Below are 60,274 nucleotides of genomic sequence, written 5' to 3' on the forward strand. Positions count from 1 at the left end.
AAAAAAGCTGAGGTTTTGATCCTGCTTGGAGTTCCTACCAGCAGACCCTCGCTCCTACCTAAACTCTCCAGCTCTGGGGAGGTGCAAAGAGCTTTACTTTGGATTACATCTTTACGGACTAATGCTGTTTGTTGATAACAGTGTTTGATCGTATCCTGGAATCTTATGCACAACAAGTAGTGACTGCACGTGTCATATAGCAGTTTACTGATCAAGTCCTCGGTTATTTCCTTTGGCTGAGCAACCTGTTCTCTTAACTTCCCTTACAGATCCCCCTGAGCAGACTGCTTCTTTCTTCTGTAATGCACATCGCAGAATCAGGACCCTTGAAATCTGCTCTGCACCCTCACTCCCACCTCTCAGCCACCAACAGTACCATGTAAGGTAAGCTGTGTCTTCCTTGTGCTACTTATGGCTCTCCAATTTATGATGGAAATCCCTCCTGACTCTGGGTACCCTTTGTTGAGGGTGCTCATGGCACCCAGGCCTCCAGACCACCTCCTAAAGTTACAGTCTCCTTAATGACACTGATACTGCAGGGGATAGAGCTTCTGATGCGGGGATGGTTTGCATGTCATTTCTTCAGCAGGGAAGTGACAGTGACAGGAATGCTGTACCCAGAACTGACCCCTAGAGCAAAGCTATCTCCAGTGGCATCTGTTTTGCTTAAGCTGCTACTTTGTTTTTTTCTTTTTTTATCCTGGGGGATTCTTGCATTCAAAGCATGATGGAGTTCTGTCATGGATTTGGTGTATTTAGGAGTGATGCTGAGCTCCTTTTCCAAACTCACTAGTCAAGTTTCTTATTGTAGTGGCTATGCAATATCTGCTCTGGGGCTTTTCCATTTCTGTTGATCATTTCTGTTCCCTTTTCTGCTTATGATAACTGTTTTTGCTCTGTTGCTATGAGCGTGATCCCCAAAGGAAAAGTCCTTGCTGATTGCAGTTGTAGGCTTCTCAACAGATTTGTTATTCTACCACCTGATGGGGACACACTGAACAGTGCCTGACACCAGCACTGTGCTACAGTTCCCATGAGTTTTATCAGTGTAGCTAGGGCTGTCAGATGCAAGTGTTTGCAGAGCTGAGAACAACAGAAGTCATAGCAAATGTCCAGACATCCATCCTCGTACACCTTTCACAGGTTTACAGCAAGAACTTGCTGTGAGATAGGAAAGAAAGATGACAGCAACAATATCAGGATTTGCCTGCATCTGCAAAACAGCCGCAGATGGAAAGGGAAGCACTGTGACTTAATGTGATTTTCTTCTCAGGAGACAACACACAAAGCTTTCAGAACAAGAGCCACAGAGGGGTTCTAGCACCAAAGGATATGGATAAGGGTGTATATATATACTTTTTTTTCTGAGGATAATTTGATTAGGAAAATATTATGGAGTTGTTTTAGTGGCAGGTATTCCAGCACTACCCATTGAAAGTTCACATGACAAAAAGCATCTGATAATCTCAAACCAAAGGATGTTTTTGATTTCCAAGGGATCCATATATATTTCAGGTATTTGTATGCCAGCTGCTAACACATAACATTTAGCAGTAAAGGAAGATCATTCCAGCAAGCAGAAAATAGCATATCCAGTATTCAAATTAGAGAAAAAAAATATTTCCATTATCTAATTTATAAGTTGAACTAAAACTAGCAAATCTCATTCATGCATGTTCCAGTCCTGTCCAGGTCCTTTCTCATTAATATCTTTCTTCTGTGAAAACCACCATACCATTAATTTTCCATAACTTTGCTTTTCTCCTCCCACTTCTTTCTTTGTTTTTCATTTCCAATTGTCTGTCTTGGCAGACAGATAATTCCCGTGTTCAGAACACAAACTCCTGCCCCTTACCTTACCAGAGACCACTAAAATGTTTTATCTGACACATTTACAGTCTGCCATGAGTATTACAAGAGATTTTTTTCATTGTAGATGTTTGTTGCCTTTTGGTTTTCCTCATCTTAGGGCTTCCCTTCTTCAGATATGAACCTGTCTACCAGCCAGAGCTTCTCAGCAGCACACAAAAAACTAAGTAAGCTCTTAAAAACATATCTGCAGCGGCCGGAGGATATCCCTTTCATCATTGAATATGCAGTGTTCTTTAGTTCAGTAGGGCATTAATTTTACACTACAGAGCTAAGGTCTCCTTTTCATTTTTTGTTGATGTATTTTAATAGAAAGACACTCAGAAATCTCTTAGCTCTTCACCCTAAAGAAAGGGAAACTGAAAGAGGAATCAGTGGTTTGGCAATCAGTTACAGATTAGGATATTCTAACAAGAAGCACATTGTGGGGGAAATCATGGGAAAGGGACTACTATCTTTCAATACATGGCCAAGGGGCTGTGTTCTCTCTATGTGGATACTATTACAAGGAAATGTAGCATTTCCTGCAAACCTCTTTTTTTTTTTTTCCCCTCTGCTTTATGACAACTGTAAGAAATATGTTCCTGGAATACAGGGAAGCAGCTGGGGATTGGAGCCACAGCTCAGTGATCTGGGATTGCTGCTTTACAAGGCTGCAAAGAAGCAGCAGTTATGTCTAAATCACAAGGACAGTTGCTATTTGGCAGCGTCTGCATGAAGAGTGCATGATGAAATCTTCTCAAGAGCTGCAGAACAGAATGTGGGGTTTAAATTGCTGCTGGCAGCACCTTGTGAGCAACAGGGTGATGTGGGAGAAATGGGGTAATTGGTTCTATTGGATCTATCCATCGCTGCAGGCACAGTAATTTTTCTAAGCTTCTGGACAGGGACAGAGTGGCTGAGTGAGATCTCAAAGTGTGCACTGAAATGAAACAGGAGTGCTAATGATCAGTTCTTTATTATGTTTATATCTGGTTTCCAGTTGAGTGGGTCCTGATTCTCATTTGTGACTTTTGATACTATTGCAATACATGTAATTATCTACAGATGAACAACAGCAATGAGTGCAGTCAAACCATACATAGTGCATGTAGATGTGTAAGGGAATGTGCCTTTATGTTTGTCCCCACCAGAATTCATTTATTATGTATGAAACCAAAACCAAACACCAAATTTGTATTTAGGGGGAATGCATAGGGATCAAATGTTTCATGTTCTGGCCATATCCCTGTACTGCTCCAGTGCAGCACAGCTTCCAACACTGCTCAGACACACTGCTCAGACCTGAATCCAAATTTTGCTACTTGAGATAATCCAAACTTACAAATAAACTAATAATAGAAAATTAATACTGACAAAGGAAATGAGCAGCAGAAGTATTACTTACAGAAGCCTAGAGCAGCTCACTTAAAGTCTATGAAGTTTATAAGATCCATTTCAAAAGTGTTATTATACAATTACGTTAAATGACAGTGAGATAGACACATGACCAGTATATAAGTTTTTGGTTTTGTTTTGTTTTTCTTTTTCTTTTTCTTTTTTCTTTTTTTTTTTTTTTTTACAGTAGTGATCTGGCTGGGACCTTGGAACATGTAGTGTTAGAAATTATTTTGGAGTCAGGACTCTGCTTCCCAGAATTCTGCTTCAAAGTCCTTGGTGGATATATGAGCTGCAACGATGTATTTCTAGCTTGGGGTTCACACTAAGCATCTGCTATTCTTTTAGAAAATGCTGTAAGCATCCTGACTATGGATACTTTGAGGCTGGTTATGACAGATGCAATGCCATTGTTTCAAAAGATTTTAATGAGCACAGCTCCAGTGCCATGTGGATGGCTCGATGCTGTGTTCTGCTGACAGGATGTAGATCACAACTCTTCCCAGGGGGGAGAACTTTTTTTTTTTAATCTGGAAGAAAAGTTTCAGCCTGTCAAGAAAGTTACACCTCCCTTTTTAAAACTGTCTCAAGACTGTAGTATATATTGGTTGCTTTTCACTTGCCATCATTCTCTGCATAAGGAAGTCATGCCTCTAAGCCACCTGGATATTTATTTACAGACACTGAGAAATATTCTCTAGTGACAGGAGGGATAACAAGGGCAGGTGGAGCTCCTCATAGTCCCTGGGGAGCATCTGGGATACACCATGTGTTTGGAGAGGGGCAGAGCTGAGCATAATCCATGTTACTTTGGCTAGCAAACTTTTGTAGCTGGTACATGCCTCACCATGTGGAGAAAGCTCCAGGAGGTAAAATGCATGGGATCCATAGATCTGAGTGGTACTGACTTTACTCTATAAATGTGTAAAGGTGAGAGGGAATTCCTGGGTACAAAGCAGGAGCCTGTTTCCCTGACAGCCCCAGATCTGTGTTCAGGAGTGTTCTGGTGGGGCTGCATCAGTTTATTTATGCTCAAGTATTGCTACTTTAAGCATGCAGCTTAAATTGCAGAGCTAGGAGAGAGATCGTGAACCCAAATTCATTTGAAAGTTTCTCTTTGTCCCTGTGTATGCACTTAACTTTGTTTGTTGTTGATCCCACTCTAGTGTATCCTTTAGGCTGCTGACTGTACCTGCCATTTCCAAGACATTTTTAGGGTATGTGGAGCAGAGGCAAAGTTTCTACCACCAGAATGAGGGGAAGTTCTGGCATAGAGAAGCACAGGGAATGCTTGGGCAAGGTCTTGTTTCCTGTCTGGTGATCCCAAAGGCCCCACTCTAGAGCCAGCCTAGGGACCAATGGAAGGAGCAAAGACCTGAAGGTGTGCAAAGCATTTGAAGTACACATGGCATCATCAGGGCAGCAGGATGAATGTGAGCTGCTGACAAGGTGTGATGCTTCTCTGTCTCCCTTCTCCAGGGACTGTCACATGTTTATGGATTCAGGCCAATCAGAAAAAGTGTGCAGGGAGGAGAAAAGGGGAGTGGAGGATAGTGCTGGGAAGGGGAAGAGATCTCAGGCTGCATTCAGCTATGGGCTGGAAGAGCAAAGCTGGATGCAGAGCCAGCAAAGGAAATTGATGAGAATGGCACAGCAGGATCTGTCGTCAGCATCTGAGCGAGTCCTTCCCTGTGCGTGGCTCACTCGCTGCTCTGTGGCACTCTTCTTACCTGCACAGCCTGTTCTGTGCAACACAAGGCACAAATGGCCCTTTAACATCTTAGGGGATGCCACAGAAATGTGAGGCAAAAATTACAGCCACCAGATTGGAAAAAATGGAGCACTTCATTCAGTAATTTTGTTCCCAGTGAAGCCCCTTACCACGTGAAGCTTTGAGCTGCAGCTGCTTCAGTGCTGAGTACAGAAAGGGAAGATGTTCCCAAGTCTACTTTTAGCCTCAGAAAATCTGGGTACTGTTGAAGTGAGGGATGAATCTAGCTCAGCCTGCGTCATGCCATAATTACCAGCTGCAGTGAAATACCTTCAGATGATTTCTCTGAGGTTCCATCTTATTTCCGGATCTTGCTCCAATTAATTCCCCCTACCAGTTTTCAGTGCCTCATTGAGATGCACCAAGAGTCAGTCCCTGGCTGCCTGGTCTTTCTCACTTGATATCCCAGGACAGTTGCTGTTCATAGCTACTGTAGACCTATATCCCCGTCTTAAGGTGTGGTGGTATTAATGCTCACTTGAAGTCCAGCAATTTTTTGAGAGAGCCTATTCAAGTGTGGGAAGCATTTTGATGTGTCTGGTCATGCAACAGATGTGAGAACAGTTATTTCTTCTGATTCATTTCTCTCTGGCCTATTCTATTGCTAAGTGCTGGAAGTGGAGGATATCTGTACTGCAGGAGAAAAAGAGGAAGGTACTTTGAAGGAAAGAAAAGGCACACAGGAGGAAGGAGGCACATGTGAGAGGGAGGGCACAGCTTCCAGCACAGGAGGGAATGGTGTGATGGGCAGGGTAATTGGTCCCTACCCCAAAGAAGGTGAATATCTATATTGGAAAGTTTGGTGCCTGGTGGGGCAGAGGCCACAGATTCCTCCTAGGCCACAAGTGATGCTCACAGGGAGAGCTCTGAGGATGCTGAAATGTTTCCACAGAAAGTTCCATTTCAGAAAGAAAAAGGCTTTGGTAGAAAGACTCCTGGCCAACCGTATTTGCAATCTCATTCTCATTTATTTGCTCAAATAATCCCCAGTGCTTGATTTACGTAAGACTTGAATTAACTGTGTATTTATTCAGAGATCTTAAATTGTACCGATGTGATGAGATTGAAACTGCATCAGCTTGCAATTCTAGGGTATTAACAAGCTTATGACAGTGCAGTGGATCCCACTTGCCACTCAGGGACCCAAGTCCATTAAAGAGAAGACAGCAAGAAGTCTCCTTGCTTTGCAAGCATGATGTTTTTCATGAAGGAAAATTTCTGCTAGCAGTGAGGTGGGGGTGTGCAGCACTGATCAGAGATGCTTAAAGAAAGTAAAAACCACTTGCCCAGTGCTGCTCTTGGTGAATGCTATTGGCTTGAGACCAACCACTAAAAGAAGCACATGCTTTGGGTCTCAGCAACAAACTCCACATGAACGAGAAACGTGGAGCAGCTGACAGCCTTGGGCAATGGAAACTTCTTGGAAATGTGACAGTGACAATAACTTCAAGCGGATGTGCCATTAAAAAGGGTAAATAAACCAGGACCTCTGCTGCTTCCAGCATTCATTATGGATTGTGCTACACAAAACTGGAACAAGGGTACCCATGCAGCTATAAACGGTTGCAGCAGCACATGGGGCTTGGAGATATTCAAAGATGAGTAGGGCAAAATGGAAAAGGTCCTGGTGTGGTTTGGGGTTCAGGAGTCAACGCGACTTCTGTGCATGATGGGATGGGGACATTATCATGCTGATAATGGGGAGAGGTGTTATCACCAGAGGGAGCTGTCTGCCTGCACGACACTGTCACCCCAGCCAAAAACACTTCATAGACGCGGCAACGGGGCTTCCAAAATCCAAGGGCAGGAAGAGAAAGGTCCTGAGCACTCAGCCAGAGGCTCAGATGGTGAATGAAGGGTGATGTGTGTCCGAGTGGGCTGCGTTCAGCTCTGAACACAACAGGGCCTCAGTACCCAGCAGAGGGCATGTGCCCGCACACAGGCACTCCTACCTTTACCTTGGGGACATCATTTCCTAGATAATGAGCGCATCAGTGCCTCAGAAACTATGTAAGCAGTGACAAGACAAAGCCACAGGCAACGCCTGTTGTTCTATGAAAAGGCTATGGTTTCTGTTACAGGGTCCAAATCTATCCTTGATTTTCATTCTTGTTTAAGTTCAGGTCCTGCTGCAAAAGGTGCTGAGCATGCACCCATTTCTAATCAGGATGAGTGGTCCAGCAGAACCAGGCCACCTCTCTGCACACTTACATCTGCGTTCACCACGCATCACAGAAACCAGCCTGTGAATGCTTTTCACCAGGCATAGTTCCACCTTCCTGTTTTTTCTCTGAATGCCTCACTCCTAAATTTGGTGGAGGTATTTCGCTTTCAATCAGGACTGAACTGAAAGCTTTGTTTTCTGCCAAGAAGCTTCGGAGGACAGTACTTATTAAAGCAGTTTGTGTGAGTGCCACAGCATCTGAAGAGCCCCGTGGAAGGCTGGAATGTATTTGTACGCTCCCTGAGCTGGAAGACAGTGAATCCTTCCAGTGGATGCACTAAGGTAAATAATGGATCACGCTATGTATGCTCAACGATGGGACAGCACACAGAAGAGCAGGCTAAAGGGAGAGAAACACTTCAGGTTGAAAAGTTATTAGGCATTAAAAACACATACTGAAGAAAATTGTGCTGCCTCGGAGAATGGGTGGGGATAGGTCTGGGCTCCTTGACACAGACCCGTAGGTCTTCTGACACCCCACCTCTCTTCCCTCTCTTTGTGTGGCTCTCAGGGTTGACCTCCGGAGCAGCAGTGAGGGCACTTTGTCTTGGTTACTGCCCCAAAACGTACAGTAATATTATCTCATATATATGAGTGTGTATGCATATATATATGTGTGCGCATACACACACATCTTATGAAGCCAAAAGGGAACAAATTCAGAACGCCTCCGGGAGCAGAGTTCCAAGCCGGTTATAAACCTGCTTGCAAGACAAGTGGAAAAAGAAAAAAAAAAAAAGAAAATAATATTAAAAAAAGCAAGCAAGCAAGCGAAGCCTCTCAGCCCGCAGCCCCCGCACCCGCCCCGCCGTGACGCCGCGGAGCAGCGAGCCCCCCCGGCAGCAGGCGGCCCCGCGCGGCCCGGCCCGGCCCCCAGCGCGGCGGCGGGCGGCTCCGCGGTGCCGCGGGCGGGGGCGCAGGAGCGCTGCCGCTTGTTGATCGCGGCGCCCGGCGCCCTCCGCGCCTCCCGGGCCCCGCAGGCAGCCCCGCGCCCGGGCTTGCCGCTGCGCTGCGGTGCCGCTTGCGTTCTTCCATCGCAACGTCGCTTTTATATATACATCTCCGTATATTATTATTTCCCCCTCTCCCTTTCTTTCCCCTTTTTTTTTTTTTTTTTTTTTCTTTGCTTGAAGATGGCGGCGCCTCTCGCCAGCAAGGCAGGGTCCGCCGGCACCAACAGCAAACCTCCCTTCCCGGAGCTGGATTTCCGATCGGGAGCCAGGGTGGAGGAATTGAATAAACTCATCCAGGAATTCACCAAGCACGACCAGAGGGAGTACGACGACCAGCGAGCCCTGGAGATCCACACGGCGAAGGACTTCATCTTCTCCATGCTGGGTAGGGCAGGGACCGCGCGGGGCGGGGGCGATGCCGGCGGGACCTCGGCGCTGAGCTGCGGGCTGTGCCGCACCGCGGGGCGCGTCCCCGCTGCGGGGGCTCCGGGGGCCGCAGAGAGCGCCCCGCCGCCGGGACGCTGTGTTGCCCTGTCCGCGCAGCCTGCCTTTAGCAGAGGTGTGTTTATAAGCGGAGAGGAAAGGCTGGGTCGCGGAGCTGGCCGGTGTTGGGAGAACCGCGGCGAGCCCGAGCCTTTATTGTTTTTCTCCTAACCATCCAGGATGTCGGAAACGCAGATCTATTGGATGTATTTATTTTTTAGGGGGTTATTAGAGTGGTCGGTGCTTATAGAGGAGCGTCCTCTGAGCTGTGTTTCTTGCTTGGGTTGCAAAACTTGCTGCGAGTGGAGCAAGTCGGATTGTGGCTGGGAGTCCTCATCTGCGTGAAACTTCTCATCGCAGGCAGGGATCCTTAAAGCAGGGGAAAAGGTGCTGGCCCTTGCAGGAATCACCTGGGCTCTGACATGACTAAGGCTTATTACGATCAACAGTGGAATGACCAGCAGCTCTAGATGTTAAATTTCCTGATAAATAGTCACCTTATTTTATCTAAGAAATCACTAAGACGAATGAGAGCCCTTGGGAGACAAAAGGATGCTCTTCTATGTGCAGGCTGGACTTAAATCATTCTGTCAGATGTGTCTCCGTATCCCAAACGTTTCTGTGTGTAAAATAAGAACATGGTTAATTAGCAGGTGTGGCCAGGGAGGGGTTCTCTGTGTCTGAGAGATGCCCACAGACCCTTGAAGCCCAGTGTACAGTCTGCAGGTACACAGTGAATAACCTGCATCACTTTTCATTCAGAAGCACAGAACTATCCCATAATAATTATTATCCTTCAATAGTAAATATTTTCTGTATCATGGGGGTATCCCATCCCTGAAATAGATCACTTTCTTGGTAGCCGTGAGCATATCTACACTCATTAAGTGAGCATCTACTGGTCCAGCTGGTTATATGGTGAGGTGCTCGTGTGATTATCTGCTTTGGGATTTGCTCAACTTTGTGTATGTACTGCTTTTTCACCAAGGGTTGGACAGGATACAACAGACTAAATTTAGCTTAAGAACAAGGACAACAAGTTGAAAAGTCAGTAGCATGTATATTTATAGTTGCTGTTATAAATATTTTTCCCTTCCTGCTTTAAAAAAGCTATGTGGTGAAGCACTGGTTGCAACAAAGTCTGTAGGATTTTTCTCAGTGAAAATCCGATCCCATGGAGGTCATCGACTGCTATAATCTGATGCATTTTTCAATCAAGGCTTTAAATAACTGGCTGAGGAAGCAGGTCTGGGCAAGATGAAGCAAAGGACAGAGAGCTGTGAGAACAGCAGTTCCTAGTGTATGGCTGGTAGGTGGAGAAAGCTTTATGTGGTCCTGCTAAAGCATTGCTTGTATTTGCAGGGATCACAGAACACATCATGTTTTCATGTCTCACTGGCAGGAAAAGATCGTAAAAGAAAGACAGAAGAACAGGTTATAGCGTACCTTGTATTTCTGCAAGTGCATCCTAAGGTCTTGTCATCATGAAAACAGGGAACCTTAGTCTATTAGAAATAACATAAATTAATGTGGCAGTTTGTTAATGTTACTGGTGGGAGATGAGCATTTCGTTTTAAGTGTGTAGACTAAAATTGGGTTTAAGCAGTAGCTATATTTCTGTCTAAGTTATGTCTCACAGTTAGCAATGCAACTTGCTTCTGAAAAAAGGACAAGACCTCAGGACCAAGCCCAGGACAGAAATGGAGACGGGGTGTCTGCTTTAAACCCAGAAGCTGCGCTTGTAGTTCAGACCCCCTTTAGCCAGAGAGGCTCTTAAATCTAAAATGATTTAACATATTAATAAATAGCTCTTTCCCCTGTGCCTGATCCCTCCCATACGTACTGCTCTTATCTCATCGGGTGATGATAGGAAAATTAAACGTAGCTTTCCTGATTTAATTACACTGGTGCATAATTTGTGGATGAGTGATAGGCGAGAAGACTTTGCACAGATTCTCTGATGTTTGTACTCCTCATGGCTTCCCTCTAGCGTAGACCTTTGCTTTCTTTTTATATTAACTATTTTCCTGTGTGCTGTCTTTAGCTAGCTCTCAGTGACAGAACTATGGGAGCTTAAGAGCTGTGCCATGATGAAATCAGGGAGAGGTGCTGCTTGCCATGTCTTTGTCCAAAATCTTGTGCCCCATGCATCAAAATAGGACTGTAAATGACCTAGCTATAGGTTGAGGGAATTGAGTATTTTCTGCATGCAGGCAGTTCCTGGGCATCCCATACTTAATCACCTAGACCATATGGTCTTGCTGACACCCTCCACTGAAACAACAGGTGTTTTTTGGTGTCTGTGCTGGGTAACTTCCCTTACATGCACTGAGTTGTGCCTGGTAATTACTTGTCTCCTCAGCACAGGTATAACTGATCCTCAAAGGGGAAGGCTATATTCATCAAGAAAAGGAGTGGAGGAAAGAGAGCCTTGTGTTCTGCACGATGGGCTGGCTCAGATTGACGGGGAGACCGAGTCTCTGACTGCCAGTCATGAAAGGAGCTCATCACTTATTCTGACAGTGACTGCATTTTCTTTTGTGCTAAGGAATGATAAAGGACTGTTGTTTTTTTTTTTTGTTTTTTTTTCAAATGATGATGTTGCTACCAATGATATTTGGATTTTTAAAGCATTTGCTGCAATTGTGTTGAGTGGTGCATAGCGCTGCAAAACCTTTTAGGGGTGCCTGATCTTGAGAGCATTGTTCCTGCAGTGCAAGTACTCCTGGAATCTAATTTAATAAAGAATACTTTTCTGTTCAACACCTAAATAAAAAAGTGTTGTAAAGCATAGATGTGCTAGGCTTAAAAAAAAAAAAAGAAAAAAGAAACATGCTCTTGGGAATAAGAACATTGCATATTAAATAGCCTCTTGGTATTTCCAGTGCTATAGCTGCCTCGCAGCAGCTCACGTTATTAGTTATTGACTCTTGTATTTTACTTCTTAATGAGAGGTGCTGAGAAGAATGGAGCAAAGAGGTATGGATAGATACAGGCCACACAGAACTGTTTCTTCTACTAAAGGCACACAGTGGCATTCAGTTGTCTAGAGCAGTTCTCCAGCCCTTTGTGCTGGTGTTTTATTTCCTACCATGAGGCTTTTTCTTCTCTGTACAGTTGGAACAGGGATGATCAGGGCACACTGTGCCCTTCTCTTTCCTCTCTGCCCATCAAATCAGGGAAAAGACAGGTTTAAGTTGGCACTAAATCAGCACTTCTTTTGGAAGGCCACTGGTGTATTTTTTTGTTGCTTCGCTGGTTGCACTTGACTCCTATGGGACCAGAGCTGCCCTGCTCAGTGTAGCTCTCAGCTGCCCATAGTCCTGGCCTGCAGGGCTGACAGCCCACTGCCACTTGAAGCTGCTGACAGGACCTAGAGTGAGCTCCCATCAGCGCCAGATAGAGGAGAATGGTGAGCCTGCTGAGAGCATTTCCTGGCTCCCTGCTCTGATGATTCCCCTTTTCAGTGGTGTCTTCTACAAGAGAGGTATTTCATGCCCTCCAGTGTACTGGAGATTTGCGTATCAGAATAACATTGATAGTGTGACTGAGTTGTAGCAATTTGTGGGGCTTTTTTTTTTCCCTTTGCCCACCTGATATAACTTGATGATGAAACCTCCTATTGTAGACTAGATTTCATGCATTGTTGAATTGCTACCTGCTTGTCTATGATAAATCAGAGAAATTCTCTGGTTTCTTTTGTGGCATTGAGCTGATGAAATAGCAACACGATTGAAGCGGTCTTTCTAGAGTTAAGTCTTTTGTGTATGCACACCTTTTCTCAAGAGAGGCCAGTCGTTACAGGAGCACACTGCACACTGAGGGCTATGTTAATAATGGCTCCCTGCTGGCATTCCCTGTGCTGCTGAATGCATAATGCACAGCTGTTAAAAACAACCGTACTGTATTGCAGATTTCATTTCTGGCTTCTGTTGGGTCCCGTCTCCCTGCAGATCATACATTTCTGTATTTGTATTTGAGGTTGTATTTTCTTTATTTATTTCTTAAGGGATAGGGTCATGTGCTGGCAATGTGATCCTAACAAGGCATTGTTGTCTTCTGTTTGGCTGTGACTATCAGAAATCAAGAAATTTCACCTAATTGGAATTCTTTCTCTGTTACTAGTTAAAAAGAATCCATAGAATCATATAATCATTAAGCTTGGAAAAGACCTCTAAGATCATCTAGTCCAACTGTCCACCTATCACCAATATTGGCCACTAAACCATGTTCCTAAGTACCACATCTCCACAGTTCTTGAACACCTCCAGGGACAGTGACTACCACCTCCCTGGGCAGCCTTTACCTGTGCACCACCACTCCCTCTCAGAATAAAATTTTCCTAATATCCAGTCGGAACCTCCCCTGACAAAGCTTAAGGCCATTCCCTCGTCTTATCGCTGTCACCTTGGAGAAGAGGCTGCCCACCCCACTTCAACTTCTTGTCAGGGATTTGTAGAGATCAGTAAGGTCTTCCCTGGTCTCCACTTCTCCAAATTGAACAATCCCAATTCCCTCAGTTGCTCCCCATTTTGTTCCAGACACGTCACAGCTCTGTTGCCCCTCTCTGGGCACAGTCCAGAGCCTTTCTTGTACAGGGGGCCTATAGCCATTTCTGTTTGTTTGTTCAAAGGGGTTGCTCCCTATGTGCAGTAAAAATAGCTTGAAAATGTTTCTCTTAATTTGTTTTAAGATGCTGGTACTTCGCTTGCTCAACTACTGTTTTGAAACATTAGGCTGTGATGCAGAGTATTTAGTGTAATAGCAAGGAACATGTCCTAAGGGCACAAATTCTCAAGGCAGGCTTGTCAGACTGCCCACCGCCTGTTCCTTCAGTCTGTGGAAATATTTGTAAAAGATTTGGGTGAATGCTTGCCAAGCCCAATTATGCAATTATGTTTTAAGGGCAATTTTATAATTAAAGTGGAGGATGGTAACCAGGATACATGAGTTGTTGGGTTTTTGACTTTTCCTTTTTTATTCCGCATGACTTTGCATGAATTCTAGTTAGAAACCAGTTGTTCAACTTTCTTGTAGGCAGCTGACTGTAGGTGAAGCCAAATAAAGTCAAATACAACACTGCTCAGGAAGGCTGGAGGGTATGTTTTATTTTAGGTTTGGTGGTTTACGTGACAGATGTTTTTGGAGACCCAGAGTAGCCTGTAGAAAGAGTCCAGCCTAAAGGAGACTCAAGATTAATCAGTCCTCAGTCCTGCATGAGCTTCTTTAATGAATCCTCAAAATTATGCCCCAGTCAATGAGACCTTGTGGTGGCAGCTGTAGATAGACATTTTGGCATGATCTTCTCAGCATGAAAGAAGCAGTAGAATAGGTGGAGTTGTGAGTAAGGAAGGAGTATCTGCCTCATTTCCTTAGGAGAAGGAGATGACCTATTTTGGGAGCTAATGCGGGAAGCAGCTCTGGGTGTTGTACGTACTGAACTTCCCTTATTGAGAAAAGTGTATGTGTATGGGAGCAAGGGTGAAAGACCTGGAAAATGACCATTAGATAGATAACTCAAGTCTTGTTCTGATCACTGGTAGTGTTACATCAGTTCTTCAGTCTGAAGTGGAGCTTTATTGTAACCTGCAGAATACTTCATAGGTTCCCCACTCTTACTATGAATTTCACATCCAGTGGAGTTTTATTACTTCTTTTGGTACAAGCCCCTCTTACCATCTGACTAAGAAAAATACAGGATTTGGCTTCTTTCTTAGCTAGTGTAACTGGAAGGTGGCTTGCGAGATGTTCAGAATAAGTCCTTTAGCTGGAGATGTGCCAGTTGACAGGTGCTGCTAGGGATTTTCCCTTCTTTCTATTAAGAGAACTTCAGTGTATGGTTTCATTTCTACCACTCTGCTGTATTCCTTTTTATTGCAACTAGGAACTGCCCTGGACTGAGTGGATTAGTAGTTCAGCCAACCTGACAGGTCCCTGAATTATATGCTCTTTCATCAGATAAACTTTAATTCTTTTGAAGCACCGTTTCAGTGACTTTCTGCTTATAAGGGAATTAACATCTGCTGTAGCATTCATGTAGAAGATCAATTCCCTCCCCCTCAGTATATTTGACTTTTGAAAGATGTTCTAAACACTAAGTTGTAACAGTGATGTTAATGCATTATATTTCACGTTGGACAGTATGATTTTTACTCAGAAGATGGTTAATACATTTTGTTGTATGCTGCTGTCAAATGTACAATTTGCATACCACTGAACTGGAGGGACTTAACTACTTTAAGGTTCCCAACATCTTTATCTTGATACAGCAGTGGGCAACAGCTACTCTCACCACCTGTATTTAGGGTTGTGGGCAGGTGTTTGCACAGCATTATGCATATAGAACAAGAAGTGAATTTCACTCTAAGAAGAACAGTCTGGGTGATGAACACCTAGTCGGGACTCCTATGTTCTGTTTTAAGCTGTCCCCAGCTTTGTGTCAGTTTCTTTTTCTAATGATACATGATGGAGAATTCTTCTGGCCTTACTGGGGTCCCATCTCCTGTGATTCAGAATTGATGAGAGGTGGTGGTGTGGTAGCGAATATGGAGCACTGTGGTGTTGCTGTTCTTTATCTCAGAATGGCTTAGCCCTGCAACACTGAGGCTACAGCTGGAAATGGAGGTCTGTTTTTGAGAGCTGAGCTTCCAAAAGTCTTCAAGTGGTGAAGGCAAATAGTTGCTCTGTTGTGTGTTGCACTTGTAAGTGGCTTTGAGATCAAGTACAGTTCAGCTTCTGGGAGAGATGTTACAGGCTGACCTGGTTAAGCAGTTCTAGCAAGTAATCTTATTTATACTGAAGGGATCTCAATGCTCTGAGAAATTAGTTTAAAGAATAGAGGGTCTTTGCTGATGTAACTTGGGAGAGTCTGGCAATGACAAGCAGTAGAAGGCAGCAGTTTGAGGCAGAAAGCAAGGAAAAATTCCAGATGGAGATGAAGCCAGAAATTTTGCTGAGGTAGTGGTGAAAGATTGGGGCAGAATCATTTATTTTGTCCTATGATACATTTCTAAGGCCATGATTTAGATGAAAAGTAGAGGTTTAGGTGTGGGGTGTTGTTGATCTGTTTGCGTTTTCTATACTACAGGTGGAATTCTGCCTGCTGATGGAGTGGGTGTTTGTACATGATTTAGTCTGGAATTGCTGAGCAGTTAGGGAATGCTTATCAGGAGTTGCATCCAGAAATAGGTCTGTTAGTTCTGGCTTTGTTGCAAAAACTGTTAGGCTATGAGGTTTTTCTGTTCTGCGATGACTTATTTCAACTCTCCTGTTCATGATATTGGGTCTTTTGATGCTGTTCCACACATATCTCAAGAAAGGATGCTTTTATTCAGTGTTGTATATATGACCTTGTTTAGAAAATTGGATACTGAGTTCATGAGGAGTGGACTGCATTGCACAAGTATTAAAAATATGAAGTCAAACACAGAAATCAACTTCTGTGTTTTCCGCTTTACTGCTTCTACAGTTTGCATTTTAATTGATCTTGTGGTGATGTTTTGGCTGATCTGGAACACAATGGAGCTCTTCCTGAAGAGCTCCTCTGGAGCTAACAGCCCTGACTGGGCCCGATCCACAGGACAGGTGCTTCAAGATACTTCATGTTTGTTTTGTACCTCACTCATTAATGTATAACTTAGTGGTAGAACAGCAGGAAAGCTGTGCTTGCTGACACTTCATGATGTAATGATTTAATCCTTCATGACACGTTCCTGCTAAGTGTCAAAGCTGATAACTCTAATCTCTGTCCCTAGCTTGGTGTGTCTGTTCTAGAGGGCATTCTGCAGGAGCCTGCAGGCTCTTGTAGGTACTTTGTGACTGATTCGTGTAAACTCTTTTCATACATTGCCACTCTTCAATGTGATTGTATGGCATTACTGGGTGCACTGAGGAATCTGGAGTTGAGTGCAAACAAGGGAACCAACTGATTACATTGAAATGGAATAAGGCTCCTCCTGGGAGGAGGAGGAAATTTCCTTATCTACTTCTGAGTACACTTCTTTGCAAATTCTGAAACCTGCAGGTCAGTACACCGGGATAGATGCAAGCTGCTCTGCAGTGGTCAGACCCTGCCATGTAACCAGTGGAGTTTGCTTCTCCTCCAGCGTAGACATTGAATTGATGTTTATTTAAACCTTTTGGTTGAATGGTACTCATAAAACAATTTGCAGCTCTGCAAATAGAGGAGGGACTGTTGCTGTAACAACTCTTTGGGGGCTCTGTTGCCTTCTCTGTCTGCAATTTGCCTTTTGGAAGTTGCATACAGTGCAGCAAATGGCAGATCAGGTGTTGATATCGGCCCCTTGGTATTAGGTTCTCTGCTTAAGATGCTGAAGTCTCTGTATTTCATAGGCAGGGCAACTGTGTAAGTAATGACTAACTTGAAGAAAGTAAAAGCAGTGCAACTCTCTCTGCAAATGCAGCATAACTGAACAAGCTGCACTGTTTGAATTAAATACTTTTTCTCTTCTCCTGTGTGCAAGCTGTAATGTGCATTTAACAGTGATATTTAGGGGGGAGAAAAGGGAGCTATTAGAGTTTGCATGAGCATCTATCAGATAAAAAACCTTTATGTGCTCTCTGTTAAAGTTTGACTCTGTACTCCTAGTTTTCCTCAATATCCTCTGAACTTTATGAATGTGTAAAGCATTCACAAGTGAGGCAGGAGCATTATACTGAGAATAGCCACTTTGACAGGCTTGTAATACCAAAGAATGACTGTCTCTGCAGTTATTTTAATTGTCCTGAGGATGGAATGTCATAAGTGCTACTTAAGCACATAGCATACTTTAAGTCAGAGCTGAAGACATGAAAGTTACAAGTATATGTCACTCTGAGCTTGCAATTTTCAACTTATCAGGTACCTTTTGAAATATATATGTGCCTTTGTTTTTGGTCTCACTTTGCCCCAGACAAATAATTGAGGTGAAACCGTTCTGGTATTCAAGGGCACTGATGACAGTGCTATGGAGCGGAGAAGTGGTACTACTGAGGTTTACAGGTGGAGATCTCATCCCCAGTTGGGAGATCTGCCCTGGGCTGAGGCCAGCCCTGCTTGGCAGGGATCGTAGAAACCCTATAGAAGGGGCTTGTATAGGAGTGAGGAGAGACAAATGAATAAGTCCCCCAACATGGTGATAGACCTCCTGTTGTTCTTAATTTGCATCTATAAATGGCACTACTTTCCGCTGTTGTGCACCGAAACAATAATAAATAAGAATCCTTGGCATTTATATACTACTTCACAATTTTCAGAGTGTTCAACACACATTAACTAATTCAGCTGAGATGCAAATGTTCTCTGAGCGGAGCCACTCTGCTGCCCAGGGGGACCTTTCATTGCAGTTGGGACAAGGCTTTTATTTTTCATCCTTAGCTGAAGCTGATGACAGGAGTGTTCAATACAGACACTGTTCTTCCTGAAGTTTCTAAGCATTTGCATGTACCCCTGTTTGAGCAGAAACTTGGCTATTCTCAAGTCATGTGGTACCATTAAGAAAATCATGGAGAAGACTTATGAGCACTGTGATACAAATTTGCAAACTTAGGTTTAATGGATAGTAGTTGCAGAAGCTATTGCCTTAGCAAAGGAGTTGATACATTAAGTGTATCTCTGTGCTTGTGTAAGGCCTTGGGTGTTCTCTAGTGACTCCCTCCGCTGATGGCCTCAGTAGCTCAGAGAGAGAATAAACATCCATCAGTTCTGACGATGCTTTGTTTGCCAAAGATACAGAGAGTATGCTGTCTGTATGTGGCATTGGTCCATGTTTCTCTAGACCCAGTCACTGCTAGAGGGGGAGGATAAAGCCCAACGGATTGCCAGGTGAGGTGTTTGGGGAGGTGTTGGAGACCTTATGTTCATCATTTACTACCCTGAACCCCAAGCATGGAGTAATGCTTGGTTGGCATGAATCTAGTCTCTTTGGCCTTTGACTTGCTTTCTGCCTTGATGTTTCGTCTGTGCATCTGGTGCTGGTAATGGGGAGTTTGGTGCATCCACATCTTTGATCTGGGCGGGACTTGTTCCACTTCTTATTTGAGAGAGTGGCATCTCTTTTTAGCGTCCTAGTAAAGGAACAAAGAGATAAGCATCCTTTTTTATTAGGTTACATAATAATCTATTTCAAGGGCTGTTTTTTGTTTGTTTTTTAAACAAATACTTAGTAGTCTTGGTAAAATGAGGCCTCGAACTTGGTAATAATAAATCTCATTCTAATCCTTGAAGCTTAGCAAGTAACTAGGTAGTGTTTCTTCATTGCCTCTTTCTAACCTTTTGGTTACTTTCTCTTTTACAAGTGGTGCCTGCGTGTCTGACCTGAAACTGATTCTGAAAGAATAGCATCAATTATAATTTTCATATAAATGGTCATAAGGGCAGGAACACCATTAGCCTCTTAGTGACCCAATTACACAGGGAAGTAGCTGTGCATTCTGAGATCAAAACTCTCATATTGCTACAGCATTTCCTTCAGCTAGGCATGCATAGGAGAGCAAAATGTTTCTTGCAGGTGATTTCTCTTTCACTAGCCCTGATATCCTCATTTTCCCTTTGAAGTTAATGTGGAGATTAGTAGGTGGCATTGCTCAAAGTGACTGACTGAGCTGTTGTTGTCTGTGGAGATATCTCCAGGACAGCTCATTTCCTGGTCACACAGCACCTTGGCTTCTGTCACAAGGTGTTTTAAGGGAACTGGTCAGCTGAAGGAGCAAGATATTTTAACAGCTTATTATTAGCAATGTAGCTGCCAAATAAAGCTCAGAATCTGTGGCTGAAAGTGTTCCTATTAAACACTGTGTATAGTAGCTTAAAGGAAAGGATTGTGCAGTTTGACTAGCAAGCAGGGAACTGGCAAATAATAGAAATGAAGTCTCTACCTTTGCACATCCTTTTCTCCATTTGTTGTTCGTGTTTTTCTGTTGGAAGCATGGGGAATTCAGGGGCCTTCTTTCACTTTTATTGCTTTATGGCTAGGCCTCCCTGCTGCATTTTAGCTCTGCTTTTTCAGTGTTTGTGTGCCATATTTTTTGAAAACATGCCCATCAACAAGATGTTTGTTTCAATTTATTTTCTGCTGTAAGACTGAAATATTTAGTGACTCCTTCCCATTTTGAAATTGGGGTAAATAAGCTAATAGTGCTCTGTTTTGTTTTCTGTTTTGTACTTTCTTCCCACTGCCCTTTTCCCTCTAAAAGAACAGTATTACTGGACAGGTGTAGAGCATTTCCAGGTATTTTTGTTGTGCATTTCCAATTTTTGGCTGTGCTTTTTTTCCTATAAAACACTCCCATGCACACTCCATTTTGAGGAACTAGATCCAGAACAAAATAAGAAAATGTCCACATTTTTTCCTGCCTCCTTTGCAAGGCTTGGCTGTGCCGCCTAGCTGAACAAACCCTACCTTTGTCTTTACTTTGGAATAAGAAACAAGAGGGCTTGTTGATTCCTGCTGCAATAACACTAAACTTTTGTTTTCCTGAGACCTCCCAGGAGACTGCTGCAGCATGCACTTCCTGCACTTCTGCCCTAGAGACCTTACAGCACTTACTTGGTTTTCAACAACTGGAAGAATGCAAAATTGCTCAGTGCAATATTGGGTGGAGAAAGGACACTGAGGGTGCAAGGCTGAGAATACTTGAAGACATTCACAAGAAAAGCCCAGGAGGAATGAGGATGCCTGACCTCTGTCTCATGGAAGATCTGAACCTTAACTTTCAGCTAATAACCTCTGAGCTTCCTGGCAGCCTCCTCTGGGCATACCTGTATGCATGGGGGAATTTTAGGAATGCAGACTTCAGCACGGTGTGGGGATGCTGCTGCTCCTCCTCTGTTCAACCAAGAGCTTTAGAGACTGCACCAGGGTTGGTTTTGCCACAAGAAGCCCATTGTGCTTGTTTGTAGCATTCTTTAATTAAAGATGTATTTACCCTGGTTAAGATTCCATTAGAACAGCAGGAGCCTCCATCAGAAAGCTGCAGAGAGGGCTCTTCCCTTCACTAACATAGCACAGCTTCACCTCTCTCCCTTCATTACGCCCCCTTCCTGTCCCTTTATTTTTAAGCTTTTCTGACTGGTATATTGAAGCTGTTGTTAGCAATGTATTGCCCTTGAGTTACAGTGGCAGTGATGTAAGTGGAAGAACTGTGCTGGGGAAGGATGGAGTCATTATCATCTGCAGCCTGTTTAGTGCCACACCTGATAACTAGACAGTGATTCAAGCTACCTGAGATGCTAAGTGCAGTGTAAGAAGTAGACTGACCAGATGAAACCCCTTTGTGATTTTGAAGGAAAGTTCTGTTTGGCACCAAGGAGAATAGTGCTCCATTTCTGCGCTGCAGTTCAGAATTGTCTGCCTTATTCTTATTTCTTGACTCTACCTAGTTTAACATGCAAATATTTGTTGCTTGAGTGCCTCCTTTGCTGACCCAGTGTCTTCTCATCAGGGTGCTGGAGAAGGTTGTGACTAGAGGCAATCCACAGCATGTGTTTTCTGCAATACACTTAAAATTGTTCTTGGTTGCCTTGCATCAAAGCTCTTTCTGTCCTGCTGATGGCCTGGCTTACAAGCTGAAAATGTCTGGGTAGGATTTATTACACTCTGACCGTTAAATTTTAAACTGCTTTTAATGGTAGATATTAAATTATTGCTGTCCCAGTTCCAAGTCCAGTGCAAAATTCTCAAGTTCTTAGGAAGGCATTTCCCTTGCCAGGGGCCTGTGACAACTCTTGGTTTCTGAGGATAGGAGGTCACAGTGCTGTTCACAGATCCGGGCAACAGGAGGTTGGTGGGTGGGCCCACATCCAGGCTCTGGACAGCAGAGCCTTGCAGACCTGGTACAGCTGTGGGTGTTCAAATGGGGTGTTTGTGTTGGTGTCTGTGTGCGCGCACTCAACTGCAACATTGACTAAGCAGCTTTGCTCATGCCTTTGTTCCTTCTTGATTGAAGCATCTTTGGGGCTGAAATTCAGCGTTACAGCATTGAGCTGTTTACAGCATGCTATTTTATTTTTGTTCATGTCTCATAAATACCAAACTGTTTGGTGCTGGCACGCAGATGTGGCTTTGTCCCTTGCTGCTGGGAGCCTCAGCATGGCATTCTCTTGAGGCTGAGGAAGTGTGGCCATAAAGTCGTGTGACTCAGTGTGTGATGCAGACTGCTTCCTTTCAGCAGGCATGAGCTGAGTGCTCTTCTAAAAGCACTAAAATGGGATCTAATGTTTCTCAAACCTCTCAATTTTTTTGGAACCCTTTTCAGCTACTTGCAGAGAAAATTGTGGCAGGTGGGCAGGGGTTGACTTCCTTGCTGAGGAGAGGAAGGTGTTATGTTTTGTTGTATGGCTTTGCAGAGGAAGGAGGGAGTCATGCAGAGTGTCCCACTCAGTCCTATGAGTTTCATGCTGCTCTGTTATAGTTGTCTAGCACAGGGCCTTCCTTTTCAACACCAAGCTTGCTTAGTTTTGCTTTCTTTATCCCAAAGCTCAATATCATTGATGGTTGGACTAGATGATCTTAGTGGTCTTTTCCAACCTCTGTGATTCTATACAAAATCATCATACAGCGTTCTCCTGGTGGGAAATGTTTGAGTTCAGCACATCAAAAGAGGTTGAATTTTACTGTACTCTGCAGCAGATCTACAGAGTCTGCATTTGACCAAAGCAGGATATTCCCAGTCTTCAGCACAGTGCTTCAAACCACTGTACCTGGCGGTATTTGCAGTAATGCAGCTGGAAGTAAAGCTCTGGACCAGAAAACTGTCTTGTGCTTAGTAATTTTCCTCTTATGGAGGGAAGATCAGTGTTCTGTAACTCAGGTTATTTTACTCTTGCTTGCAGTGGACAAGAAGCAGGCAAGAGTAGAGAATGAGGATTCTAGGATGCGATTAAAGACAACCACTTTTGGCAGGAATGCTTTCCCAGAGCATGTCTCCCTGTCTGAGGGTAAATGGAGTCTCTGACTTTTTCTCTGCTTCTTCTTACACCTATAAAGTTTGAACAGACTGTGTAACAGTGCTGCCGTATGGCTTCTTCCTGTGTTAGAAAGGAAGGTGCTGAGTGTGGACATCCCAGTGTGCATACGTCTGTCTGTCTGGACCTGTCCCATCAATTAAACAGGAGATGATGTCATATTTGAAGGTCAGCTGTTTTATAACCTAATATTACCATTTTGTTTCCTCTGGGCTTATTCTTTGCCTCCAATCTGCAGCTCGGCACCATCTGGTGCAGGCACACAAGGGAGAAAGATTAGAGGAAAGTAAAGCAGCTTTGTTCGCTTCCCCCATTGCTTCCGATGTACACAGGAGTCAGCAGTCTCTTATAGTATTGAATTTTAAGTGGTGGGAAGGGCTGGATCCTGTTAGCTGTCTAAGGGAGGGTGAAATGGCCTGTGCTTGCAGTGATCTGTCAGCATCTTGCAGTTCCTGAGGGACTTACTGTGGCTGCAGAGCGCAGTCTGTTGCATTTTATTTTATATTTCAGTAGTCTTTTATTTCTGACCTATTTTTGCCACCCCTCTTATTTTCCATACCTACAAATTGCAGAAAGCACTCCTAAAGGATGTACATACCTGGTGCTCATGCTGACTTCATACTGGCTTTGATGAAGTGTTGTGAGTGCGCGACCTGCTTTTACACCTGGCAGAGCCAGCAGACTGACACAGCTCAGGCATCTGGCCTAGTGGCATCTGTCTGCACAGACCAAGGAGATGCAGGTCTGCTTCTCCATCCTGTGCTACTTGCAAATAGCACCAGTCACTTTCATCCCATGGTGGGAGGGGTTGGCTCTGCACGCTGCCTCCCATCCTCTCTCTTTTTCTCCATCCAGCTGGAGGTGTGATGCTCTCTGACCAAGCTGTGTGCTGATTGTTTTCTGTGAAAGACAAATCTATTTTCTTCCTGATAATAATGCTGCTGATCTCCCAGGCCAGCAGCATTACTTGCAAACTAATATCGTATTGTTTAGCTTCAGTGATGCAAATTTTGCATTGGGATATTTTGAAACAAAATGTCTCGAGCCATAAATAACTATTATGTGTTTAGCTGTTTGGAAAGGATAGCTAATTGATGTGCTTTGGTTGGATGCAAATATGCAAGCCAAGTGATGAAGGCACTTGGCTGACTGTGATTCATGGCAAGTACATGGCACTGTATTATAAAGCATATAATGTGTGTGTAGACTTTTTGTCATCTGCCTTTTCTTTGCTGCTGTTTAGCTTTCTTCCAAATCATTTTTTTTTCAGGTCAAGGATACTTTTATAACAATTCCTAATTCCTGGAAAGAGGATGATTCAGCTTGGGGTCTTTGGATTCTTACATTATGTGGAGAATCTTGAACAATAGACATTAAAAATTATTTGGAAGGAGAGCAAATTCAAAGTTTTTCAGTCATTCATGTTGGCAATTTTAAGTGTGTTCTCACTTCTCCAGCTGCTCTTCAGGGTGGTCAGTTAGATCAAGTGCAGGTGGGCTAGGATTCATTTCCGTGGGGCAGAAGGATTTGTTCTTAGCACTGACTTGGTTGTTCTTAGAATGTATTAATATGTATATAATTATTATTCAGTATTAATAATACATATATAATTATTATTCAGTTTATAATGTGGTTTTGTAACTTGAAATGCTTCTGGATACTTCTCTCTGAAAGCATCACTCATTTCCCATATCCAGGACAGCATAGGGAAGAATTTCTTGGCTTGGATCACTGTGAAATCCCTCTGTATACGTGTTCTTTCTTCTGTTTCTAACTTCTGTCTTCATTATTATTGACAGCATGCAGCCAAGGTTGTCAAGGACAAAAATTAAGCAGTGGCCAGCCCTTACTTAACCCTTTGCTGCTTTTCTTTAAGAAGACCTCAGAATGAGCAAGGCTTTTTTCTCTTTTTTTTTTTTGTTTGTTTTTTTCTTTCTGTGACAACACAAAAAGTTTAAATCTGCTTTTTGTAGATCTGAGGGATCTGAAATGGTGCACTGTGCCTGGTGGTACAGAGCCCTCTGCAGTGTGCTTGATTTCTTCCATCTCTTATTGTCTTTTCTTTGAGAGAAGTTGATGCATACCCTTTACCACAGGCGACATACATACTTCTGAACGTGAGGCTTCGAAGCAGAGGCAACATTATAGCTGGCTTTGTTACCCAAGATTTGTGTCCCAGGAGGATGTTTGACTGACGAGAAATCTTCGTGCAACTCCAGGTGCTGCAGCCAGAGGAGCATCCATGTTGTCAGGTGGGGTCTTTGCAGGGAATGAGCCAGCACTACTGTTTCAGCCTAGGCACATCCAGCAAAGCTATCCCACAGGTATTAGGTCAGTATTCATCAGCAGTGCTTAAACTAGTATTTCACATGGAAATGGAGGTTTTTAGTTTCTAGTGCTGTATCAATAGGAGTTCTTGTTTTGGGATAGAACTCTGTAGTACTCAAATCTCTACAAAGATTAACAGGAAACTGTGAGCTTTGCTTTGAAGAAAATCCTTAGGATATAAGCAGCATTTCTGTTTTAAGTAATCCGCACCTTGTAGTCCTTTGTTAGCTTTCACTTCCATTGGATTGTTTTAAACATTGACTGATTGCCTGTTTCTTTGATCGTTCCTCTTTGTGTCTCTGCAAGAATCCCTGCTTTTGGGGTTTGTCCTATTTGTTCCCAGAAGCTCTTCTGTGGAGGAACTTGACAGGGTTTTGGTCACCATCTCCAAGCAGCAGTTGTGCTCATTTAATGAGTTACAGAGAATAAACTAGATTGATTTTCCTTTAGCAACCTAGACTAGAAAAGCTGATTCCTTCTATCTGCTGTGTGTTCAGGGCTGTAAGCCAAGCTGCTATCAATTTTACCTTCTCCTCCTGTGAAATTGCTGAAGAAAAGATGCTTTCCAGATCATGTGTGTGGAACAGATGTGGTTTATATTACTAGATGATTCAGCTAAAAGTGATGCCAAAACGTCTTCCAGAACTCTCAGTTGGCTGTCGGATGGAGAAGAGCAATAACGAGTGAAATGCTGGGCTGTGTCTGTAGCTGCTGCCATGCCAAGTAGTTCCCTTTGATTTACTGAAGGTCTAAGAGAACAGTGGGATGAGGGGTGCACACAGAAGCCTTTCAGTAGGCTTGGTTAGTACGTGGGTGGGGATACACACCGTCAGTGCCCAAACTACTACACATAGCTTTTCCTTTTATTGTCAAATGCCATCAGCATAGAGACAGCTAAGGTCTTCTTGGCCAACTGTATTTCCTTCCATCTTCTGCTGAGATGGAAGAAATTGAGTTTTCATAAATAGGAGTATAATAAGCTCACTTTCTTTTTTTTCCCCTTCAAAAATCATGCTTGGCAGTCTTCCAGGGAGCCAGTTGAACAATAGCTTTTGGGGCTTGATGCATACACAGACTCAAGCCAAAGATGGGAGTGGGCAGCTGTCTGAAGGTCTAGCTGTGTAACTCTACATTTAAGACTTGCTTATATGTAGACTGAAAGGTGCAGGGAATGAAAAGTGCCAAGTCAAATTCAGTTAATATCGTAACAAGTGGCTCTTTGGACTTTGCTGTTGAGGTTGTAAACTGAGACATTCCAACTCCAAACTAGGTTAAACTTTTATATGTGGGTGAAGTCCAAGGACCTGTGTGCTACTAGTGGTGCCTAGGAAATGCAGCCTAAAGAGCAGACAATGTCAGCTGTGTCCCATAAGAAGGAAATATTAAATTAGACTGATGAACAGCAGAACCAGATGTGGTTTTTAGTGCACAGAGGGAGTTTTTAGTGAATATGGAGTAGCACAACTTGGTACCGGAGAATGAGGAGCCTATATCTTTGTTTCTGCAACTGTCAGAAGTCACATTTATGCAAAAGGATCGCAGGGTACCAGCAGCCTCCAGCAACCAGAGCACAGGGTAGCACAACTCACAGATGCTTCAAAGAAGTGTGGGTGGTGGTGGGATTTGTCTCCCGTTCTGAATCAGTTTTGAGTGAAGTCAGAAAAAGCTTGAGCTCTCTCTTCTGCTGAATTCTATACTGTATTCTACCCTTAATAAAGGGAACTGTAGGAAGAGCTGTGGTTTGTTTCTGTGACTGCTCAGTCAGGAGGGGGTAGAGATGAGAAGTGCTGCTTTGTCACTGTGTTCCCGTAGGAAATTTGTTTGCACTGTGGCACAGAGGTTCCTCTCTGTGCCTCCCCATTGGAGCTGTCTGCAGCCCTATACCTCCTTCCACTATAAATCAGAATATCTTCCTGTTGTTTCTTACTTGTGGACTGTAAACCTGATCTGCCATGCCAGTGAGCAGAGCAGCCCTTAAAAGCACTGAATACACGGTGCCCCTGGCACATCTGCTGCTAAACTGAGAGAGACTAAAGCATTGCATGTTTGGGCTGCTGCAGGTTTTCCTTCAGCTCCAAGTGCAGGGGCTGGTGCTCTCAAAGCAGGGGGTTTGCTGAGTGGTCAGGTCAGTAAAGGCAGGCTCTGTCAGCAAAATCCTCTCAAGATGCTTATGGTTCATGCCAGGAAGGCTCTTTCCTGCCTTCACCTGTGTCTAAGCAAAAGGCAGCACCAAGTGGCACGTTGGCTGGGCTCATACTGTTGGGCTTTCACTGGCAAAATTGTTAATCCTGAGTCACATCTCTTGTACGTTTTGGCTGTGCAGGCAGAAGAGCTTGCTGTTGTGTTGCTACCGCATTTAGGAGTGCTTCGTGGTCTTCTGTATTCCAGTGAGCGCTGCATGCATGCTTTGGTGCAGGTGTGTCTTGGTGGGTTGAAAACCACCCAGCTAGCACAAACACCAAGTCTGGGTGGATGCAGAGATGAAGAAAAATGTACTTGTCAAGCTCTTATTTACTTTCACCACTGAGATTTTTAAATGCAGGAGTGGGTGCTGTTTGGATAAAGAGGCTGTTCTGTGTGTTCCAAGTGTGAAGGATTCCAGTCATTTGCACTCTGAGTAACTTGCCCCAGTATCAGAAGTTTGCAGTTCCCTCCTTAGCTCTGTGTCCATTGAATAGTGGAAGGATGCAGCAGGCAAAGAGTATAATTTAGAGGAAATTCATTCCTCCTTGTCCTACCTCTTCCTGTGAGCAAAAGGAGGGGGAAGACACAATGAAGACATCTGTTCCCTTGAACCCACTCACAGACTTGCTGGGTAATAAAACTTGGGGAGAGGAGGAGAACCTATTGCTGCTGTTCAAGTGGTTGTTAATCGCTGATTGTAGAGTACGGAGGGGTGAGCTTTTATTGTGTTGACCTTCTTTAGGGGATATAGAAAAGCAGCTGGCACTGACCTCTGCCAGGATTTAAATCCAGGAACTGCAGAATCCCTTTCTCCTTTGAGAGAGGAGGCAAATCCCTGTGGAAGCCAAGCTGTCCCTGTGCCTCAGGGCCATGCCTACACTGTGCTGACCCAGATGCTGTCCTCTGCTCTCCTGGAGAAATCCTGCTACCAGCATACAGCCGTGCTTTGGGCTGCAGCAAACTGAGTGGGAGTCCTGTAGGAAAAACTATCTTGTCACCTGGACTCCAAGCATGTGTACCTCCCATCTGAACTTTGCTCTTCCTATGCATAGTGCCTAAAGTCTCACAGCCATAAGCTCAGGGCTGTGACCTCCCTGCCTTCCTCCCACTCCTTCTGTTTAATCTCGCTGTGCTGCTTAGTCACAGTGAGGACTGCTCTAATGGGTTTAAGTGCCCCAGCCTCCTGGCTGTGTGCGTTGTGCTGTAAGTTCAGCCTGGGCCAATTCTTTTAAGACATGAGGTCACACACATCTACAGCTTCAGAGGCTTCCTGTTGTGTCAGCAGGTGCATGCATGAATGCTAGGTGTCCCCTGTGTCCCTCTAAGTATCTTATCTGGAACAAAAGCTGTCTGGTAAACAGCATGCCAGAAATGCCAAGGTGGTGATGCACTGATCTCAAACCCTTTCATGAGCTCAACCATAGAAGGCAGAGGCAGATGGTCCCCTAGGGGTTCCTCTTTATGGCATATATACCACTGGCTGTGCCACTCACTTGCATTGATAAAGTTAATGGGAGACATTCTTAAGCTGAGGATTTGAAGTCTCCCATGTATTCTTCTGGCCTTTCAGATTGTCTCCCAAGGCTCAAGGTTGACAAAATAACACAGTGGAGATGAAATAAGGGCTGCCTTCTTGGAGGTGGTATTGGTGCATAATGGCTGGACTAGAAGTGGTGGGATTCCCAAATCTGGGGACAGGCATTCCCTAATACAGACAGCCATATTACATTATAGAGGTGAGAAAGGAGTACAGCAGGCCCCAAACATCTCCCTGAACTGTAATAGGTGGCATAACATAAAGGGAGGAGACATACCGTAGTGTAACAGTACAAATAGTGTGGCCTATGAGGTTGAGCAAGCTAGCAAAGCTAAGCTGCTGCAGTAGCATGAAAAAAGATTCTGATAGCCAAGCACTGTACGAAGAGAGGCAAACAAGGCTGATAAAGCATTGAGCAACAGGAGAGGCTGATGCTGGATTGGTTTTGTGAGCTAAATAGGAGCTTGTTTCAGAATTATGGGCTTGAAGTATTGAGCAGTGGAGACTGCTGAGTTGTTAAACTCAGTTTCCTTGGTAGGCACAATTGTCCCACACCCTAGGGACTCTATGAGTGCAGGATGAAAAGAAAAGATTTGCATTTTCTACCTTCAATTTTTATCCCCTTTCCTCTCGTGGCATGGAGCATCTTAAGAAGCCTATGGAGAAAAATTGATCCTTAGCAAGAGGAATGGAAGTGAAAACTCAGTACACGGATGTATCACTAAGCTCCAGAGAAGGCAAAAAGTGCATCTGAACATCAGAAGGTGCTTGAAACTGGTGCAATAAGTGCAAGAGCTCATCAGAGGGAGGGATGCAAGGCCAAGGATGTAACTGATGGGAAGCAGCTCTCAAAAACTGTGTGCATGTGAAAGACTGGGTGAAATGAGCAGCTGAGCCAGAGCATGGTGCTGCAAGGAACCCTGTGAGGTCGTGGATGATAAAGTTCTGCCCTTAAATATGTGATAGCGTCACAATCTAGTTATACAGGTGGCTAATGTAGCAGTATGTTTGCGTAGTTTCAGTTCAGAGCTACTAGCAGAGAGGAGCAGGAAGGAAGACAATGAAGGTCAAAGTAGATTTCGTTTTAGAGAGTGAATGAAGGTGGTTGCAGGGCAGTGGCAGATCCCTCAGTACTGGGTTGCAGCACATTCTGTAGACTGGTTTAAGTTCAGTATGAATGGGTACAGAAAATGGATTACAAAAAAAAACAAAAAACCAAAAAACCCACAAACATTATTCAGCGTAGTTGTACAGCATACTATGCCCTATCCTAAGGACAGAGGAAGAGGCTGTAGAGTTGATTAGGAGAAGGTGTGGGGTCTTCTAGGTTGTCAGGAACACCAGGAATGTAACTTGTGTTGAGTTTGCCTTGGAGCAAGCCAGGCTGCTTCTTTCTTGATCGATCTCCAGTGAGTTCTGAGCCCGTAGTTAAGATTTGTATGCAACACTGTTAAGTGTCATTTCCACTGTGTGCTGGAAATCTAGAGGACATTTGAAAGGATGGAGAAGCAAAACCAGTGAAGTTCATTCTTCTCCTTTTCTTGAAGTGCTAGCCTTGGGCCTGAAATGTCCTGGATGGAAAAATTGCTTCTAGTAACCCACACACAATACTCCTGGCTCTATGGAAATGAAATCTATGTGCAACAGTGCTCCCTCCTCACCCTGCCTTTCAAGATGGTGTTTGGTGCAGATGCCCGTGGTGCTGTTGGGAGGAGCAGACTAAGGGATGCAGCAGCATCCCTCAGTTATGGCTGGGTGTGCTCTCAGGTCTCACATCAGCCAGTGAGTGATAGGCAGAGGAGCATCTCAGCACCCTGCTTGCTATTTGGCCATTTCCAGTTTCAGAGTTTAGTCTTCAGTTGTTACTGGAGGTGCTGAAGATGGCCTGAGATGTTAAATGAAAGTGATTCTGTGTGGGTAGACACGGTCAGGAGCTAAGGAGGCAACAAATCACCCTGAGAAATGAACCTTCAATCTGTGATTCTGCTTCAGCAAAGGAAAAATAATGCTTTTATTAGTGCTGTGGTTATTGTCTGTAGTTTTTGTCAGCTAGGACTGGAATTCACCCGTGGGAGTACGGGACAACAAACTTGCTTTTGAGACAGTTGGAAAGCAGGAATTTATTTTTGCTGACATCCAGATATATATATTTTTTTGGAGACAGAGTCCATCCTCACGATGGATGGGCTCCCATCCTCTTCCTCCCCCTCCAGCTATCTGCAGTGTAGGCTGGAAGAGAAAGTGGGTTTTGCTCACAAGTGCCCCCAGTTTCCCTTTTGTCCTGGCTGCAGGCTTCTATTACAGCTTTTCTTATTCTCCCTCGAATATCAGCTTTAATTTAGCAGTGCACTGCCTAGACAGACTGAATTTGTCAGTTCCTTCCCCGAGAGCAGGATCTGATTAGCCAGCAGTGCTAGAAGGGATGTGTGCACCCTGGTGCTTTCTTCTCTTTGCCCCCTTCTCTGTTATGCAATGGGATTTGTCTGCCCTGATAACACCGCTATTACTTACTGGAACTGTCTGGACCTGTCATTGGCTGGTAGAGATTGGTTTGGTTGTCCGGTTTGGGCTTGAATGTAATCTCTCTCTTCCTTCTAAAGCAGCAATAGGGATGCTCAGACCATTGAGGTAATGCTGTGGAAAGGCAGCGGCTTTAAATAGTGAACTCCTGACCTGTGGCATTTGCTGCTCTGTTTTAAGAGGAGTCTCTTTGTTGTGCTAGCCTCCTTTGTCCCCTGAGGGAAATGGCAGTGAACGGCGTGGAAAAGGTGATTATGACAGGACCTGGCTGTTTGCCACCCCACAGAAGAATGACAGCATCAGTACTGGGTGGCCAATGAAATACGCGAGGTCCCGTGACCCATAGTTACAGTATGGAGCCTTTTGCCTGAACGCCTGAAGAACAACAAATGAACAGGTTTAAGGGGAATTGTGCTAATTCACAGAGGATTTATCTGTCCGTAGTTGGTTACTGTTAGCAGTCTGCGTGCAGAAGCCTGTAAGCCACTCGCTGCCGGAGGCTGAGGAAGGTGTATGGCAGGGAGCACTGCTTTAAGCTCGCTCTGCTATTTCATGCTTTCCCCTGACATTTCTCCTCACTGTCACACAGTCTGTTACATGAACTGACCCAGGATTGCTTTTTCCCTGGTGTCATACACTGGCGGTTGTTTTGCCACGGTTTCTCTCACTGCTCTCATTTTTGCCTTTTCCAGCCTTGTAATGCAGGTGTCTCTACTCAAGCCTGCCTGTGTGAGGCACCGTCCTGCTGAGTGCAGAGCTTGGAAGTTCTACACAAGCACTCTGCAGTTTATCTGCTCTTTCTTAGACAAGAGTGTCATCAGCCTTTCATTAGATGCTTCAGATCTCTGATGGAAGTGCTTCTTCCTAGAGGAGTTTTGGGCTTTGTTGTCCATCTTTTTCCCTCCTACACAAACTGTTCATTCAGTACACAGATATGGCTGGGTTTCTTTCCCAGTTTTCCACCCATATGTGTGCCTCTCCTTTCCCTAGCGCTTGTTCCACTCCATGTTGACTTGAAACTCACTGTAGGGGCTCCAGATGAGAGTTTCAGACCTGCATTACTCAACCTCTTCTCCAACAGCAGATGAGGCAGGTGGCTGAGCTGAGTTTTAAAGTCACACCTATGTGTTAGGTTACACTGCCTCTTTTTGTACCTTCAGGGAGCCGGTGTGCTCGCAAATAATACAATGGTAGTCTGTTTGCAGCATTAAGCTCCTTCACGAAGAATCGTTGGATTTGTTTAGGACTTCTTGATTTGTTTTGTCTCAGCTCCCTTCTCTTAATGTCCCATTAAAAAGAGATACTGTTCTCTAAATCTCCATGTATAACCTTTCCAGTCTGTGCAGAGGAGATGCCATTAGTTTTACTTCAGCTCTGTTCCCTGGTTAACTGAGTTCATTTAGTTATTTGTATTTACTTGTTATTTGCAATGCCCTTGCTATGTGACCCCATTGCTGACCCCATTCTCTACTCAGTTCTTCCCATCTAGTAGGAGAGACAATAAGCACACACTGCAGTTTGTGTTACAGATTGCCACGAGCATGCCTGTGGCATCTCAGCCCTGACCACGCAGTTCTTTTGCACCTTCATGTCTCACGAAAACTCACAGATGTGCCGTTTTGCAGGATCCAGTCTTTTTCCCACCTAAGAAAAAAAGAAAAAAAAAAAGAAATAAAACTTGAATGGATTCAGCAGTCTTTGGCTCAGTCTCTTAATCCTGTGAAGGAATGTAGCTGTATTCTTCTGTGGATTTTAGCATGACTACATGCTGAATGCCATAATGACTGCTGCGATATTAGCCTGCATATTTTCCATTAGGGTGTGAAATCATCTTGATGTTTGGAACTGCTCACATATTTTTCTAAACCATTGCTTATCTCTGCATGGGAGCACTGTGCTGTAATAGCCTTAGGACTGGCTGAATGTTGCATGCTCTCGGATTGTGAATTCACCCTTAATCCACGAAATTCCTGCAGTCTTTTTGAAGACTTGTAGAAAAATGGGAGGAGAATGCTAGGAAGTTTTTTTCTTAAACAGACAAACAAAAGTTGTAATGAACCATTGCAGGCAGTTATTACAGGCCTATTAGTGTGGGTTTTCTATACGAACTAATGTTTTACTTGGAGAAGCCGTTCTGTGGATTTCCATCATATTTTTAATCTTCGTGGCATTGAAGTGTATCTGTGTAGTACCTGGAGGTTTCACTGACTAGATACATGGGGTCTCTGACAATGTTTCAAGGTAATGCTTACAGTTTTGGCAGATTCTGTGGAATGCTGCATATGCACAGAGATATTTTGGAAAGGAGTTTGAACATAGTTTTTTTATATTTCTAACATCTCCTATGTTGAGACTAAGTAGGATCCTATACAGTGGATTTACTACACTTTTATGCTTCCATATTTGCCTTGTTGCACTGTTTCATCCTGAAGTGTCCATCAAAGTCCAGCTACCTCTTCTGCTTTAGATCTGCTGTTTTCATGCAGTGCTGAAGCAGTGGCTACAGCTACTAATGTCACATTTTCTGTGAAGAGCGATCTTAATAAAAAAGCATACATCATCCCCTTCCCTTTCCTCTGGATATGGCTTCTCCTTTTTTTGTCTGTAAAAATTGACTCACTTTCATGCTTGCTTTTCCTTGGAATCAATGGTTCTAAGTATTGATATGCTGTTCTCTCAAGCAGTTGTGCAAATAATTTCCTTTACATCACACAGTGAATACATGTCCCTCCAGGGTGGCAGAAGGCTCAAGGTACAGTATGCTGACTGCTTTGTTTCTGTTCCTCTTTCAGAGGAATTTGTTTGCTGTAGTGTTGCTTTTCTGCAGACCAGTTGACATGTATCTTGTATCCTTCTGCATGGCAGTGGGATAGAAAAATGGCAGCAAGTCTGAAGGCAAAACAGATCTCAAGGATCAGCTGCAATGGCTGAGTAGAGCAGCTGAATCCCTTTGTTGGGGAGTTAGTACTCTAAAGTCCTGGTGATGCTGTGCAGTGCGGTGAGAATTGTTCAGAAGAGGACTCAACTTGGATTCTTTCCCATGGTGAACCAGAGCTTCTTTCTTGGGTCTTATCACAGCATGCTTCTAGCATCAGGAAAAATTGTGACAATAGTGTCTTCCTAGGCCTTTGTAGCAGATGGGAGCCTTGCTTGTGCAGTTCTTCTTTTCTTTTTTTTGTTGTTGGTCTGTAAGATCCATCTGCCCAGCAATGGCAGTGAGCTGCAGAGATCTCTGATTCTGTCTGTGGAAGTAGAAATAGCAGCACTGGAAATGTTGATAGCTTGGGGAGAGTTTTGTTGGTACAAGGTGGGGCAGAAGTGCTTCACTTGCATTGTGCCAGATGTCTGTTAGTTTCTGACTGCTGGAATAACACCAGCTATGGGATGGGTGTGGAAAAAGGGATCTGGGGACAAGGCCTGGCTGTTTCTTAGTGCCTTGCAGGATCTTCTTACAGCAGGAGGGTGGCTTTCTGCAGCACCCTTGGGCAGCCCCATGTCCCCAGACCTTTCCCAGCTGCTCTCCTCTTTTCACATCCGTGTGAAGTGTGCGTGGGTCCGACCTCACACATGCTTGTCATGAGCAAAGCTGCTCCAAACAAGCCTCTGAGCGTGGGAAATGCTCTTCCCAGGAAATGAGGCCAGGAGCATGATTGGAGTAAGTCAGATATGGACCACAGGGTCACGGTAATGATTAGTCATGCCCTTCCCCCTAGTTGTAATTAACTGTGGTGATGTCACCCTCCGTTCTGACTTCTTGATGGCATTGATTCCAGAGCTGCAAATTTCCTGCCTTTTGCCTTTTAATCACTCTATAGGAAATGTGGATTTTACACTCTGTTCTTAATACCTGCCAGCAAACTTCCTCATCACACGCTACATGCTACAGGGCCTAACCTCTGACCTGCAGACATCCTGGATCAAGGGTGTTTGCTCAGGTGTTCTTCTGAGCAGGATCTTCTTGGGGTTAGAAATGCTCCCTCTGCATCACTTGAGCTTGCATCGTTCCATCTCACTGCACTTTCATCTCAGTCCATCCTAGAGAAAGCTAAATCCAAAGCAACCGCAGTGGCATTTGGAGGATTTACTTTGGTAGTGCAGGTGACACTTCGCCATGGTCTTCATACTTGCCTTGCAGCATTTCAGGCCCTGTGCAACTTGTCAGTTGTGTGTTGGCTCTGTGCAGACCTCAACAAGGTGGTGTCATGCCTCCTTCAGTCAAGCGTCTCACAGTCAGTCTTCCTTTTGTTTTGGATGTCTCTCCCCTTTGAAGTGGGGCGCATCTATTACCATGCATGCGTCAGTAACGTGAGGGGAACATATCCCATAATCAGGAACGTTCTGTCTAGAGAGAAGTGTTTATTATACACAACTTGTTAGGGACTGTCAATCAACTAGGCTGCCTTTGTTTCTCTATAATGCATCATTAATGATGGCTTCTGCAATGCATTCAGTTTCATTGCGCACAAGGGCCTTGTCTCTGTCTCCCCATCCCCTTCCCCCTCTTAACAATCACAGAAAAAAAATTAATAAATTGATTCAGGGAAGGAGAGCTGTGGGCTTGCTACAGGCTACGTTTGGTGTCCTTGCTCACACTGAGTTGTATTTGACTCTGGGAGAAATCTCTTGAATGTCAGTAGAGCTATTTTGGGATTCCTGCTTGCCCCTCATCCTGAAGAAGGGAGTGGTATCTGCCAGCACACATGTGGGCATGGATAATTGGCCATGTAAAGAACAGACAGAGGTATCTCATGAAAGTGATCTGTTGAGTGCTGGGGATACAAATGCCACATCATCTTCATCTCTTCCCCCACTCCTCTGGATCTTCTATCCTTGAGATCATACTGCTGCTTTGCTGATGGTCCTTTGGCTTGTTCAGCCCAATAACACAGTTAACTTGTTCTTAAAAAGAAAAAGGATATTCAACTCCTCTAGTGCTTGTAACAGGGAGAAACAAGTTTCTTGGGGGCTATAAGTTCATTAAGAAAGTTGTTGCCTCCCTTAGAATATTTTAGGAAACCACAATTAATAAAAACCAAACATACTGGAAATCCCCAGTTAAAACTGATGAGAGAAGGGGCTGGCTGTAATTGTGTTTTGTTTAAGTAAACTGAACTGTGTGGTTTGGGATTGGCTTGTTGAGGGCCCTGGAGCTGATTTTACCATGCTGATAAAGTTTGCAGCATTCATCTGCAGCTGAAATTCGGCATGCCAGCGATGGCTGGGATAATCAGCCTTCTGGCTGCTGTCTGCTAATTGGTTTTGGTTGGTCTCCCTGCCTCATTTCCTTCTGAATGATGATCTTCAGGGCTTTTTTTTTCCTTTATTTGAGCAGAGAAGGCCAAGCCCCGGGGTGAGCTATAGATTCCAAACTCTCGTTTTGTTGATATTCCAGGATTAGAAATGATTCATATTCCCTCTTCTCTTTTCTGCTCTGTAGAAAATCCAACTGGCTTTACGGTTCAGAACTAGCTGCATGACGTCTGTCTTGGCACTGCATCTTGCTTAAATCCTGTGCTGGTGCTGCCTGCTCACACTGCACATTGCCTAGGTGTGCAAGACACTGGCCTTTCATTTGCTCATTTGGAGACAATGCTTTGTGTGGCTATTGGCAAGGAGTGGCTTATGCTGAGAGTAAGATGCCCTCACAAACATTTGTTTCACTCTCCTGTGTTTCTCTTTCTTGTCCCTGATACTTCTTTAACAGAAGGTCTGTAGCTACCTCATGACAGTCCTGAGAATGCTGTATAGGAGAAGGAATTCTGGTGGACTTCTTTAATTTTCTCTCCCCACATCCTTGGCTTCAGGCCATCCTTGCTTGGGATTTCCCCCTGGCAAATAGCTTTGGCAAAGTGCTCCAGGCTGGGTTCCAGCTTGTTTGCCTTTATCCCAAGTCTGTTGGGGCAGCCAAGCCTGGCTGTAGGCTTCTGGTATTGCTGGACAAGATCCCAGTGCTGTCCATCTACATGGGCATCACCTCTCTTGTGTGTAAAAGCAAGAGGAGAGAAAGCTACAGACATCCTTCAATGCTTTACAAAAGGGGAAATCTTGCCAGTATTGCTTGTAACTGACCACATGGCCTTTCTGTCAGTGAAGCATCCTCTTCTGGAAAGCAAAGGCTGTGAGTGGGCTGTTTGAAGCACCTGATAGCACAGCTGTTGCAAAAACATTTGACCATTTTCCATCTGAACAGAGTAATGCACAAAACTGCTTTGAGTCAGCTTCCGATTGAAAAGGAAAAATAAGATTTGATGTTTCTTTTCTGGAATAGACCACTCCATCTTCTTATGAAAACATTTTGTGTATTTTTATTCAGTGTTCCTTCACTTAGTTATCTGAAATATTTTAGATTCTTCCTTGTGTGAATAGTTTGAGGTTTTATGGTCTCTATTTCAACTCGAAAGGAAGTCACATTTCCGAATGGTTAAATTTTGACTTCTGTTTTCTGTACAACTCTGCATCTGGCATAGAGAAGCTCAGATTTTTACCTTTTGTTTCCAAATTATTTTTAAGGCACACAATTTAACTAAGGTCACATTTCAGCAGTTCCTTCCTTCACACTAAGGTCTCTTTCTCCCTCTTCTCAGCACTAAATCTTCTGGGGCCTCCGGTGACTCAACTGTGGAGAAAATAGCTTTTGGGGGTGGGCTGTGAACCTGTTAATGTGTCACCATGTTTTCCCCGTGGTGCTGAGGAGGTGAAGTGGTTCATTAGTGTGATGGCTGGTAGAGATTACACAGTTTGGCTGGGATCCTAAATTCATCTCACTGGGAGGAAGGAGTGAAAATGTAGCAGCTAGTATCCTGGAAAAACAACAGTAAAGACTTAAAGTTTATTGTATTCTTTGATTTGATCTGTAGTCTGGATTCAACCCTTGGATTTCAGTAAATGTATCCTGTAAAACATTTACTCATCTGCTTGTTAATACTTTCTTTTTCATTAGTAGAAGATTCTTCAGAGAAGGCTTTGCTGTGCAGAGAACTGGTGCTGAATTGCAGCTATGGCATGAGCTGCATGAGAGGGTTTGCCCTCTGTGTGATGGTGGAGAATGACCAAAACTTGGTAGGAGGATGGAACTCTCAATGTTGCAATCTGAGTTCTTTGAATTTCTTTGTTACCATCCTTTGAATTTCCAGACTTGTTTTATCCCAGTACTGGAGCTATAAACCTTGGTGCTTCCCTCTTCATTCAGGTCTAGCACAGAGCGAATAATTAATTATGGAGTCTTAAATCACTACTTGAAACCGTAACATCAGATTATCATTCCCTTTAAATGTCCCTGGCACAGGCTCACTGTCTCTGATTTTCATGTCTCACCAGTTGCTATTTTTACGTGTTTTGAATGGAAGAAGCTGCACTAAATAAAGCTGTGTGTTGTAGTAAGCGCGTGTGGACTTCAAAATGGCTCCACTCTGTTGTGTGCCTTACAACCTGAATTCCCAGCTCAGCTTTTTTTCTTGCCAGGAAATGTCTCCTACCTTTGAAACTCCTCTCCAGAGAAAAAAGATTAGCTTGGTGCTGTCAGGAGCTGTCAATTCAGGCAATTTGAAATAGATCAGCTGACTCCTGGTAGTTTTACAGCCATCCTGTTTTCCTGTGACTGCTTCATTTCTACCCCCTTTTGGAAGGGTTGCATTTGGTTGGCTCTCCCTGATTACCCATACACAATGCTTTGTTCCTGGCTGCTGTTCTCTGGCTGTATTTTCACTGGTTATGAAGCTTTTGGTAGCTAGCAGTGCTGCTGTGAGGGAGCTTGTAGTGAGAGGGCTGGAAGTGGCAAAAGGGGACATCATCACTCCCTCCTTGCTAGCCCAGTCTGTAAGTGTAGGAACAGAAGAAGTAAGAAGTTGGTATTGCTGAAAGCAGAGGCAAATGAAGAAGCAGCTTTTATTGCCCTGAAGATCTGTCCTCTGCTTGGGTGGGGAGGAAATAAGAGCAGGAGCTGGAGAATTGCATATTCTTTGCATACCCTTTAGCTATGTCTTTCATTAGGAGCACTTACCAACCATCTGCTGAGCACCAATCCTGGCCACCTGTCTTTTCCATGCTCCCTCCAGATAGGTGCTTGTGCTCTGATCTATTTCTGAGTTAAATATTGCTACCTGAAGTGTGTGGGGTCCTAGGCTGCTCTCAGAGGAGATGTGGTCTGTCAGCTAGAGGCTGGGATCTGTTTCTTTGCATTTTAAATTCAATTTGGAGTACAAAATCAGTTGTGGGAGAGCTAGACGGTTAAGCCATGGCAACTAGGAGGGTGTCTGGTCCTGTTTGACCTCTGCAGTTGTCTCCAAAGCATCCTGCGTGTGAAATTACCGACTCCAGGGCCTGGATAAGCTGCCAACTACTATTTGGCTTCCTCTTCTACTCTTAGCCTGTACTTTAAGTGACCCTGAGCTCACAAGCAGTTGACCTGAATACTCATCTTGAAGGTGTGCTGCCCTTCATAATAACATAGTTTCTACCAAACTGTTGTTTGAAAGATGTCCCCTTGACGATGAAGTTTCTTGGCAGCTATCTGTTATCACTGGATGAAAGCTAAACTGAGAGCCTGGAAGGTACCCAAGTGGTGAGAGTTGGCCTGTCTGCTATTTCAGAGATCTTCAACGGCAAAGGCAGGATGTGGGTCTGCCCACATCCAGAAATAGCAAGACAGGGAGACTCTTGGTCTCTAATGCTCCTAGGTGGGTGGGAATCAAAACTTGTATTGTGAAGAGCATGGTATCCAAACCTTGCCCCTGGGACCTTTCGGAGAGCCTTTTGTGAAGGCAACTGAAGGACAGAAAAGCAGAGACTGGGTGCTAGGCTGTGTGACTGTAGCACTCCTGCATCAGCTGTGTGCTGAAAGAGGCCAGGACGTGGGCAGATGGAGCAGCGGGGAGGGGAGGCTGGGGAGCCTGGCCTTCCAGCAGCATGGGGAGTGGTGTGGGCAGATTGAGGCAGGGAGCTGGAGGAGGTCAAAGCAGGATAATCCTCCAACAGCATGAAGGCTGCAGCTGTTGGTGTTACAGTATGGCATTACTGAGGCTTTCTGCTGCAGCACAGTGGATGTCAGCAGGAGTCTGCCAGCCCCTGAAGTGAAGAGGGGTGTGTCAGTCTTACCTTCCTTTGGTCAATCCCCTGGGGGATGTTCTGGGGGCATTCAACTGGAGGAGCCCAGAGGTGTGCAGAGCTCTTGCCAGAGCCTTGTCCAGCATGGAGTGCATTTGTAAGACCTATGACGTAGCTGGAAAGGAAGGGAGTGTGCTACAACTCCTGTGCTCAGTTTCCACTTTTGTTCCCCTTTGCACCAAATCATAGCACTGTGCCTAGTCTCCAGCTCCCAGTTGCATTTCTAGCTGCAGTCTAAACATGCTTTACTGCTCTTCTGTACTGAACCTGCAAAGAGTTTGACTGGGTGGAAGATGTGTGACGGTCTATTAGAAAACTCAGCAGAAATGCTGTTGTGAAAGGGGCACCCAGAAGATCACAGCAACACAATGACTATTAAATATTGGGGAAAGGTGCCCTGCATCCCTCTCCCCCCCAGCAGTGCACTTGCTGTCCTGGAAGGTAGCTGCCCTGCTCTTGCCATCCCTAGGGCTGCAGGCAGATCTGGTTTTGGCATGTTTTCCTAAGACATAATTGTCTGAGAGAATAACAGGTAGGGTCCCTCTGCCCCTTCCTAGCAGTACCACTTCTACACCCACTCAGTTTTACTTTGCTATAGTTTTACCAAGTACATTTGTAGAGAGAGCTGCTGCCAGTCATCCAGGGGAGACCTCACAGGGAAGAGCAGTGAGCTGGTTTGCTAAACCTCACTCAGAAGCTGAGAGTTGGATTCTAAAAATAAAAGCTCCTGGTGTATTTTTATTTCTGTTCTCTTCAGCTTTCTAAATCTTTCTGAGCCTCATTGCCTTCAGGGTATTTTTGGTTATTCACAGCTGTGATGGATAGAAATTGATTTATTTATTTCTTTTTTGCCATAAATTTAAGCTCAGACTTTTACACAGCTCTGGTTGTACCAGAACCGGGGCCTTCAGCAAAAGGACAGATGCAGAAAGTCAGTGACAGCATGGTAATTGGGCAAGTGCTGAAAACAGAAAACTTGTAAATCTCCAGTACCGTCTTTGCGTAGTGCCAGGACCTGAACACAATGCAAGGATGTATTTGTGGCTCAGTTTGGAAGCTTTGGGAGGTGCAGGTCTATAGGTGTCTATTAGCTTGGTATGTGGAGGTGTTGGTTGAGGATGCATCTTCTGTGTCATAGACGAAAACAGTTTGAAGCAAAACATCACCGTGATTACTGCCCTTCTGTCAGGGACTGTTGATAGCTATCACCACAAAAATTCAGGAACGTCTCCTTTTTCTTCTCTCTGTTCACTGAAAAGTTTGAGATGCATCTAAAAGTGTGCCAGCAGTTTTGTGTGAGCGAGCTTGGATGCGCTGAAGCAGGCAGATCGAATAGCTGCGGAGGGTGTGAATAAGCCCTGGGAAAGAGCAAGCAGGCGGTTTGTTTAATGTTTGCTTCCCTGTATTTGTGTGAGTCACGGAGCTGGCGGTGGTCCTGCTTTCACCTCGTGGAGAGCAGAAGTAGGTGTGTAAGATCCACACACTAATTTACTGAAAATAACTGGAAGCCAGGCTCTTCAGATACTCACTAGAGACTGCAACTCCTCCGTCTATTGATTCTTTCTCTTCCCTCTTGGTCTTGCAAGCTTTTAAAAGATAATAAAACAGGGGAAGAGCGTGCGTGCAGCATGCAGTGTGTGGTTTCTGTCCCAGCCTGTGCCTGAGTGGATGGTGTGTGCGTGTGACCTTGGGCACAAGGGACTGCAGAATGTTGCATGGAATAGTGTGTGTGGGGGGGGGGAGGCAAACATCTGCAGAAAGGAGGAGGTGAAAAACGTCCTCCCTGTTATCCTGGGGGCTGCTGGCATGTCATGCTGGTGCCACAGCATCACACACCAACTCTGCCTTCAGCAGCTTGAGAGGATTCATACCTAAGCTGATGGAGCTGTGGTATGTTCCCATCCTTCTCCAGTACAGGGGGTGAAATACCAGTTGGGTGCCTCACAATGCTCCCAGCTCATAACTGCATGTTTTGTTTCTGTTTTTCATCCAGAGCAACGTTAAATGTTATGCTCTCCTTAAAGCTTTGGCTTCTGAAGTCAGTATGGGATGTTGTGAGAATCCCAGTTTTGTTCTCTGAGCAGAAGAAAGAAGTCTGGGCAGACTGGTAGCTTGTAGCCTCGAGGCAAGGGCAGCAAGGAACCTTGTGTCTTGTTTGCTTCCACGGGCCAAGTCTGTACTTGAACTCCTGCTGCAGGCTTTAAACACAAATGTTGGCAGAACTGTCTCTGATCTAGCTGGCTGTGTGTTGGGAAAAGCTGGAAAAGTGCTTTGGCTTGTAGGGAGCACGGGGTGATGGGCATAGAGGCAGCTCAGCTGGGCAAAAAGTGGGAATGGCTGCTGTCCCTTATGCTGCTGGTGTGGGAAATGCAGCTGTGGTTTGGGGCTCTCTAAATCTGAGCTGTTTGCATGCTGAGCATCTCAAGCAGGCGAGAGCCAGCCATCCCCCAGCATTTGTCCTTCATTCAATCAAGCAATTGCTTTTTAACAGTGCAGGCTCCCCTGAAGCCTGATTCCTGTATTTCTTCCTTGCCTTAAGCAATCTTTGCTTCACTTGTTTCCATATTTGTTTCTCAGTTACACAAACTCTGGTCTTAGGCCTGTGAGCTGAAATATGCTTCTAAACTGCTGAAATTCTGCTTTAGACTCAGTGTTCAACAATTGCTCCTCAGGGAATCTGCAGATCTGGGGGTGATGCAAAGGCACTGTTTGCTCTGTTCTTTTCATTTGTGTCCTCTGGTTCCTCTGCTACTTGGCAGATGTGTGCCTGCCCTCAGAGACCTTTATGTCCCTGCTACCTGACCTCCACAAAGCAGAGGACTGTAGATTATCCCCTCCACCCATCCTCCTTGCAGCAGGTCTGCCCCTCATTGTGTCTGACTGCTGGACTGGGCTGGCATAAGCCCTTCACACCACTCCTTTTCTCCTGATGACGTTGGAATAAAAATAAATAAGTAAATTTGGAGATTTGAGGTTGTCCATCCACATCCCTGTTTTCCAGACCAAGGAAAGGATGGGGTGGGGAATGGCACAACAGAACACCCTGCATCCTGCCCTGGAGCATCAATGATCCTATGCCATCTGGAGTGCTGTCCAGGGGTGATGTTCCAACACCTGGAAAGCTGTTATTGGCCTTGAAATGGGCTCATCTGGGCTGTGTGATAATACTTGTCTTGAGCCAGAAGGAAAGACATCACAACAGTATCTCCCCTGAGATCCTCTGAGCAGCATTTCAAGGATGGGCAGAGTTCTGGGGTGTGTCTTCTAATGAGAAGTGCGTTTGTGTCATCAACAAAGGTTTCTGCTGGCTTACACCTAACAGGTGGGTGTAATGACAGCTATTTAGATGCAGCTTCGGATGTGTTTTTAGGAAACACGTAGCATCCCTTCAGGGCTGGTTGCTACAGTGGGTGCAGTGGCAGCTTTACACATTGTTTGCTGAGGCTCATTTACTATTTCCGTGAACTTAGAGGATACTTGGTATTGTTCTGTTCATGCTCTCTCATTCCAGATGTGTCATGCACTGCCAGATGTTCTGGATGTGTTCCTTCTCTTGCCTATAGCTCAGACAACACACAGACCACCTGGTGGGACTCAGTACTGCAGGTGGGAATCTTGTTGTAACCTCCTTGCCAATTCTGTGAAGCATTGCTCACAGCTTAGGGTCTGCATCTTAAATCTCTGAGGAGTTACACTGACAAAATAGTAATAAAATGTCTTAGCTGCCTTCAAACTGCATCTTCTATTTAGCTCCAAATTTATTTAGTTCAGTAATTTGTATCAACTGGATTAAAATGGAAATGACAAAGTAGAGTGTCTATGGATAAGGATCAGGGGGATAGTCCTTAGGAGTGACATCGTGGTGGGGGTCTGTTACAGACCACCTAGTCAGGATGAAGAAATAGATGAGATGTTCTATAAACAACTCGTAGATGTTGCACGATGGCCAGCACTCGTTCTCATGGGGGACTTCAACTTCCCTGATATATGCTGGAAATACAATACTGCGCAGAGGAAGCAGTCCTTGAGATTTCTAGAATGTGTGGATGATTGCTTCCTGACTCAGCTGGTGCAAGAGCCTACCAGGGGAGATGCCTTGCTTGACCTACTTTTCACTAACAGGGAAGGACTAGTAGGGGATGTGAAGGTTGGAGATTGTCTTGGCCAGAGTGACCATGAAATGGTGGAGTTTGCTATTCTGGGTGCCGTCAAGAGGGTGACTAGCAAAACTATTACCTTGGACTTCCAGAGGGCAGACTTTGACCTGTTCAGGACACTTGTTGCAAGGGTCCCTTGGGACTTGCTCCTGAAGGGTAAAGGGGTCCAGGAAGCCTGGATGCTCTTCAAGATGGAAATCTTAAAGGCACAGGAGCAGGCAGTCCCGGAGTCCTGTAAGTCAAGCCGGAGGAGCAAAAGACCAGTGTGGATGAACCGGGATCTTTTGTTGAGACTCCGAGAGAAAAGGAGAGTCTATGTCCTCTGGAAGATGGGTCAGGCTACTTGGGGTGACTACAGAGAACTGGCCAAGATCTGCAGGCAGAAAATTAGAAATGCTAAAGCCCAGCTTGAAATTAGGCTGGCTACTGCTGTAAAGGAGAACAGGAAACCCTTTTACAAATATATTAACAGCAGGAGAAAAACTAAGGAAAATTTCCCTCCTTTACTCAACGAGGCAGGCAATATAACCACAGATGATAAGGAAAAGGCTGAGGTTCTCAATGCCTTCTTCACATCTGTCTTTAATAGACAGGACAGTTATCCAAATGGTACTTGCCCTGACCTGGAAGTCTGGGACGGGGTGCATAATGCACCCCCTGTGATTCAAGCAGAGACGGTCAGAGATCTTCTCCTCCATCTGAACTGCCACAAGTCCATGGGGCCAGATGGGATCCACCCAAGGGTGCTGAGGGAGCTAGCAGAGGTGATTGCCGAGCCACTTTCTGCCATCTATCAGCATTCCTGGTTATCTGGAGAGGTCCCACAAGACTGGAGGCTTGCCGATGTGACTCCCATCTTCAAGAAAGGCCGTAAGGAAGACCCGGGGAACTACAGGCCTGTCAGCCTGACCTCGGTATCAGGGAAAGTTATGGAACAGATGTTATTGAGGGAGATCACACGACACGTGCATGGCAATAAAGGGATCAGACCCAGCCAGCACGGGTTCACCAGGGGCAGGTCGTGCTTGTCCAACCTCATCTCCTTCTATGACTGGGTGACCAGACAGGTAGATGAGGGAAAGGCTGTTGATGTAGTCTACCTGGACTTCAGCAAGGCCTTTGACACGGTCTCCCACAGTATTCTCCTAAGGAAACTGGCAGCCCGTGGTGTGGACAGGTTCACTCTTCTCTGGGTGGAGAACTGGCTGGAGGGCCGTGCCCAGAGGGTAGTGGTTAATGGAGTTAAGTCCAGCTGGCGTCCTGTAACGAGTGGTGTCCCCCAAGGGTCAGTTTTGGGGCCCATCTTGTTTAATATCTTTATTGATGACCTAGACGAGGGAATTGAGTGTACCCTCAGTAAGTTTGCAGATGACACAAAGCTGGGAGGATGTGTCAAACTGCCTGAGGGTAGGGAGGCCCTTCAGAGGGATTTGGATAGGCTGAACAGCTGGGCTGAGCAAAATGGGATGAGGTTCAATAAGACCAAGTGCCGGGTCCTGCACTTTGGCCACAATAACCCCATGCAATGCTATAGGCTTGGGGCAGAATGGCTTGAAGAATGTAGAGAGGAAAAGGACCTGGGGGTGTTGGTTGATGCTCGGCTCAACATGAGCCGGCAGTGTGCCCAGGTGGCTAAGAAGGCCAACAGCATCCTGGCCTGTATTAGAAATAGTGTAGCCAGCAGGAGCAGGGAGGTGATCATCCCCCTGTACTCAGCTCTGGTACGGCCGCACCTCGAGTACTGTGTTCAGTTTTGGGCCCCTCACTACAAGAAGGACATTGAGGCCCTGGAGCGTGTTCAGAGAAGGGCAACAAAACTGGTGAGGGGCCTGGAGCACAAGTCTTATGAGGAGCGGCTGAGGGAGCTGGGATTGTTTAGTCTGGAGAAGAGGAGGCTCAGAGGAGACCTTATTGCACTCTACCACTTCCTGAAGGGGGGTTGTGGTGAGGAGGGGGTAGGCCTCTTCTCCCTGATAAGTAATGACAGGACGAGAGGGAATGGCCACAAGTTGCGCCAGGGAAGATTTAGATTAGACCTCAGGAAGCATTTCTTTTCTGAAAGAGTGGTCAGGCACTGGAATGGCCTGCCTAGGGAGGTGGTTGAGGCACCATCCCTAGCGCTGTTCAAGAAGCGTTTAGATGAGGTGCTAAAGGACTTAATTTAGTAGTTGGGTAGAGATAGTGATAGGAGGATGGTTGGACTAGATGATCTTATAGGTCCTTTCCAACCTTATGAACTTATGAAATAAAACATGCAGAGTGCTTTACCTGGGCAGTGTTTTTTTCTTAACGCTGCTTTTCTCTCCACCATCTCTGAGTAGGCTCTCAGTTATTGCCTTAAACAGCTCCAAATGCTCCTCAAATGGAACATGGATGGATGGATGTGCGTTCTTAGGTGAGCTTTGCTGATTGAATTTTGAATGCTCCTAGGTTACTCTTGTCATATCTCATTTGCTTTGATGATGAAAATAAATAAGGGGAAGTGATTAGTTAAGTGTTAGTTCTATCTTCCAGGGATGCTTCTAACTAAACACTGAGGCTTTCTTACTGAAAGTGAAGTACCTGCAGGTGAACTGCTCCTCAGCACGAGCATGGCTGTGTGCTTGCTGTGTTTGCTTGCTTTTAGAAAACCTCAATTCAGAACTAAATTTACCTGTGATGATTCATTTGGAGCAGTGCTCTTTCTGTAACTTATTAAAATGCATTAGCAAGAAATTCTTAATGGTGGTTCTATAAACAGCAGTTCTGCTTTGAAGCTGGGATGCACGCTGCCCTCACTGTTCTGCTGCTGCACGAAGTGCCCTAAATGCTCAAAGAGAAATGACACAAAAGGAGCCCTGTACAGATGGCTTGGGAAAAATGCTGGCCTTCCTCCTCAGTCATTGCAGGCTGGAAATCTGGCATTAAATAGGATTTGTCGGCAGGTTTGCTGTCTGTCTTCTGGCTTATCTGTGCTTAAACTTGCATCTTGCTCGCACTCTGTGTGCTGAGTACTACCAGAGGACTTCTAACACGTACTGGATGAAAAATCATGTACCAGATTCAGCGTGATAGGAGATAGCCTGATACTATAGGTCTCATCCTCTCCTGCGTAGCGATAATTGTGTCAGAGCTGGCTCTCTGCTATAAACCCCGGCAGGTGGCAGGAAGAGATGTCTGTTTGCCTGAATGTGGCTTCATCCATTGCCCGTACTGCAGTGTGAGAGCTCCGCTGCCTTTTGTTTTTCGGCGGTCCTTTTTCCCTCCGCTCCCATCCCTCAGCCCGCCTCGCTGATGCGCGTGTGCCATCTGCTGCCCGGAGCGGTGACTGCACGCACCGGCTTTGCCGGACTTTTTCCCGGTTTTTTTTTTATTTTTTTTTGTTTTTATTTTTTTTTGGTGGGGGGGTCGTACATGGAAGAATGAACGTGTCGCTATCAACAGGGAATGTTTTCTGTCTTCTTGCTAAGGTGGCTGGGGAGCCAGCACCGAAGTTTGAAATGGGGTTGGAACCTCATTACCATCTAGTTCTTAGGAAGCAGAGCATGATGTATGAAGCTTGGGAAAACAAGATGATGTGTATTGGCATCATGATTTCAAAGCTGTCATTTTGGGAAGGTGCAAAATGGCTCTTCTTCCTGAAAAATAAAGTTCTGTTGTATAATTTTTTGCTTACTTTTAGAGTACCTGGTATCATGCGCGGAGGGAAACGGTGGTTTACCAGTTATACATTTCAGGATCCTTTTCATGGTGCCCCATCTAGAGGCAGAGAACGCCTGAGCACAAGCAAATGTTGCCCCTTTGGGAATCAATGTGCTTTGCCCTTCTTCTGGGCTGTGCCTGTGGGGAAAGGTTGGCTGATGTCAGAGGGCATAGCGATGCCCCAGGCCCCATTCAGTGTGAGATCTTCTACCCTTGGTAGGGAGGCAAACTTAGGTGTTTTTGTTCTGCCTGATGGCAGCGTGCCTCCTGGTGGGCTGTTCTGTGAGCTAGGGATAGCAGAGCAGTCTGTGTTTGGGTAGGAGAGCTTCCTGGAGCCTTCAATCTGCAAGGGGAAGCAGATCCTTCCTCTGTATTGCTTCACAGGGCTGCAAGGAGATGACATTCCCTCTGCCAGACCCATCCCCGAATGCAGCCAGGAACAAATAAGTAGGATTGTGCTCAGATGTCCTATGGGCATCAGCTGTGCAGCAGCTTTGTCTGACTCCAGGGACAAGCATCCTTGTTAAAGAGCCAGCTTGCACCCTCGTGTTTCTGCTTCAGCCTTGTGCGATTAATTCTATTGACTGTGTTAGCAAATCTTAAGAGGTCTATAATCTCCTTTGTTTGTCCATTAAGTGTGGGCCAGGGGGCCACCTGCCAGTGGGAAGCCTGCAAGGACAGCATTAGTTGTTGTTCTCTATGATGCAGGATAGGATGCAGGCAGTATCCATTTCCTACCAAGCCAACATATTGGCATGGTCTCCTTTGTGAAATGAAGTGCTGCAAGTCACTGACTACACCAAAAGCACAAATGATTTTGAATGCAGTGAGAAACATCCCCAGCAGGTAAGTCCATCAGGACTGTTAGAGCTGACAGTGCTTTTTCTGCCTTGGAAAAACCCAAGTTCATCCCGTCCCTTCTTCTGTTTGTTGACTTCTCTCAGACTTTGTCACTCGTATTCTTCAGACCCTAAAGCACCTCTTTAACTTGCAGTTTAGTTATTTGCTGGATTTTCAGCTTACAAACACTGATCACAGTTAGGCTAATGTAAATCTGTAGTAAGACTACTGAATTAGCAGACTGGCAGGCTGGAAACCTGACATCATATTATAGGCTCTTAAACCCTGCACTATCCAAAGCAGAGTTACACAGAGGTTTAGGGGCTTCCTCTGAAAGTGCCAGCTCCAGGACGTAGCTAGCTTCTGTTTTTGATGCAAGGGTGGGTTTGGATGTTTGTGGCAGTGTATTTTGCACCTATCTGCATTGGCATGCAGGATTTCAGATAGCTGGGTGGCTTCCACAACAGCATGTGGGAGCTGGGAAAAAAACTGGGACGCTATTTTTAAGATTGCTTTTAAAGGACACTCTGGAAAAAAAAAAAGCTGATTTCTTTTACAAAAGGGTGCTGGGCCCCTGCAGTGTGTTCTGTCACTGTATCACAAGATTTCTAAAAGGAGCAGAATCAGTAGGACACTGACGTATCAGTCTGCAAAGAGCAGCTTCCTTTGCTTACCTCCTGTGTTTGACTAAACTGCCATCACATGGATCAGTCTCCCCTCTTCCCTCCCACCCTCTGCCTGCTTCCGTCAACAGTCCTCTCAAAAAGTGCTTTGTAACTCAAGGCTCTCCTAAAGGGCTGACTCTTTCAGTTCTAACAAAAACTTGTGCTGCTCATAAATAGATTTGCAATTAGCAAGAAGAATCAGTGTAACTCAGCCGACCTCCCATCCCTGTCTTAAAGAAGCCCCTGAAATTCAACACACATCAGTCGGGCATAGCTGGGGGACCTCTGCAGGGATCTTTCCTTTGAACAACATTCCTTTCCTGCAGAATCTGCTGTATGCAGCAGAATTGTCAAGAAGCTGCAGTGCCTATCTAGTGTATTTTCTAAAAATGACAAAAGCTTTTAGTTTTCAGCTAGCCTGGGGTGTCTTAGTATTTCTCTCAGCAGCTCAGGGTAAGAATGACCTGGCTGAAGTGAGGTTATCCTGAGACTTATCTCAGATTTACAAGTTCGTTGTTTGCTAGCAACACCTGGTGTGCCATTAGTGATGTCTGAGCATTTCCAATCACTTTTTGAGTATCCAGGAGGTCAAAATTGCTTAGCTTTTGGGTCTAAGGAAAGTAATGATTTTATACAGAAGGGGACATGCCCAAGGTTAACCATGCAGCTGTGTAGAACAGGGAGGGACAAGCCCTGATTCCTCTGGGTCCTTTGGTCAGATTACCTAGGAGAAAGAAGGGATGCAAAGTGGTGTTTGTGAGTGATATCTATTCCTTCCTGTAGAAGAGATTATCCAAGAGCAATCCCACATGCCAAAGGAGCAGGCACCCAGCATAGTGTTTTTTGGACTCCCTACTGGGAGGAATGGGCACTACCTCCACTTTCCTGACTCCCTGCCCACCTGGGGATGCTCAGCTCTGCTTCCTCACAAAGCACAGCATACTTCTCAGGGTCAGATTTCTGCATATCTCAGAAAATACTCTGGAGTTGGGGCATACAGTTCCACTGAATATGCTGCTCTGCAAGGGACCTGTGCTTCCTCTGTCTCAAGGTGCTAATCAGATGAGGGCAAATAAGATTTACTGAATCAAAAGCAATTCCAAGCATTTCTGGGTCCTCAGAGGCTGACTGCCTGAACCCCTCTGGAGAGTTTTCTTGTGTGAGATTTCACTGGGGTGGGTCGGTCTACCAAGGAATTTAAACGTACGGCCCTGTTGATGTCAGTGGGGACTTAGGCTGATTTCTTTAATGAGGAGAATGTAGCTATGTCTCTTCCCAGGTGCTGTCTGATGGCAGATGTGTGCAATACTGGCTGCAAGTAGCTGGAAGCTTTTGCTAGAGCACAGGCTAATGGCTTGGAGAGGGCAGGTTCAAATGCAAGGTCAACCAATGACTAGTGCCAGAGCACCACATCATTGCTATTGATTGAGGAAATAAGTATCCAACCACTTTGCTTTGTGGAGATCAAGTTACCTGCAAAATGAGCATGGGGAAGAAGGTATCAGTGATAACATCAGCTCAGGTGTTGGATTTCTAGAGAAAATCTCAACTTCTGTAGGCTGGGAAGAATCAGTTTTGTTCAGTTCTTCCTTTCCTGCATTCTGTCCATGTACACCTGATGAAGCTGGAACTAGGTGATCTGTATGGTCCCTTCTAACTTAAACTACTGTATGATCCTGTGATAAAGATGTAAAGTTCTTTCAGTTTGGTTCTTTCAGTCCCTTGCAGATTGCATCCTGGCTGAACCCACACCGCTTTGTCCCTGTGCATGTGTTGCAGGAGGGGCTAACTAACTTGTGGTCCCTGAAGCTAATGGGGAGTGTTGCAGGCTGTGCAGGAGGAGCAGGCGGTGTAGGGGACAAGGAAGAAGCTGAGAGCTATGTACTGTTTGAGCTGGCAATGATTGTATATACAAGTCATCAGGAAGAAACTATCAAGAAGGAACCGAAAGAAGGAAATGCATATATTAGAAAGAAGTTTCTGCCTAACTTTGTTTTTTGGGGTGAGTTTCTCCAAAGATATGTCTCTAAGTTCCTCCTTGGCTACACAAAGCTGGGCATGAAAAAGCAGCAGATCTCAGAATGCACTGCAACAGTTATGGAATCAGTTCATCTGAAATTCCGCAGTGCATGGACAGCATCTTTACGTGGCTTTTTTCCCCATGAACAGACTATTCTGTGTCATGTGCATCAGAGTCCTGGGTCATTCAAAGATGCATCCTAAATCTGGGTGTTACATAAAAATAAAATCTGTTTTCCTTTTTTTCTTCTCTTTATATTAAAACACTCATAATAAAAGTAAATCCTGCTTTCCTCCTACTGAAGGAATGGTGAAGGAAACTCATTTGCTCACCTGCATTATTCTGAATTGACTGCTTCATAAACTAACCAGCAAGCTTGGACTACAGTCACTTCTTATTTTCACATTCCCTGCCTTCCTTGTGGTCGTACACGTAGTTACTCAGTTATGTGTTACAATGCCAAGTTTTGTATCTTGGGAAGGTCTGAAATTAATCACCAGCTAAGAAAATGAACACTGATTTCTTACTTAGCAAAAGGTCAGCTTTGCTGAGCAACCTTTTCAAAAGAGCATCGCACAGGGTGTGGTTGCAAACTTGTTTTGCCTTGTAGCAGCACGAGTCCTCTTAAATGTCTGTGAACCTACTTTGATGCCATGAGAGTGGGTGGTTATTTCTGCTAAAATAAAAAAAATTGTGTTTGATCCTGCAAACACTGGGTTCAGTCTTCACAGACAGCTTTGCTGAGTGCCTATAAAATTCACAAGATTATCTGTAACCCCTTCTAACTTCTTCTGGCATGGAGATAGGAAGATGAAAACCAAATGGGCCCACTGGTGCTCGATGCTCTTATCTTAAGGACTTAGGTCAACTACCAGTCTTGATATTTTCCTACATATTTTCCATGTGTTTGCACTTGCATACCTGCTTCTGCTGTGTTTGCATGTGATTCTCTCAGCTTTCTCTTGTATTGTTGAAACTTGAGATGAAGGCATTGTGGCAAGTCAGTGTATGCCATACAGAGCTGGCTAATGGGATTCTTTGAAATCCTTTCACATATCAAATAGATTTGTAAGTAATGGTGTCAGCCTGAACATACTGCACGCCCCAAAAGCCTTGCTGAATCCTGATTTTGGCTGTCCCAACTATTTATAGAACACTCTATGCTTATTCTAAATATATTTTCCTCAAGGGGACCTCATCTCAACCCCTTGCTCCACAGCTTAAATTGGATCAGCAATGCTGCTGTGATCTGTTAGCAAAAATTCCTTCTCTACCTCTCTGTCAGAGTTGCAGATGTTCCTGGGCCAGACCTTGAAGTACTGTGACAGGCATTGCTCAGGGGTTTGGATTTAAACTGCAGCCATCCAGGAAGAGAGCTTTTGGTGATGTATGACATCACTTCCAGCTTTTGGTGATGTATGACATCACATTGCTTGACTATTTTTATGTTCCTCCTTTGCTGATAGGTCAAGACTATGAGGATTGACTGTAGACTAAAACAGTGCAATACTTGCACTGTGTCAAGGTCAGGATTTAAAAGCAATATGTCAGTGCTGTCACCAGAAGTCTCTAGAAGTCATGTCAATTTGGGTACCCTTTAAAAATCTGGTCTTGGGGCAAGGAAGGAGTGACTGCTGCTTACCTGGCCTGCATGCTCCTTAGAGTAACATTGTTTACTGTTTATCTAAGCCTCAGGAAGTGTCTTTGAGGTTGAGAGAGACTCTTCTTGGTTATTATCCTTCAATGATGAATGGGGCAGCATGTGGAAAGATCACAAGATAGAATTAGCTCGGGACCTCGGGACTCTTCCTGCTTAGCACACCTCCACAGTGGTTTTCTTCTCTTGCAGCCTCTGGAGCTGCATGAAATGAAATGAGTTATATCCTTACCTGCCTGGCAGGAAAATCGGCCCAGCTCAGTGCAGCAAAACTGATGTGGTCCCGTGCTCTGGAGGGCAATGAAACTGGTGGAGTATATTTTAGGAGGTGTTTTACATGGAGGATTGTGCAGTAACCCCAGATATTGTCACAGGATGCATTTACCTGCACGCATACTCCTCTCCTTTCGGTCTCCTTGGCTCCCCCATGGGTGGGTACTGATCATTTGTGTTAGCATTTCACTAAGGATGAGTCTGCCTCCTGGGCTGACAGCTGGATGGGGAGCTTGCTTTGCTATGCTTCTGTCCAATTATTCCCACCAGTGTCTATCTAAGTTTGATTTCCTTGCAACGTAAGATCAATTTAAAGCCCAATTTGAACATCGTATGACGTGGTAATGTCTCAGCTGCTGCGTAGAGTTTCTCCTTAGTCTGCTGTTTCTGCTTTGTGAACAGACTACAGTGGTATATATAGAACAGAGTGAAAACTGGCTTTGTGCAACTGGTGCAGGCAGTGCAGCGTGACAGGAAAATGCCTGGTTTTTGTGATGAAAATAGAAATCTGTCATCATGTCTGTACTCTGGGGAGCTGATCAGATATATTATGGAATGATACTGTCACTGTAGCTTGACGAACTAATTTCAAAGCTGACTTCTATCCTTCCTGATAGTTTAACCAATCTCCGTTCCCCCATAAGATGTGGACATACTGCCCCTGTTCACATTGCCTTGTTAATCAGTAAACTGTAAAGTCTGACCTGCTTGAACTAATGCTTGTAGCTACACATTCACTCACACACAGACCAGCCCTCTGATGCCTATCCAGCTATTTTCTTATACTATATAGATAATAGGAACAGTGAGTCAATTAATTCAATGAATTTCACTTTTCTTTATGAAGCATTTGGCTACCATGGAAATGAGGAACATATGCTAAAAATCTGGCTTAGAGAGCATTTGAGGAGTTTAGTCCTCAAAGTTGCTGTGCTATGTTTTACTGGAGGGATTTGATTTTTTCTATTGCCACCAGTGTGATGTTTAGAATGGACCACACTCGTCCCCAGGAGCGCAGGGAAGTCCTGACCTGACTCAGCTGGGACTGAAGATGGACTGGTGCTGGGACCGGTGTGTGTTTATGTTTGCACTAACAGTGATGGGTACTCCTGCCTGTTTCTTTTCCTGCTGGATGTGGGATAGGTTATAGCCTCCTTTAAATCCTTTATCCCAAATCTGTTTGCCTTCTCATCAAAGGACTCCTCTTTCTCTCTCTTTTGCAGGCATGGTTCAGAAACTTGACCAGAAGCTGCCTGTAGCCAATGAGTACCTGCTCCTGTCAGGCGGTGTGCGGGAAGGCGTGGTGGACATTGATCTTGATGAGCTGAATGTTTACGCACGGGGCACAGACTACGACATGGACTTCACCCTGCTGGTGCCTGCTCTGAAGCTGCATGACCGCAACCAACCGGTCACACTCGACATGCGCCACTCAGCGCTGTGCCACTCCTGGTTGAGCCTGCGGCTGTTTGACGAAGGGACTATCAGCAAGTGGAAGGATTGCTGCACCATTGTGGACCATATCAACGGAGCTACCAATTACTTCTTCTCGCCAACAAAAGTTGCAGACTGGTTCTATGACTCCATTAGCATCGTCCTCTCTGAGATTCAGAAGAAGCCTCAGCGAGGGATGCCAAAGGTGGAGAAGGTAGAAAAGAACGGGACGATCATATCCATCATCTTGGGAGTGGGCAGCAGCCGAATGCTGTACGACATTGTTCCTGTGGTGTCCTTCAAAGGCTGGCCAGCCGTGGCCCAGAGCTGGCTGATGGAGAACCACTTCTGGGATGGAAAGATCACAGAGGAGGAAGTCATAAGTGGGTTTTACTTAGTGCCTGCGTGTTCCTACAAGGGGAAGAAGGACAATGAATGGAGGCTGTCGTTTGCCAGAAGTGAAGTTCAGCTGAAAAAATGCATCTCCAGCAGCCTCATGCAAGCCTATCAGGCCTGCAAAGCTATCATCATCAAATTGCTGTCCCGCCCCAAAGCCATTAGTCCATATCACTTGCGTAGCATGATGCTGTGGGCTTGTGATAGGCTACCAGCCAACTACCTGGCCCAGGAGGACTATGCCGCCCACTTTCTCCTGGGTCTCATCGATGATCTCCAGCACTGCTTGGTCAACAAGATGTGCCCTAACTATTTCATCCCTCAGTGCAACATGCTGGAGCACCTCTCTGAAGAAACCGTCATGCTGCATGCACGGAAGCTGTCCTCAGTCCGCTCAGACCCCGCTGAACACCTTCGAACTGCCATCGAGCACGTGAAAGCAGCCAACCGGCTGACGCTAGAACTCCAACGGCGAGGCAGCACCACCAGCATCCCCTCCCCGCAGTCAGATGGAGGGGACACCAACCAGCCTGACGACCGACTAGCCAAAAAGTTGCAACAGCTAGTGACTGAGAACCCGGGGAAGTCCATCTCCGTCTTCATTAACCCGGATGATGTCACAAGGCCCCACTTCAGAATTGATGATAAATTTTTCTGAGCTTTCCTCAATGTTTTGGGGGATTTTTTTCTTCTGTTTCATTATTTTTAACTACTTATGGCGTGCAAGTTTTTTCAGTTGATTTTCCTTGATGACTTAGTCTCTTGTTTTTTACATATCCAGCATAGATTGGATCTGTTGAGAACAATCCAAATAGATTATAACTCCTGGTTCTGCAGGACGGTGCAGATTTTGAAACAGTGTATTACAATTTCATATGCTGCTTTGATTTTTTTTTTTTTTTTTTTTTTTTTGAGGCACCCATCTGCATTTGTGAGTAGTTTCTAAAGGAGAACATACACCATAAACACACATACCAGTGTTAGGTAGAATTTTTTTTTCAAGCTTCCATAATGTATGTACGCTGTTGGGCCCCTGGAAGGGAGAACTCGCTTTCCGCTGTGTAGGAAATTCACCTGTTATTTTATTTTTTCTCCATGAGCTTCCATCACCCTAAAGAAATGAGAGACTTTGGGTTGGAAAGCACTACTGGTAATTCGATGAGGCCAAATCTAGTGGGCTGAAGCCCAGTTCATTTGCTCTTCACACTTTTCCTACCTGGGAGAAAGTTGACTTTAGAGATATTGATGCTTTTGGGGGGAAGAGTTGTTTCTGTTTTGATCTACCTTTTGAATGTAATTGTTCATAATTGGACCTTGTACAGTCCAGAGGGTTGTTTCTGCTGCTTTTCCATGCGGAATAAGGTTATGGAATGTTAGTTTTAGTGTGTGTAATTATTCAAAGCCTTATTTAAATTCTATTAAAGAACATACCATTATAAATGTTAATTGCACTAATGAAATCTCTGCCATTACCTCAGTCCTACTGTTTGTGTTTCTTTCATGAATTAGCATCTGTTATTAGGTACCAGTATTGCAGATTGTTCAAGGCCCTTTGGGTCTCATGGTTTCAGGTGATTTCTTGATTGTCTTTTGTGAAAGACTTCCTTATTAGCTCTGCAATGTTTGAGAAGTCAGATTTTTGCATTGGCATATTTCTTTGGATGCGTTATTGTGTGTTGCAGTGCATATTGCATTAATATGTATTGCATGTTGTTGAAACAGGTCTACCGTTAGATAAGGACATAATGCTAAAGAAGTGGTATGTGCAAAATGAATCAGCCAGATCTTGAATGAAGGAGCTGTCTTGCTTCTTTTAATGCATGTATTAGGCCTGATCCTTTATGGCATTTACCATTTCCATGACTCCTGTGGACTTTTCTGACTTACCATGGGGCATAAGAGATCTTACTTCGGTCTCCTGTTTGCAGAAATTGTTTGTATGTAAACTTGTAGTGTGACAGAACCAAGGGTTAGTCTGAGCCAAAAATAATTCCAAGTAAAATAATAATATCAAGGATAATAATTTCAAGGATCCCAAGTTCAAGGATAGAGTGGCTTTTTTGTGCCTGGCTGGCCAGTGACTGATATTTAGGCCTTAAATCAGCAATTTGGGCTTATTGATTTTCCCAGAGAAGCTGTTCTGATCCAAACTTGATGCATGTTTTAAAATGTGATTATTAGAGCAGGTTGAAGTATTTTTTAAATACGTTGACAGACAAATGAGGAGCATATCTAGTAAATTCTAACAGATAAAAATTGTGTATGAAAAATGTGTCACTTCTTTCTCCCAGCCTGTCTGGTAAAGAAACCAGGCTGGTGGAGCAACACACCAGCAGCTTTGGAAACTGCATTCCTTTGTCAGATGGCAGGGAGGTTTTGATACCTATCTAGTTCTCAAGTCATATCTTAAAATGAAATTTTGGCTCCTCCATCTCTCGGGCATACTTCGTTTCACTGCTGCAGCCAAGATGCTCACATTTACCCGAATTTACTGGTACACACTTAAACGAGCCTGAAGAAGCTCTCAGAAGTTGTTGGCTAGATGAAGTGGATGAGGATTTAACTTCAAAGCACAATTGGCAGTGATGGTGAGCCCCAGTGCAGCCGCAGTTACAGCCTGGAGAAGGACATGCATTGACTTCAGTGGAAGCAGAAGTCGCTGGCTCCTACCAGTGTGGCTATTGCCAAAGATGAATCTCTATGTAAACCCGTGTACCTGCCAGCAGAGGCAGGAGGACGTGCTGGGAATCCTCCCCAGGAGTGCCTGGAAAATGCAGATTCATTGAAATCTTCTTTTCCCCAGTCTCCAGGACTTCTGTCTGCTGGGAAAAGAGTCTGAGCTCCACGATGAAATGTCCCACCACCACATGAGAGATCTGCTCCACACAAAGCAGCAATAGCCTGGCAGGCAGAGCCCCTGGGAGCCCCAGTGTCCACCCCGGTGCTCCTGAGTTATGCAGAAACACAGCTCTCAGCCTTCCTCAAGTTCAACGTTCCGATGACCAGAAGTTTGGCTGGCCCATGTCAAGCTCTGGTGTGTGCTCCTTTTTGTTTTATTTTGTTTTGTTTTAATTAAAAAAACATTTTGAAAAGTATCCATCTCGTTCTTCCTGCATTATGAGGAGAAGTTGTGTGTGTGTCTTTGTCTGGGGAGCGTAAACTTGGCTTTCTACCAGATTGGAAAGCAGCTTTGCAGGTAGGTCTGAGAAAACCTTGTATCCTAAGCTGTCTGTCTTCCAGGGAGGCAGAATCCTAATCTCCAGCTGGTTTTGATTCTCAGTGTAGTGTATTTGCTCCGTTCCACGTACTAGCTCAACTAGATGAAGCAGGTTGCCAACACAGAGGTGGCATGAGCTTTGTCTGATCTTCTCCCTCTCCTGCTATTCCTTCTTGCTGTCTGGTAAGTGTTGGGACAGACTTTCAAAGTGCACAGATGTCAAATGGCTTAATGGCATAATTCTTCACTGCATCCTGCAAGTTTCAAGGGGACAGCAGTGTTTTTCCTATTGGGGAGTTCTTAGAAGTCCTTGTACAAGCATTTTAGAGCACCCGGCCCCATCGGGCATCCTGGCTATGGCACTGCTCTTGGTAGAAGCTGTTGTCTTTGCTATTTCTGTAGGTCTGGCTGGTAGCAGAGTGGGAGAAGTGGCTCACATGACTGGCTCTAGTTGTCACTTCTAGGAGACCCAGTCTACCCCAGGTATAGCAGAGCCTGCAGAGCTGGCAACCACCAGCTGGTGGGGGAGTACACAAGGTTAAAGGGAAAAATGCCTCCTTGCAGACCAAGAGTCAGAACTCCTGATGGTTGCATTGCTCTGCTCTCGAGGCTGTGACTGTTGCTTTGGCACAGGCTCCACGTAGCTTCATCCTCTGAAGACATTTCTGTAGGGGTTTATTTTGGTGTCTCACCAACCTGCTTGCTGTGTAATGATGAATGCAGATTGCAGCTGGGTAGCGAGGAGTGACCAGGAGGTGGTGGTTGGGGCTGGAGAGGCACAGAATGGAGTTCAAATCCCAGTTAAGTCCACTGGGACTTGAGAACATGCTTGAAACAAAGTGCGTGTTCTTTGCTGAACTGAACTGATTATGATCAGAATCAAAGCAAGCAGTCTGTTGTATTTTATTAAGCCATGCCTAATGCAGGCAACCGTGCATAGTGCAAGCGAATGTGGCAAAGGGAAGGAGGAAGATGTGCTTTGCTAATGATTATTTCTCCTTTTTTTTTTTTAACATTTGTACATTTGTTACCTAGAATAGAACAACAAAAAAAATAATCCCTCTGTTCCTTTTATAGGTTCAGCATGGGATACGTTTTGCCACTTTGTTTTGTATTGCAGTGAGTGTGCTGGAAAGGTCAGTGGGCGACTGAGAGCAGTGATGTTCAGATTCTCCTGACGTTGCTCAGTGATTAGAAATATTCAGCATGCAAATATCTTGTTCAACATCAGCAAGTACATCATCTCCCTCCTGCCAGCTTGCTTGGGGTGAGCTAATGGACTTTTAACATTATACAGCTGAGAGAGCTGCTTTCTCTAATAGCTCATGATTAAACTCTCCAGAAAGGAAGATAGCCATCACAGGGCAAAGGGTAAAAAGTGGGGGGTGAGGGTTGGAGTGGTAAGGTGCACAAAATAGGAGATATTAGAAAGCTGCTGGCCAAGGGGCCTTTGCTGATGTGTTGTATTTAGGGAAGTTCAGCTTTATATTTAGCACATTTTGTCTTTTGAGAACTGTCTCTCAAATTGAGCCCAGTTTATTTCCTCTGCTTTTAGAGTAGTGACAAATAGTCCTCCATCTCTTCTCCTTCCCCATTTTCCCATTTATAAACAACTATTTTGGG

General features: G+C 44.8%; 1 protein-coding gene across 1 annotated transcript; it reads left to right on the forward strand.

Annotated features, from left to right (window-relative positions):
• The first annotated feature begins 4,094 nt into the window (after positions 1 to 4,094).
• On the forward strand, positions 4,095 to 58,521 carry MB21D2 (Mab-21 domain containing 2). Its single transcript, XM_065748413.1, has 3 exons — positions 4,095 to 4,115; positions 8,375 to 8,579; positions 54,828 to 58,521. The coding sequence occupies exons 1-3, from the start codon at positions 4,095 to 4,097 to the stop codon at positions 56,090 to 56,092; spliced, it is 1,491 nt and encodes a 496-aa protein (XP_065604485.1). The 3' UTR covers positions 56,093 to 58,521.
• Positions 58,522 to 60,274: the final 1,753 nt, after the last annotated feature.

Source organism: Cyrtonyx montezumae, unplaced genomic scaffold (assembly GCF_038088225.1).
Source record: "Cyrtonyx montezumae isolate F1298 unplaced genomic scaffold, pur_monq_1.0 scaffold_5, whole genome shotgun sequence".
Classification (NCBI taxonomy): domain Eukaryota; kingdom Metazoa; phylum Chordata; class Aves; order Galliformes; family Odontophoridae; genus Cyrtonyx; species Cyrtonyx montezumae.

What these genes read in the sequence shown, in the direction of transcription:
- MB21D2 (XM_065748413.1), top strand. Translation starts at nt 4,095, where the DNA reads ATGTGGAGAAAGCTCCAGGAG. An exon ending in TGTGGAGAAAGCTCCAGGAG is followed by an intron (nt 4,116 to 8,374) that starts GTAAAATGCATG and finishes CTTTGCTTGAAG; the next exon opens with ATGGCGGCGCCTCTCGCCAG. An exon ending in CTTCATCTTCTCCATGCTGG is followed by an intron (nt 8,580 to 54,827) that starts GTAGGGCAGGGA and finishes TCTCTTTTGCAG; the next exon opens with GCATGGTTCAGAAACTTGAC.